General features: G+C 34.1%; 3 protein-coding genes and 2 non-coding genes across 5 annotated transcripts; 3 read left to right on the top strand and 2 right to left on the bottom strand.

The window, feature by feature from the left end:
* Window positions 1-5,423: 5,423 nt before the first annotated feature.
* Window positions 5,424-5,496, top strand: TRNAK-UUU. The gene has a single exon. It is a non-coding gene; the product is annotated as a tRNA-Lys (tRNA).
* A 2,309-nt stretch (window positions 5,497-7,805) lies between these two features.
* Window positions 7,806-7,878, top strand: TRNAK-UUU. The gene has a single exon. It is a non-coding gene; the product is annotated as a tRNA-Lys (tRNA).
* A 24,863-nt stretch (window positions 7,879-32,741) lies between these two features.
* On the top strand, window positions 32,742-36,025 carry LOC124945496 (probable UDP-arabinose 4-epimerase 2). The gene is made up of 11 exons (XM_047485940.1): window positions 32,742-32,816; window positions 32,923-32,980; window positions 33,479-33,606; window positions 33,753-33,866; window positions 33,964-34,071; window positions 34,163-34,254; window positions 34,692-34,833; window positions 35,011-35,105; window positions 35,179-35,308; window positions 35,440-35,584; window positions 35,673-36,025. The coding sequence occupies exons 1-11, from the start codon at window positions 32,766-32,768 to the stop codon at window positions 35,894-35,896; spliced, it is 1,287 nt and encodes a 428-aa protein (XP_047341896.1). The 5' UTR covers window positions 32,742-32,765; the 3' UTR covers window positions 35,897-36,025.
* Window positions 36,026-37,323: 1,298 nt separating this feature from the next.
* Window positions 37,324-41,450, bottom strand: LOC124945604 (OVARIAN TUMOR DOMAIN-containing deubiquitinating enzyme 11). The gene is made up of 10 exons (XM_047486066.1): window positions 41,288-41,450; window positions 40,836-41,036; window positions 40,326-40,399; window positions 39,734-39,788; window positions 39,230-39,304; window positions 38,254-38,327; window positions 38,109-38,157; window positions 37,872-37,956; window positions 37,649-37,705; window positions 37,324-37,567 (listed from the first exon to the last, which is right to left on the bottom strand). Exons 2-10 carry the CDS (start codon window positions 41,001-41,003, stop codon window positions 37,524-37,526), a joined length of 681 nt encoding a protein of 226 aa, XP_047342022.1. The 5' UTR covers window positions 41,004-41,036; window positions 41,288-41,450; the 3' UTR covers window positions 37,324-37,523.
* A 15,755-nt stretch (window positions 41,451-57,205) lies between these two features.
* On the bottom strand, window positions 57,206-60,253 carry LOC124909657 (UDP-glycosyltransferase 82A1). The gene is made up of 2 exons (XM_047450316.1): window positions 59,740-60,253; window positions 57,206-58,125 (listed from the first exon to the last, which is right to left on the bottom strand). The coding sequence occupies exons 1-2, from the start codon at window positions 60,251-60,253 to the stop codon at window positions 57,206-57,208; spliced, it is 1,434 nt and encodes a 477-aa protein (XP_047306272.1).
* Window positions 60,254-72,089: the final 11,836 nt, after the last annotated feature.

Below are 72,089 nucleotides of genomic sequence, written 5' to 3'. Positions count from 1 at the left end.
CTTTTCATCCATTAAGGCTGGGTCTAATTGCTTGACATGACCCTGGTTTGCATTTGAAGAGGACCCATATGATGAATTCTTGAAGTCGGTATTGGTGCTCAGCCCAACTGTGTTGATATTGGATGGCGTGGGCAGCAACGATACTTCAGCGCTGTACAAGTTACCACTGCTCATTAAGGACCTATATGTTTCTTCTTGGACTTTAGCCATGGCCATTGCTTCGTTTAAAGAATCTGGGAATCGCAACCTGATGTAGTTCGCAATCTCTTCCCTTAGACCGGACAAGTAGCAATCTATGACATATTCTCTTGGCATGCTGTAGAGTTTTTTAGAGATCAATATGTATCGCAGATTATATTCTTGAACCGACCCAACCTGTTTTAAATTCATCACCTGTCTCATTGGTGTGTCATGTATAGATGGCCCGAATTGAGTCATAAGGTCTCTTTTGAACACATCCCAAGATAAGGCTTCCATATGATTTCGGTTTTGAAGATATGACCCGTACCACATTCTTGCTTCGCCAGAAAAATGAATGGGGGCGATTTCTAATTTAGTGGCATCCTTAGTTTTGTCCACCCTGAAAAATTGTTCGGCAGATATTAGCCAGCCCTCGACATCTGACCCATCAAACCGAGGAAAATCGACCTTGGTTAGCCGAGTAGGAGGAGCATAGTGTTGGTCGCGGTTCTGGCCAGGGTGAGGGGGCCTAAATGGTGAAGGACCGTGGCAAGAATTATCATCATAGGGTCTGTGGCGGGGTTCTTGCACGTTTCCAGATGCCCCGCTCTCAAAGGCTTCCATTCTTTCTTCAGCCGCATCAAATCGTCGGTCTATGGCAGCTTGCATCGCAGCTGTTTGTTGGGACAGGTTTTCGATAAGGGCCTTTAGCGCATCCATTTCTGATTGCTGGCGAGTTTCTACCATGTTGAGAATCGACCAGCTCTGATACCAAGATGTTAAACTTTAAATTATGACCGAGCCTTTCAAGTTCTTTAATTCAAGAAACGGGTTCTTGATGATCGGGACCGATGGTGGAATTCAACACTCAAGCGCAGCGGACATAGAATGAGAGGAGAATTCGAGGTTAGGGAGAGAAGAGCCGAAGGGGAGGAGAGAAATACCACTAGATTACACCTAGCAGTCCAAGAAGGGGGAGGAGGGCCGAGAGATAACTTAGAGCACCAAGTTCCAAAATATTCAATTCATAACCCCAAAAAGTGGGGTGGGCATCACCATTTAAAGAGGCTGGTTTACCCAAAAGTATTCGGTTACAACTACTTCTAACATAACAGAATTCGGTTTCAAGAGAAATAAGAGAGAAAGTAAACAAAACAGAATTATTCCATAAAAACATAAACTGGCCCATATGCACACTTGGGCCCAGAGGCGGGTGCATAAAATATTTTAGGACCGAGGTTTTTGATGAGAAGACCGTAACAGATTACCATGGATAATCTTACCCTTACCCATGGTCTTACCCTTCCTGTTATCACCAAACGTGATTTTAGGACCAGAACAATCTGTTATTTCAGTTAAAAGCCGTCTATCTCCAGACACAAGTCATGTGTCTGGAACATCCTCTGTTAGATAAATTAGATCGGTTAAATAAGAACTTAACAAAACAAACTTCCTATGCAGGAACGGTTAAAAACCAGGATCGGTCAAAAATCTAACCGGTCAAGAATCCAACCGATCAAGAAGACAAGACCGGTTAGAAGAAGAAGCGGAGGATGTATCCAAAACCGGAAAGACATTCGGTTAATCTGAAGCTATGAACAGCCGGTAGACATCCTAAACCAAAATGCATTCAACCGGAAAACCGATGAAGAGACTACTTAAGAAAGAAGTCAGAACTATCAAACTAAGTACAATCTATAAATCGGTGCAAACAGATACTTTGAGTATCTGCGGAAGATGATACCAAAGGAACAAACTATAACATTGTCATATCCATACAAGTCTGGTGATACTCTGCAGGCTGCAGAAGATAGCCTAAAGAGATATTTCTATTCTGGGATAAGTCAGAGGCGCAACCTTCCAGGTGCAGGCAACTGTCCAACCGACAATTGCTACATTAAGTAAAAGACAAACCTAGCCGGTTTGACCTATGCCTTGGGGGCTTAAACCGCCAGTACTACACCACTGAACCTCTGCTCAACCAATCAGATTCAAGGAGAAGAAATGTGACCGTTGGCACATTTCACCTATAAAAGAAGGAGCTGAAGAGGAGTAAATGCAGTCACCAGCTCCACCAGCTACAAGTTCTAAGAGTTATTAATTACAAGTTCATCTCTCTACAAGATTCAAAAGCTTAAGTGTGCATTTAAAGTGAGATTACTATTTCGGTGAGAATTGTACGAGTGTTTATCGAGCAGCAAATAAGTCTCGATCGGATATTGTGTTTGTGTATTCCTTAGTGAATATCCTTCTCGCGGTTTCGAGAAGAAGGGGTGACGTAGGAGTTTTATCTCCGAACATCCATAAAAACCTGTCTTGTTCTTTACTTTCTACCGGCTCTAAGTTCTAACCGATTTATACTAACCGACTCATACCTCCCTAACCGATTAAACATCACTTTAACCGATTTACTGAATCTCAAACCGACCTACTAAACTCCAAACTGACTTTATCCAAACCGATTAATGACAGAAAGTAAAGAACACAGGGAGTTGTTTATGGATGTTCGGAGCAAACCCTCCTACGTCACCCCTTCTTCCACAACCGTAAGAATTTCACTACATAGTTTGAATCAAATACAGATTATTAAGCTAGTTAACTCTCTGTTGAACACAACAACCTCTAATCAACTTACAATATTCTCAACAATATTATCTCAGCTAGACAGTAATTGATTCTTTCTCTCTTGAATTTGAAGAATGTAAGAAATCAGCAAGAGTAAACTTGTGAGTTTAGTTGATGAAATGATCCAGTTATTCGTTTGTTGTCCTTGAGCATCTATTTGTTGTAGAAGGATACCAACAGTCGAATCTTTTTCATGGACACGTGGCAAGCGTCCATTGGAAGGCCTCCCATAATATCAGAAATCTGCAAACTCTGAGCAAATGGATCGTGGCCATACCAAACTAGTAGTGCGCCAAATATCCTTCTGAAATTGTCTAATACTGGACAAACCGTTGGAAGGACATTTGCGTACGTGGCGTTCGTTCATTGGATACAATTAGCTGGCTTGTCAGACTACACATAAGTGAGTGGAGCAGAGTAGCAGACAACTAGTTGATCGTAGTTAGACATATGCTGACTATAAACGGTTGTTGAAGCGAGACATTAGACGTGCTCCATTAGACTACCAAGTCTAATGGAGTTAGACGCCCTTCTCTAACTGCGCGTCACATTAGACCACCAACTCTAATGGAGTTATATGTCAACGTCTAACTAAGTTTCCTATTAGACTAAGCAAATATAATGGAGTTAGACGTCCTCGTCTAACTACGCAACCCTTTAGACTAATCTAAAGGAGTTAGACGTCCCCGTCTAACTTCGATTCCCTTTAGACTAATCTAAAGGAGTTAGACTACAACGTCTAACTACGCATCTCATTAGACAACGTCTAACTACGTTACCCATTAGACCATGTCTAATGGAGTTAGACTACCACGTCTAACTACGTTACCTATTAGACCACGTCTAATGGAGTTAGACTACTACGTCTAACTATGTTACCCATTAGACCACGTCTAATAGAGTTAGACTACAACGTCTAACTACGTAACACGTCTATTAGCCTGCTTAGAGCACGTCTAACATAACATAGTCTTATGCACCTGCACAAAACCAAATAAACGACTTAGCTTTTATACACAACTAAGTTTTAATCACAAATCATCACAATAAAGTTGGCATAGAATACACATATTCTCTTGATTATTTTAGTTAAAATAATTTGACACAACAAATTTTATTTGGATTAAATTTCACCATTAATTCATATTTAAATTTGGTGTGAATTTTATTTACCCAAATTCTCATTTCCATTTAATTAATGGAATTAGTTTAATTCCAATAATATAATAGGATCATGTAGTGGTTCACCATCATGTTAAGATAAGGAGGAACCCAAGGAGACTAGAGTGTGTAGTGATTTGGATTGATGTTTATTAGCACGAGTGAAAATATCATTAATATATTTAGTTTGAGAAAAAAATACCATCGGATGTACATGTTGCTTCCATTCCGAGAAAATATCTTAGTTGAACAAGTTCTTTAAGTGGAAAACTGTATTTAAATGTTCCATTTTTGGAGTTTTTATTAAAAAAATAATGTCGTCAATATACACCAAAAAATATGTCGTAATTGTTACACCCAACAATATTTTATTTTAAAAAAATATTTACAGCCAATAATATTTGTGTTGGGTAATTAAGAAATATGTGAGCAAGTCTTGTTGTGAAAGAGTGCATTAACTTCAGAAGTCATAGCAACATGCCATACCGGGTCCTTACCTACAATAGTACAAGTAGTAGTATAGTGAGCAACATGAGCATGGGATCTAGAGAGATCTTGAGTTGCCAAAGGATGTGTTCAATAATATGAATCCCTTTGTGAGGATTATATATTAATGTCTAACCATGTGGAAGTGGATTCATTTGATGTTTAGGTTATAATATCAACAATAGATTCAAATTCCGTAGAAATGAGAGACATTTTTATAGGAGATGTTATCATAGAATTTGCGAATGTGGATACCTCGGATGATGGAGACACTTAAAGATTAAATGGAACTAAAATTAATATTAGTGTATGAAAAGTGTCGTGAGTCGAGGATGTGTTGGTCGTGGCCATAGGAAAATTGTGCTCATTAAAAGTAACATGACGAGATATAATTATACAAGCAGTAGATATGTTAAGGCATCGATATTCTTTGTGAGATAGACTGTAGCCGAGAAAAATATATTGTATAGATCTAAACTCAAAATTGTGTTGTTTGTATAGACGAGTGAGAGGAGAACGTGCACATCCAAATGTTTTTAAAGACACGTGGTCTGGGATTTCATTAAATAGTACCTCATATTGAGTTTTTTGTTTCAAAACTTGTGTAGGAAAACGATTAATAAGAAATGTGAGTGTAAGAAATGCTTAATCCCAATAATTTTGCGGATTTTTTTAATTTTCTAGTAGAGTTAGACTTGTTTTTGTAAGATGAAGGATTTGCGTTCATCTAATACATTTTGTTCACTCGTGTGAGGACATGAGAGAAGATGTTGAATTTAATGAAGTTTTGTAATATTGTTTAGATTCGGTATTCACCACTCCAATTTGTTTGTAAGGATTGGATGTTTCGACTAAATAAAATTTTAACTAAACTCTTGAATTTAGTAAATATGTTCAAAACATAAGATATGATATTGTACAACAATTCAGATTCGAGATGAACTAACGACTCTTTTAATAGTAAATGACAAGCCGTCTTAGCTCAGCTGGTAGAGCGCATGGCTTTTAACCATGTGGTCGTGGGTTCGATTCCCACAGACGGCGTGAGATCTTGTATTTTTAAATCATATATTGGAGAAACTCTCTTTTTTTGCATGCTGAAAGGATCAAATCCCATAGTTAATTTCCTTATATAATTTATACATTTAAAAATATGTTATAACACCGTCTTTGGAATCGAACCCACGACCATAGCGAAAAAAGCCATGCGCTCTACCAACTGAACAAAGAAGGCTTGCAATTTAATACTCAAAAGACATTATTTCGGCTTAAATTTGAATCGTCGTACAATATCAAATCATTACGAATTTACAAGATCATCACAAACTACAAAAAGGATTGTGACGATAATGGATAATAAGTACATTTTATAAGCTCAAAATGTCATTTTTACAAACATTATCAACCTTGGATTATTTTTCAAATTTGACCTCTTATTAGAGTCATTTCGTTAAATTTCCCCTACACTTGCATTAAAATGAACTTTTATCAATATGTAACCTTAATAAGTAACAACATTAAAATTATTATAAAAAAAACTAAAGTCTATGAAATTATTTTAAAAATAAAGTACTTTTAACATTTTTTGAACCTGTTTAACACCATTTCATTAAAAAACTCAAAAAGTGGGAGTGTCAATTATTAAAATTAGATATACCCTAGTTTTGATTGTAAGATGACAAATAAACGACTCAATTTTCTGAATGGTAGTACTCAAACCACATTACAAACACATATTAGAATGAACAAAGACTACAATCTATGTATCCCAACTTATGTTGTCTCTATTTCCACCTTTTTTACCATATTGACTTCTTTCACTTCCATTCCTCTCTCTTTATTTATGAAGAAAGATTGAATTGAAACGGATGATGATGCGTGTCTACTCCCATTATTTAATCTTCCTTTGTATGAACCCGTACTAATATGATAAAATGTATTCTTCTTTAGGATTTTAGGGCTTTTGTCACTATTTTTCTCTACTTCAGTTTTACATATTTCAGGATAAACAACCTTAGTTTTCTCTTCATTTATCTCCTCTACTATATATATTTGTTTTCATTTTATGCATCTTCCTCTTCCTTGTCTTTATGTTTATCTTTTTAGCATTCATGTTTCATCAATTTTATTGTTTTCTCCATTATCTGATTCCACATTGCTTCCTTCCTCTACATCATTGTTTTCTTCCTTATCTTATTCTTCCTTGATTTGTGCCTTTGCATTTAAATTCCTCAATATGCTATTTGATTTTTGATTCTTCCGTTTCATTTTTCTGTTTTTTCTTCTTCTTGGGCTTTTATGATTTTCTATTCTTCCTCAATTGCTTTGGCATATAGTGCTAGCATATTAGAAATTATTGCATAAATCACACATGTGTGACCTCTATTCATATAATATTTTCATGACTATAGACTTTCATTTATGTCAACTACTATCATATTCTTTGGTAGCGTACTTCGAGAATGCACTTCAATGCTTATTCTAGCAAAGGTAAGTTGCTCTCCTCCTTCTGTAATTGGGTCCATGTATAATGGTTTCCCAATAAACTTGCAAAGTGACTTAAAGTTTCTCCATTGCACATGTGTGTTGAGATATTCTAATGCTTAAACCATATATGGGTTGTTTCCTTTGGTTTGCTTAGCAAGATCAATTCTTTAAACTATCAACTATGGGACTAACTTACGAATTAGATAATTAAGGGGGAAATATAGCATCTCCACATTGTCTGTATGTTTATGTCAACAAATTTTGTCCATCAAGTCTAACGAGTGTCAAACCTGATTCTCCACTAGAAGGTGCTTCCCTATCATCCTGTCTTGAAAAAGGAAGAGGGTCTGACTCTTTATATTCTCTTGAGTGACAAAGATGAGAATCAAAGAAGGATCCATGTTTATTTCTTCTTTTTCTAAACTCTCCCCCCTTGAATGGATAGACATAATGTAGTCTATTCTCTTAATTTCAGAAATCATGTAGAAGCAAGATGACTTTTAAACTTTATGAAATAGTTAGTTTTATCTATCACATTCTTAACCCTAGTTAATTATTCCCCTAAATTTGGATTTTCATCAATCTCTACACTAACACTTGGGGAAATTTGATTAAATGACTCCAATTAGAGGTCAAATTTGTAAAATAAGCCATGGTTGATAATGTTCGCAAAAATAAAATTTTGAGTCTATGAAATGATCTTATTATCCTTCATCGTCACGAACCTATTTATAGTTCGTATCGATTAGAAGTTCGTGACGATCTTGTAAATTCGTGAGGATTTGATGTAGGTTCGTGACGATTTTATATTGTACGGCAATTCAGATTCAAGCTGAACTAACGTCTTTTCTAATATTAAATGGTAAGCCGTCTTAGCTCAGCTGGTAGAGCGCATGGCTTTTAACCATGTGGTCGTGGGTTTGATTCCCACAGACGGTGTGAGATCTTGTTTTTTTAAATCAATTATTGGAGAAACTCTCTTTTTTTGCATGCTAAAATGATCAAATCTCATAGTTAATTTCCTTATATAATTTATACATTTAAAAATATGTTATAACACCGTCTTTGGAATCGAACCCACGACCATAGAAAAAAAAAAATCATATGCTCTACCAACTAAATAAAGAAGGCTTGCAATTTAATACTCAAAAGACATTATTTCAACTTAAATTTGAATCGTCATACAATATCGAAATCGTTATGAATTTACAGGATTGTCACGAACTTCTAATCGTCAAGAACTACAAATAGATTTGTGACGATAATGGATAATAAGTACATTTTACAGGCTCAAAATGTCATTTTTACAAACATTACCAACCTTGGATTATTTTTAAAATTTGACCTCTTATTAAGGTCATTTCATCAAAATTTCCTTACACTTGCATTAAAATAAACTTTTATCAATATGTAACCTTAATAAGTAACAACATTAAAATTATTATAAAGAAACTGAAGTCTATGAAATTATTTTAAAAATAAAATACTTTTACCATTTTTTTAAAACTGTTTAACACCATTTCATTAAAAAGCCCAAAAAGTGGGAGGGTCAATAATTAAAATTAGATATACCCTAGTTTTGATTATAAGATGTAAAACAAACGACTCAAAAATTTCTGAATGGTAGCACTCAAACCACATTACAACACGCCTAAGACGATTCATATTCCTTTTGCGATTTTTAAAAAACCTAAATCTCTGTCGTCTCTTTAGAGCTCTAGCCTTTTCATCTTTAGTTTTCTTCTTCTTCATCATCTCAAACCTTAACTTTCTGAAATAACTTTGTTTGCTCAAATTACGATGCAGGTGGATTTCGAATTCGTCTATTCTCTAGGATTGTCGGCGATGATAGCAATATTTTGAATTCTAGAAGCTTCTGGTCTATGGAAGTTTCTCGGGGTCCAATCATAGTTCACGAATCGGAGGTTCGTGAGTTTTTATGTCTGTAAGGATGGTCAGAGACACCGTTCAAAGCACGGTAAAATGTGCGGCAGTCTCTATTTATGAAGAGTTGTTCGCCCAATATTTTGGGCTTCCGGCGGAAGGGCTCACGACATTCGACTAGATTCCGGCCGAATCGATATCGGAGATGCAGACGAAGCCTTTCCTGTTGAAAAACATGGAAAGAAGAAGTTCTTGAACCAAAGTTTTGTCTTCTCAACAATATTATCTCCAAATCTATATGAGCGAAGGTAAGATCGTTCGATGCCTACACGCAAGACATATTTGAAATAATGGTGGCGATAGCGAAAGGAGTGGCCATCAACTGATCATATGTTCTCTTCACTACCCTCACAATAATGGTGATGCTTCCAAAGAAGCAGCATGCTGGTTTCTCCGTACAGATCAGCAGGCTGCTTGAGAACCTCCAAGTGAACTTAGGCAAGGGAGAAAACGTTCACATCAATAGGGTTATGGCCAGTAGAATGGTCAGTAACTACTGTCTCAGAATGAGAGGGATCAAGGACACCAGCCTTTAATCATCCGCACAGTAGTCGAGCGGACAGTCTACCACCATCTCCAAGCGTCTAAATCCCTTACGGCGTCCGACACCAGCAAAGTGAAGGAAGCTGATGATTGAAAAATCATCTGCGAGCTCAAATAGCCAATCCCGTGCTTCAATCTAAGAGATAGTTGAGCATATCCAAGGCTAAGAAGGCCAGATTGGAGGAATCCCCTGCAATAGAGGGACTCCTAAGGTATCCTCTAAAGTTGTTCTAGCCAAAGTGCCTACTAAACAACATGCCAAAGTCTTCTTGAAGCACCAGCTGCTGTGTTAGTTGGTACCATTGATGTAACCCCAGATGTTCGCCCTGCTGCAGGTCAACCAAAAGCAACAACTCCAAAAGTAGTTGTCCCCATATCAGTCGTCTCTCCAACGGCCATTGCAAGAAGGGTTCCAACTTCTAGGGGCATTGTATTTAGGGAACATGTCCCTACTACTGATCAACTTGCTGAAGTTGCAAGAAAGGGAAAAGCCGTGTAGTCTTTGTACCTGAACCACTCTCAATAGTGAAACAAACAATCGATCTAATCATTGAGGAGGTTAAGACAATAGTTGCGGAGAGGTTAAGGGTGTTCGACAAATGGAGAAATATAAGGCTTCATCAGATATTCAATCAATTCCTCTACGATGCCGACCTAAGTCTGAGGTTTAAGGCGCTGATATTTATGGAGAAATAGTCCTGAATTGGTCATGTACTAAGAATATTTAGGAAGCTCTCAAGAGGAGAGAATTGGCCGCGACCAATGCTAGAGGAGGTGCCCTACACCCAATTCTTATCCAAAGGCAGACCAATTACGACCCTCTTGAGAGAATAGCATGGCTGGATACCAAGGTCAGCGTCAGGCTGTAGTAGATCCTGAACTTCCTCAGCTCAACTATCATGTCGTTCTTACATGGCACTGAGTTCTCTAGAAATGCTGAGCAACAAAGGGGGAAGTCTATGGTAGTGTTGAATTGTCTTGATGTTGAGTAATAGTTTTTTTTTATGTTGAAAAGTTGTTATTCCTAGATGTTGAGTAGCATTTTTCCTTGGTGGAAGAGTAGAAGCTCCCTACTACCGCAGAGCAACTGCCTCTCCAAGTTGTCGAACAGCAGCAACTCAGCCAAGCTACTGAACAGTAGCAGCTCCCCATTGCTACTGAGAAGTAGTTAACCCAGGCTGCTAAGCAGCACTCCTCTCCTACTTCCGAGAAAGAGCTTTCTCAAGTTGTTGAACAGCACTCCTCCCCTACTTCCGAGAAGGAGTTCTCAGAAGCAGCGAAATAGATATCCTCCCTTGTTTCTGAAAAGGAGCTCTCTCAGGCTGTTGTGCAGCAGATCTCCTTAGAAACTGAACAACCTCTCATTCTTGCTGTCAAGAAGCATCTTTCTGCATTTGAGCAGCATTCTCTCTCATCTGAGCAGAAATCACTTCCTTCTGAGCAGTAGTTCCTCTCGACCGAGCAACAATCCTTCCAGACTGCCTTCAGTCACTCTTTAGAAGCATCTAGAATCATTAAAGAAATTTGTACAGAGATTCAGGAGGTTGACTATGAATCTCAAGAGATGGTTCAAGTGCCTTATCTTCGGTCTTCCCCAACGTCTTTAAAAGATCCAGTGTCGTCTGCCATTAAGGAAAGTACTCATATTTCTCCTCTTTAGATCCTTCCAGCCGGTTTCCAATACGAACAGTCGACTCCTCACTCTCTAGAGGTGTCATCCCTAGGAACGGTGGATCTTCAAAGTATTATTTAGGACACTATTGTGCCTCTGCAATAGAGTATTGCAGCCATATTTATTGAACTGGAATTCTTGATGGAGTAGTCGACTGCTACCTCAAAAGAAACGGCCTTGGCAACTTCGGTGTAGGATAAAATTCTTATTCAAGTCTCGAGGAGCTCTATTGAGGTAATGATAATCAAGGAGTCTATGAAAAGGCTGAAGACAATTCTGCACAACACTATCGACGGTCATAATCGGGATCTCTCCGTGAAGATCAACATTATCGATATGCATATTACCGAAGTGATGGACTTCCTTAAGCATGCAGCAGACAATCGAATTGAAGATGTTGATGTTAAAAAAAGGGAAAGCAGAAGAGGAGGCAGATCAGCGAGGGGGAAGCCCAAAAGAGGAAGATAGTAGAGGAGGCCAGTTGAAGGCTTGAGCTACAAATGGGAGAATCTATGAACATCTTAAAATGTTTATTTTTATGTATTTATGTATATATATATAATTATCTTTAGTTCCCTGATCTTATGACTTATTTTTAATATATTCAAAAAGTGGGAAATTGTTAGATTAAGTTAAGAAAGAAACATGGAGAATTAAGATTAAAAGGGAAATCATTAATTAAATTAAATTAAGAAAAATGATTAAAATGATTAAAATGAACTTAGGATAATAAAAATCAATACGACAATGTTTTGATGATGCATTAATAAATTGAATAAAACTAAGTTCTGCAAATGTTTAATGCGCAGGTAGAGCTAATAAGACACTAGCAGTAGAGTTGATGTAAGAAGGGCTCAAGAGGTGTTGGTAGTAGGTTTGCCAATAGCAGAGTTGACATCAGTAGTGCTGAAGAGGCGTTAGTAGTAGGGTTGCCAACAGTAGAGTTTATTTCAACATGTTGGAAGCAGGCTTGTTTCAATAGCAGTGTTGAAGAAGCGCTGACAGCAGCCTTATCATTAGTAGAGTTGAAAAGGTGCTAGAAGCAGTCTTGTCAACAACAGCCTAGCGCTAATAGCAGTCTGAAGAAGCGCTAGCAGCAACCTCTTTCCAATAGCAGTTTGAAGAAGTGCTAACAACAACCTAATACTAACAGTAGTATGAGGAAGCATTGACAACAACATTGCTCCATCAGCACAGTAGGGTTGCGCCAACAGTTGTGTTGAGTTAACAACGGACTAGAGAACAATAGGGTTGCACCAACAGATGTGTTGCGCTAACAGCCGAGTAGCGAACGGTAGGGTTGTGCCAACAGTTGTGTTGCGCTAACAGTCGAGTAGCGAACAGCAGAATTGCGGCGACAGGTGTGCCACATCAACAGCTGACTCCTCAACAAAGCCGTCTATCGGCAGTCTGCTACATCAACTTAAGATGATAAAATATACAACTGCCACGTACACGATTATTCCACTAGCCTATGTAGTACTATCCCAAACACCATGTTCTACCGAATATTTTGCGCACTGCAATCCCGTATGCCATGATTCACGAATATTATTCTTATGCGTATGATCTTGTACACCTGGCGTACAATGAACGAAAAGCCGACACGTATCTACGAATTAGATTCGACTGTTGCTATGATTCAAATATATAAAGACTCCAGAGTACAACGACGAATATATCCGCTCTCTTGACAATTTTCAGCCAGAAAAATGCTCGGTCAATTAACGTTAGACTCTGCATCAATCTTTGTTCTCGGACTCTTAATCAGATTACTCTCTATCTGTTAAGCATACAATGTATACGTTGAGAGAAAATCTTTTATATTACTTAATAGTAATTTTAGTACTGTAAGTTGAACAGAACGTTGTCTGCTCAATAGAGTGTGATAGCTAGGAGTTTAGAACATGCAGTTGTTAAGGCCTATAATCTGAGTGGGTTTGTGTAGAAGTTATACAAATCAAAGTTTTCTAGTGGAATCCTTATGGAAACAAAAGAAGGGATGACGTAGGAGTTTTATCTCCAAATATCCATAAAATCTTGTGTTATTTCGTTACTGCTTTATTTAGTCTTGCATCTGCCGCTTCAAATCTAGCAAGCACTTTATGCACTTGAAACTATTCAAGAGCTTGCGACGATTTTCCGAAGAATAGAAACATATTTTCAATCTCTAACAGGATTAAAATCGCATTAAAAGTGAAAATTAGCACAACAATATTCAACCCCCTCCTTTTATTATTGTCACTGATCCTAACAGTACATTTCTTCGGGTAAAGTCATAGCAGATATTTCCTGATTTATTGTAGGAATTTCTTGAGGTTTAGGATCATTAAGGATCATGGTGGTTTCCCTTTGATAGGTGGCTCCCGCGCTCTTAAGATCAAAGTGCATGACCTTATAACAGAAGGTTCCTACTTTCGTTATAAACGTAGTCTTTTCTTTGTCGTGTGGGGCCATCACAATTTGGTTGTATCCTGAAAATCCTTCCATGAATAACAATAGTTCATGATTGGCAGCATGGTCGACTAGTATATCGATGTGTGGTAGCGGGAAGTGATCTTTAGAGATAGCCTTATTCAGATCCCGATAATCTACACACACGTGTAGTTTTTGTCTTTCTTCAAGACGAGGACTACGTTGGCTATCCATGTAGGATATTCCACTACCTCGAGAAATCCAACTATGAGTTGTTTTTGGACTTTTTCTCAGATTTTATTCACGACTTCCTCTTTCATCCGTCTAAGCTTTTTCTTTACAGACTTAGCGTCAGAATATAGATGAATGTGATGTCATGTGATCTTTAGATCATATTGGAAAAAATTAAGAGTTAGTTAAATTAGAAGAAATTGTTTGAAAAGATTAAGTAAAGAGTTAATTAATGGAAAATGCTAAATATTAATCAATTGAGTTTTGATGATATTTTGATATGAAAGAAGCTAAGTCTACTAATTGTTTCTATGTAGGTGCATCAGATTTGGCTTAGTTAGATGAGGTCTAAGCAGGCTTATTAGACGTGTTACGTAGTTAGACGTACTAGTCTAACAGATACGTAGTTAGACGTGCCAGTCTAACAGATACGTAGGTAGATGTGTCAGTCTAACAGATACGTAGTTAGATGTGTTAGTCAAACAGATACATAGTTATACGTGCTAGTCTAACAGATACGTAGTTAGACGTGTTAGTCTAACAGATACATAGTTAGACTTGCTAGACTAACAGATACGTAGTTAGACGTGACAGTCTAACATATACGTAGTTAAACGTGCTAGTCTAACAGATATGTAGTTAGACATGTCAGACTAATAGATACGTAGTTAGACGTGTCATTCTAACAGACACGTAGTTAGACTTGGCAGTCTAATGGAGCACGTCTAATGCCTCGCTTCCGCAATCGTTTGAAGTTAGCATACGTCTACCCACGATCAACTAGTTGTACGCTACTCCTACTCCACTTTCTATTGTAGACCAGTACGCCAGTTATTTGCATCCAATGAATGAACGCCACGTACGCGAAGATTCCTCCCACTACTTGTTCAGTCCAGGACAGTTGCAGAAGGATATCCCGCGCACTACCATTCAGTACGGCCACGTTCTTGAAGCACGGAGTCTAATGTACTTTGTCCTTTAGGCGCCCATCCTATGGATGCGTGCCACGTGTCTAGGAAGAAGATTCGACCGTTGGTGTCCTTTTACTATAAATTGATGCTCAAGGACAACGGTTGACTCACCGGTTACTCTGCTCATTTTCTATAATCTTACTCATCTGCTCTTGCACTTACTTATTGTACATCATTTTCAAGTTCAAGAGAGAGAATCAAACACTATTTAGATGAGAGATATTATTGATCATATTGTAGGTTGAACAGAGTGTGTTTTGTTGAACAGAGTGTGTTCTGTTCAACAGAGTGTTAGCTATTCAGTGAGTTGTATTTGATTCAAAGAAGTATAGTGAAATCCTTCCGTTTGTTGGAAGAAGGGGTGACGTAGGAGAGTTAGCTTTGAACATCCATAAACATCTTGTTGTGTTCTTTACTTTCAGTCCTTTCAATCTTCTTGGTTCAAAGTTTCAAACCCAAACAAAAAGTTCCGCACTTGAATTGTTTTCAAAAGTTTGTGAAGGTTTGCGAAGAATAGAAAGAGATATTAATCCCTAACAGGATTTCTATGAATTCGTTTATCCGAAGATGTTATCAATAGTCAGACCCCCGTCTCTATTGAATACCCTGATCCTATCAATTGGTATCAGAGCAAGGTTTCAATTTTCAAGCAACAATAACCTGAATCAGGTCGAAAGATGCTAGCTCCTCCAAGATTCCTATGTTTTCGAAAGAAAACTACATGGTGTGGAAGAAGAGAGTCCGTGCCCATCTTGCTTCCTTGCATGATGACATGTGGAGTGTTGTCACTGAAGGACCCATCAAGATCGACAAAGAAAAATCTGAATGGACAAACGAAGACAAGAGGAAAAACAACCTCAACAACTTGGCCATGGATGTTCTATACAAATTCCTTGAAGATAGCATGTTCAACTACATCATATCTTGCGAGTTTGCCAACAAAATTTAGGACAGATTCACTCAACTCTATGAAGGCAATGCATAAACCAAAGAGAACAAGATTACGGTTTTCACTCAGCAGTTTGACAACTACAAAATGCGTCTAGGAGAGACGATGACTGAGTTTGATGCAAGATTCAGTCAGATTGTCACCACCCTATCCATTTTTGGCAAGACCAACGGCAACAGAGAGATTTCTATAAAGGTCATGCGAGCTTTGCCCATGGAGTGGGACATCAAGACTATGGCGATGAGGGAGTCCAAAGACCTCAATAAGATGAAGCTCTTTGACTTTCTTGCCGATCTGAAGGCCTATGAGTTCGAGTTGAACTCAAGGAATGAAGAAGAGCACCCCACATCCGCCATCATTACCAAGGCTTTGGTATCTTCCAAGGAGTCACCAGTTGCCAAGGAAGAAAAAGCGTCTGCTCAGCAATGACGCAATGGCTCTTCTCGTGAAGAAATTCGGGAATACATGAAGAAGAGCATTCCTAACTCAAGCTCTTCAAATAATACCAATGATGATAAATCTAAATCAAAAGCTAATTTTAAGTGTTTTAACTGTGGTATTCTAAGTCATTACAAGTCAGAGTGCAGAAAGTCGAAGCGTGATAAGAAGAAGAAATAAAATGAAAGCTAGTTGAAGGCCCTCATGGTGGCACACAGCAAGACCAAGTGGATTCAAAGCAACTCAGATTATTCATCATCCAATGATAGTGATTATGAAGAGGTTGTTTGCTTCATGGAAAGAGAAGAGGAAGATTCTGAGGAATCTAAGGTAGTAGATTTCTCTCTAGAAGATTTTTCATGAGATGAACTAGTGGCTTCTATAAATGATATGGTCTCGAAGTATAAAAACTATCAGAATCTCAAAACAAAACAAGCTCAGAATCTGAAAATGATGAACCACCTTTTTCTCAAACCTCCGAGAAAAAAGTTTTTGAAAACATGGATGAGATTTCATCTGAGAATGAAATGCTCAAGGAAAAGATTCAAACCCTTTCTTCTGAAAACCAACGTTTATCCTATATTGTAAGTTCTTGGACAAGGTCTAGAGAAGATGTCAAATATCAGATTAGTCTGTTGAGGCATGTCAGATGTAAATCTGGTCTAAGATTTGATATCAATGACTCAGACAAGTCCTATAATAAGGTAAACTCAGCAACTGACAAGCTTAAGCCAATAAGATTTGTCAAAGGGAATTTAACTGATACAGGAACTGATCCAAGTAGTGAGGAGTTAACCTTAAAGGATGAGATAACTTATGTTTCACCAACAATTAGCTGGTTGAAACTTAAGTTAGATACAGCTAGTAAGTCTAGTAAACCAAAACCTGATAATAAGTCAAGGAGTTTTAAAAGAAAACCATCCTCTAAAGTTAAGGGATCAGTGGCTAGTAGAAAAGCGTTTTCTAAGTCAAAATCATACGCACTTATTACTACACAAAAAGGGAAGTCCATCAAAATAACTTAAATATGGATTTCTAAGGGTCTGATTGATCTATGACCCAAGTGAATGTGGGTACAAAAATTTGTAAATATTTTATTGTGTAGGTGATACAAGAAATCTACAGGAAGGAAGATTGGAGGATAATTTTCTGAAGATTTATTCTAGAGGATCAATAGTGGCTCAGGCCACTTCAAATGAGTGGACTTCTCGTCGGTTTATTATTTTAATCAACAAGCTGTGGTTGATATGTTCTGATCCTTGGAGTATTTCGGTCTCAGCGGTCTATTTATATTTTATGAGAAGGAAGTTTGAGAGTTTTTCAAGACGATAGTCTTGGTCGGAGATTCTATTTCGGCGACTGTTAATGAATCGCCTATATCTTTCAACGAATCTACCTATGCGGAGTTCTTTGAACTTCCATCGGAGGGTCATAAGTTTAATCTTTTTTACCAGTAGAGACTATTACGGAGATGAAGACGGTCTTCTCAAACGACGGTTCTAAGATAAGGCTGAACGGGAAGAAGAAGGCTCTAAGCCTCATTTCATCTTATTAAACGATATTGTGGCGAAGGATCTCCACGGCAGAGCAAGCTCTTTTGATTCATATAGTCAGGTTCACTTCGACTATATGACTGCCATTTCAAAAGATATTCAAGTAAACTGGGCTTCGACTCTGTTTTCTAATTTATGTGAGTCGATTTACTTCAAGAACAAGGAGAGTGTAAGCTTTGCAGCCCAACTCAATCGATTTCTAAAACATTTGGGTGTCCCTATGGGCGAGGGTGAGGATATTAACCCGAGTCGCATATACACAAATTTCTCCGTGAAGAGCATTCTTGCAAGAATGAAGCTCTCAAAGGAGATGGGTTCTGTCTCTTCCAGCCAACGGACAGGTGGTCAGTCGGTCACTCATTCTAAAAGACAGATTGCTTTTGTGTTGTCTACGGGGGCAAAACAAACCAAATTGGCAATGGAGTCTGCGACGAGCACGAATAGCCAGAAGAGCTCTTTGAAGAAAGATTCTGGAGTGGTTGACACCAGGGAAAGAAGAAGTTTTCCTCCTATTGTCGTTGTTCCTATCTCATCTCTCTCTCCATCCCCCAGCCCATTGAAGAAATCAGCTAAGTCATCTGGTCCTGCTGTAGATCAAAAGAAGGCGTCTAAAGCATCTGGTACATCTGGTGCATCTGGTGCGTCTAAGGCGTCTAAGGCATTTAAAAAGACCAAAAAGGTAACCTCCTCCTCTACTTTGGCCTTTGTGCCCATTTGTGATATTCCTGTGATAGAACAAGCTGTCGGGCCAACTGTTGAGACAATCGGTCCAACTATTGAAAATGTTGAGAGGGTCCCGTCACTTGTTAGTCCCGAAGTGCCAGCAGCTGTTGTCGCTGTCAGTGTTATTGAAATGCCAGAAGTTGTTGAGACTGTTAGCATTATCCCCTCAAACCATCGTTCCAACGTCTGCTATTGTTGTTGTTTTATCTTAGCAAGGTCCTATTCTGCCGGTTGTTGAGCCTCTCGTGACCAAGATTATTGAAATGCAATCTAATTTTATTGGGAAAGGTGTTCTGTTCGTTCATCTAGAAAGAGTGTTTCCGAAGCCTAAGACCCCTTTTGAAATTATGAGATCAACAAAAGGAGCCTCTGGCATCACTATTTGCGAACCTATGTACTTTCCTAAACCTAAACCTAATGAGGTTCCTGGAAAAGGAAAGGAGACTACCATTGAATCTCCTAAGAAGGTATCTGAATCTAGCTGCATAGTCAACCTTTTGATGGAGCAGGTTGACCTGAAGGCTGTTGAGATAATCAACATCTTTGATATTTGGGTGAATTATAGAATGGAAACTCAATTCGATGAGATGTTCTCAAAAGAGGAGATCGTGAATGAATGGAAAGGCGTAATAAAGAACGAGAAAAGAATTTTAAGATGGGCTATGACAGACGTGGTTTCTGAAGCCCTCAATCGAAAGATACTAGTGGTGGCCGACATCATGGGACATATCCTTCTTCCATTGTTAGAAAAGAGAAAAGCCAACTTCAACCATATGGACAGAGATGCTCGTACGGAGCAGAATGCTTTGAAGAGGTTGGATCTCATTATGCATAGTTACTACACAACCGTTATTCAAAAGGCTCACGGTACAGAGTCACCTTGGTTAACTCTATTTCATGATTCTTTTGATGAAAATGAGCCTATGGAGATTTTTGATGTTGATCAGTCCGGGCTAGGAGAAGATGAGTAGGTTGCTGCCTATCTTGTTGAAATGAAAAACGTCTCTTTTGAAGAGACGCATCTATCAGCCTTTAAGAATGTTGTTTAAACCCTGTTTTGGGTCAAAATGAAACTATTCTAGAAGAAGAAGAGGTTGTTGTTGAAGCTCTTCTATCGAATATTCAACCGAAGGAGACATCAGAGGTGGCTCCTAATTCTATTGTTCATGAAACCGTGGAAGAACCTCCGGTGGGAGAAGAAGAATCAGTAAAGATTGCTGATAAGTCTCCAGGATTAAATATTGAGGGGGAACTATTGAAGGAGATTGACTTAGAGAAAATTCCCTCTACTGAGGGGGAACAAGATAATAAAGAAGATTCCTCTAAGGGTATTCCTTTGGAAGAATGCTTCATTCCGTGTTCTCCCTGTCCTCGATCATCTCTCTTCATTACAGCTGCAAACATTGCTGATTATGTTAAGGAATTACCTCTACATTCTGACGATATCTCATGAAAAATTCAACAAGTATGTGCTGATATTATTAATGAAAAAGACAAATCTAAGGAAGCGTCCAAGACCCCCTCTTCTCATTCCAAGGATAAATAACCTGAATGTTCTTTATAAGTAAACATGCATGTAATTCCTATTCGAACTGCCCCGGCTCATTCTCAAACTGTGTCCTCAGCTACTCATTCTTCTGAGGAAACGTTTCCCGGAGATGAAAAATTTCGTATCATGTTGGATGCAATAAATTCCATCAATCTGAATATGGCGGATATGCAATCAAGGTTGGTTAATCTTGGAAAGGGCTCGGTGTCTAACTAGAAAGAAATGTCTTCCATCCTCTCTATTTAGAAAGAATTGGAGAAGACTATGCACAGAAACACATACGAAGTCAACATTGCAAATTCCAAGTACAATAATTTGAGAAAAGTGTCATTAATACTCAAATAGAGCACCATTTTGAGTTAAAGGCGCTCACTTTGGAACTTTATCAAGCCCTCATATCTTCAATAGATCTCGTTCAAGCTTAAATGGTGGAAGTAACCAGATCAATGAGTAGAGCCGAAGCAGAAAGAATGGAGTATGATGACTCCCTTGCTAGGTGTATTCAAGTTATCGAAGTGGTAGAAGCCAATGCCTCGAAGGAAAGAACCCGTGTAGTACTCCCTGATGCTGATGTTGATAATGATAAAAAAAGGGGAAGGTAGCACAAGATGAGGCAGTTCAAGAGGTGGAGTTGCCAGAGGAGCTGCTTCTAAAGGTACCCGATCCAAACGAAAAGCTGTAGAAAAAAAATAAAGAAGGTCCAAGACCATGAAAGAAAAGCTCGGGTTGTGGAAGCGATAGAGGCGGTGGAAATGGAGGCGGCCGAAGTGTTGTCACTCGGTATCACAACCTCCTAACTGGCTATTCTCTGGATGAAGACAATGCAGACGCAAACATGAAAAAGGAAGGACAATAAATCTATTTCTTTACTTCTCTCATTCTCATTCTAAAACTTATGATTGAATGATTTTAAAACTTATGTTGGTTTAAAACTCATGTTGAGATATTTTGTGAACAATTTTGATAAATATTTAATGGGTGTTTATAACTACTTTATTTAAGATTGCATGATTTTAACATCATCAAAAAGGGAAATTTTTGAGGAAATTTTTTGGGATGAAATGAATTGAACTGGTTCTGATCATGTAGTTTAAATCATCAAATATGGGGAAATTGTTGGGAAAAATTAAGAGTTAGTTAACTTAGAAGAAATTGTTTGAAAAGATTAAGTAAAGAGTTAATTAACAGAAAATGCTAAATATTAATCAACTGAGTTTTGATGATGTTTAAATTTGAAAGAAGTTAAGTCGTCTAATTATTTCTATGCAGGTGCATCAGATTTGGCTAACTTAGACGTGGTCTAAGATGGCTTATTAGACGTGTTACGTAGTTAGACGTGCTAGTCTAATAGATACGTAGTTAGACGTGCTAGTCTAACAGATAAGTAGTTAGACGTGTTAGTATAACAAATACGTAGTTAGACGTTCCAGTCTAACAAATACGTAGTTAGACGTGTTAGTCTAATAGATACGTAGTTAGACGTGCTAGTCTAACAGATACATAGTTAGACGTGTCAGTCTAACAGATACGTAGTTAGACGTGCTAGTCTAACAGATACGTAGTTAGACGTGCCAGTCTAATAGATACGTAGTTGATGTGTTAGTCTAACAGATACGTAGTTAGACGAGTCAGTCTAACAGACACGTAGTTAGACGTGGGCGTCTAACTCCCTTAGACTTGGCAGTCCAATGGAGAACGTCTAATGCCTTGCTTCAGTAGTCATTTGAAGTTAGCATGCTTCTACCCACGATCAACTAGTTGTACGCTACTCCTGTTCCACTTTCTATTCAGACTAGTACGCTAGCTATTTGCATCCAATGAATGAATGCCACGTACGCGAAGATTCCTCCCACTACTTGTTTAGTCTAGGACAGTTGTTGAAGGATATCTCGCGCACCACCGTTTAGTACGGCCATGTTCTAGAAGCACAGAGTCTGTTGTACTTTGTCCTTTAGGCGGCCATCCTAAGGGCGTGTGCCACATGTTCAGGAAGAAGATTCGACCGTTGGTGTCCTTCTACTATAAATAGATGCTCAAGGACAATGGTCGGATCATCGGTTACTGTGCTCATTTTCTACAATCTTACTCATCTGCTCTTGCACTTACTAATTGTACATCATTTTCAAGTTCAAGAGAGAGAATCAAACACTGTTTAGTTGAGAGATATTATTGATCATATTGTAAGTTGAACAGAGTGTGTTCTGTTCAACAGAGTGTTAGCTATTCATTGAGATGTATTTGATTCAAAAAAGTATAGTGAAATTTTTCCGGTTGTTGGAAGAAGGGGTGACGTAGGAGAGTTAGCTCCGAACATCCATAAACATCTTGCTGTGTTCTTTACTTTCAGTCCTTTTAATCTTCTTGGTTCAAAGCTTTAAACCCAAACAAACAGCTCCACACTTGAATTGTTTTCAAGAGTTTGTGAAGGTTTGCGAAGAATAGAAAGAGATATTAATCCCTAACAAGATTTCTATCAATCCGATTATCCGAAGTTATTATCAATAGTCAGACCTCCATCTCTATTGATTACACCGATCCTATCAAATCAATATATGGCATGTCTTTATATCACTAGGCGAAAACTTTTTTTTGTCTTTTAGTAGCTCAACAATTTCTAGATATTCTTGTGGGTTTAAACATTGACCGATAAGTACGATCTGAAGATTGTTGGCTTTGTTTAAATTGATTTCAATTGTCTTTTCCTCGACGGAGACAGTCTCATCCTCAATTTTTAATAAGTGTTTTGTTTCAAAATTTAAGTCAGAGTAATAGGAAAGATCATTTTTACTAATAAATTGGAAGTATACTTCTTGTGTTACATTGAGGAGTTTATTACATATAAGAGAAGATGATATGACAAGATCATTACTCTTAAGTTTCTTACAATGTACAACATTTAACATCTCTCTACACATTAGAGGAGAACGAGTTCTACTTTTGTCAATTATAGTATTGACGGATGAAAGAGAATCGGTTCTTTGTAAACCGGAAGAGTTGGGTTTCTGAGCTAAATCAGTTGTATTGGGCTTCCGAGCAAAGTTTTGGAGGGCGTTGTGCCAATAGTTCGTTCTTTTTCTAATCATGCAAATAGAAGAGTTATGATTATAAGGACAGTCAAAAAAGATTTTGAGACTTGTGAAACGTCTCAGTAATTATGGATTGGTAAAGGGTTCGGGGAAGTCAAAGTATAAGGTGCTTTGTCCCTCGCGGATGAGTTGTCCATTCAAGGTTGGTGGTATAGTTATGTGTCGCTTGTATATCCTTTCCTTGTGGATTTCTTCGAATCTTGTAGGGATATATCCTAGACATGGTGATCAATGTTACAACATGGTTGAGGAAAAATGCCATGCCTTTAGTGTTCAAGCCTAAACCCATGCTAGAGAAATATCTCATTCGACGCATCATTCTGATGGAGGGGAGGCTAAACATACTAAAGTCAGTGTTTTTGGATGAGTCTTTACCTTCTAAGAGGATTGGACATATCTCGAACCCGCTTAGTTCAACCTCAAAGGTGTTAATGTGGGTAGACCCGATGACTGTTGTAGTGTTAGTAGCATCGTTGACTATGATGACTTGGTCGTTAGTAATGAACCTGAGCTTTTGATGTAGGGTAAAGGCTAAAGCCCTAGCTTGATGAAGCCATGGTCTTCCTAAGATCAAGTTAGAGGAAGGTTGCATGTTAATGACACAAAGTCAACTTAAAAGGGGATGTTGGCGACTTGAATAGTGCTCTTAAGGTAACCCATTATTTCGTTGCGAGAGTTATCCAAACCCTTGACATACAAGTCAGATAATTTGATCTTGTCTCGGGATATTCCTAGCTTCTCAAGAGTACTCTAAGAACATATGTTGAGAGTAGATCCATTGTCTATCAAGACCATCGGAACAGTCTTTCACTCCATTTGCACAGAAATGTAGAGGGGTTTATCATGGTTTGATTCGGCTGATGGAAAATCATTGTCTTCAAAACCGATCATGTTGTGTTGCGAACTAGAGGATATGATCCATACTAGTTCTTCAAGGGTGGTGTTGTAAGGGACATTGGCCTTGCTTAACTCATTGAGGACTATTTTTCTATGCTTGATAGAGTACATTAGGATTTCCCATATACAAATCTTAGTATTTGTCCTTTTTAGTTGATTCAAGATAATGTCTCCTAGGTTGAGAGCTCTAGGTTCATTCTCTTCTCTAGTTCATAAAGGAAGTTGGGAGGTGGATGGCACATTGTCCGATGTTTTTTTCATGAAACTAGATTGGAAATCCGTTCCACCACGTGTTGTCGCTATGTCTATTGGGGTGTAGATGTGGGCATTCGTTTTTTATGTCATCCATTAGAAGTCTCACCGGAGCGGCTTTTGAACTTCTTTTTGGGTTAGGGATTGATCATGTTGATCTATAGTTCAACGTTATGGATCAGTTCTAGTAATGCATTGGATTCAAGGGTTGCTTCGTTAGTGGTGAGCATGTTGACTTTGTGATCCGGTAGCGGATTCTTTGCTATTTTTGGCTTCGCTATCACGTTCTAATCGATCAAGTCCTAGAACAGGTGTTTGAGGGCACCACAATTGTCGGTAGTGTGGCTCTTGGCTTGGTGATAGTCGCACCAAGTATTCTCATACTTTCTCAAGAATGGTCTGTCTATTCTTGGGGAAAGGAGTTTGACGAGATTCTTTTCTTGAAGAATCTTCATCACCTAATTTAAAGGCATCCCAAGGTCATCAAATGCTATAAGGGCTCTAGGTGCCTTTGGAGGTGTAGTTTTGGTATGAGCGGTTTTACCTACCTTAGGTAATGGAGGCTTACTTAGGATCGCCTTTTGAGGCGATTACTCCTATCAAGCACTAGTTACCTAGTGTACTTATGTCTTTTCTTTTCTCGAGAAACGACTTGGGATGGGGTAGCTTTGATTGCTTCTCCCTATTTCACTTACTTCTCGATAGCATCATCGAGGTTATTGTTAGTCTTTAGCAATTTTTCTTGTTTTGGAAGGTTTTGACGGCCAACAGAATATCGTCCTTTAACATTTTCCAAAATCATGTCGATGTGTCGTTGTTCGCTCGGGGGGGAATCTATTTCCTTGGCGACAGCTTTCCATCTTTCGATAAACATAGAGAACTTCTCATTTTCTTCTTGTTTGATGTTCTTCAACCTCTTTTTGGGTCATTCGAGGTTGAGATGCATTAAGAAGCATTTTATGAATGCTACAGCCAGCTCCTATGTGCTTTGTAGATAAACTATCTTTTGCTAGTGATACTAGTGTAGAGCATCGTCATCAAGGTACTAGGGAATAAGTGGAGAACAGTTGGTTCTTCGAGTCGCAATAGGGTCATTGTGGAGGAGTACATTTTAAAAAAGACCGATGGGTCGCTTTTTCCAATGTACTTATAGAGAGCTGGAAGCTTGACGCCTACCGGAATAATCGTCTGTGATTGGAGATTCAAAACATTTACAAACATACATTCGTTTGAAAAGGAATAAACATGTTTGAGATGCTCACTTAGACTATACATGCATACAAATAATACATATATAATAGTCACATAAAGGATTTTAGTGACGAGGTTTTGGTTGTTTAGGCACGACAAACAACCGACTTGGTGATAGTAACCAAGATTTTTGTTCTAAGGGGAATCATAAGATAGTTTCATTCACCAATAGTGGAGAGGGTAAAAACGTCGTCATAAACCAGGGAATATCTACTCAATCGGGAATTTACCCCCAAACTCTACAATGTTTGCGTCCTATCGAACGACTCATCGCCAAAGGGTGGGTTGATCCCGTACATTCTAGTTTTTCCTCTCGCAACATCACTCGGTTAGTAACAAGTTGTCATTCCTCATTGACAATGTTTATACATAGGTGTAGAAGTGTCGATCTCGGTCTTATACTTCTTTGCAAGCAAGAAGAGGGTGATGTACCATTTACACATAAAGGCTTTAAATAGGATACAACATATGTGTCTTTTAGGTGTTATACCTTTCAAGATAATCCTATTAAGTTGAAAACATTATACAAATGTTTCAAAAAGTCAAGTTTATATTTTCGAGTTAAACAATTAATCCCCAACAGAGTCGCTAGAAATTTGTAACCCCTGAAAAAATCCTTTTGCGTTTAAGTCTTGTTTTCTGTGAAAAAATTGGGGTTCAAAAATTTCAACATCGGTTTGTATGTCATAAATTTTCTTTTAAAATAAAACATTATTTTTTTAAAGATTTCACTATTTCTTGACAACATTTAAAATTAATTAAAAATAATTAATTTCGAATTTAATTTTAATAATTGGGGGATTTACGATAATCAAATTACCATTTGATTTTTAGAAATCCGTTAATTTAAATTAATTAAACATAATTAATTTAAAAGCTTATTTAGTTTGAAATAGAGTTGTCAATTGAATATTTTTTGAAAATCAATAAAAAGGGCATACGTATACAAACGTATTGGCAAGAATTTTTTTTAGTTCATAGTTTGATGATACTCGGGAAAGGGTTTTTGTGCTTCATCCTCTATACCCGTTTTAAAAATGGTCTCTACTTATAAAGTTGGCTTTTGAAATCGGTTTGTATAACTTTTTATTTTTACCGATTATTTTTCTAGTCCTAGTCATGCTTCTAGGTTTTAGTTTTATTTAAAGTATTGAAACATCAATATTTAAATGTTGGTATATGTTGCTGAAGACATTGACTAGGGAAGAAATACCTGAAGAATATCAGTTATTTTTAAGGATGTTAGGCTTTAAAAATAAACACCAAACAAGCCTTAGTCAAAATATTTTATCGGAAAATATCTCAAAAATATTTTGAAATCATTTTCTAAATTTTTGGAAAATGGTTTAAGGTCCAAAAATTATAAAAAATAATTTGGGGTTTAGAAAAGTGGAACCAAACAGGCCTTAGGAACGAAGTCATAGGCCTTGGGTCCATTTTTATCGGTCGGGGTCCGGAGACCCTTAGTTTAGGTGATAAGGACTCTCAATCATTGGCTGAGATTAGCGGTCTAGGTTTATAAACCTATCGATCCTAGGTTAGCCATGGGCTAAGTTTCTCGGTTGAGGTGTATAAACATCTCGGTCATAGGCTAGCTCTAGGTTAAGTCCCTCGGTCTTGGGTTCAGGAGATCTCGGTCTCGGGTTAGGGATTCTCGGTCCCAAGGTTAGACTTCTCATCCTTAAGGTTCGGGAGTCTCGGTCCCTAACTTAGACCTCTCGGTCCTAGGTCTAGAATTCTCGGCCCCCAATGTTAGATTACTCGGTCCTAGGTCAGACCTCTCGGTCCTGGATGAGAATCTCGGTCTTAGCTCAAGAACATTGGTCGGACATCTCGGTCCTATTAAAATTCTCGGTCCTAGGCTAATAAGTCTCGGTCGTCAAAAAAACAAAAGTGTAGGTTTTTAAAAAAAAATTCTTAGCTTTGATTCTTCGATCCAATAGTTTGGGTAACTTCACAAAGCTCCCAAGAACATGTTCATCATCATCTCACGATATCAATTAACCTTAATGATAATCAATTTGTTCAAAATAGTTTATGATCAAATATTGGGTTTTTAATTTTAAAGTTGTTTTGAAGTGTAAGAAGCTTTCCAATAGCTTCCTTATACTACATATATTTGATTGATACCAAAATAAGAAAATTAGTTGCTTGTTTGAACCAATTCAAGAACTCAAAATTTTCAATTATTTTGAAAATTTTGATTTTGATCAAACATGATGGGGATGGATCTAATATAATCCAAACAATTTCTCAACATCATTACAATAATGTTGGGAAGCTTTATGGGTTGTGATTCAACAGAATTAACACAAGAACATCAAACTCGGTTTTTAGATTTTAAATTTTTTATTATTTGGGTTTTTATTTTTTAGATCAATTGATCGGTTCTATCTTATCCATATAGTTTTTAAATGATCCTATAATCGGTTTCTATCCATAAAATACCATAAACAGAAAGCATACAAGTTTATATAATTTGAAATATAAAAAATTCAAATTCAAATTGTGAATATGAATTAGAGGGTGATTAGAACTTTACCAAGGATTGGATAACACTCTTTGATCCTTATGGAAGCTTTTTGGATGCTCAGATTCAAGCTTTAAGGCCTGATCCAAAGTTTTCAAAAAATCTGAAAGCTTGGAGCTTTAATTGCGGATTTCTGAAAATCGACGATTGGAAGGTGGAGAGTAGTTCTCTTTCCTTCGGATCAACTTAGGGGAGCTATTTATAGTTGCCCAAGGTCGGTTAAGGGCTTCAAGTGGACTGAATCAGCCAAAATCCATTTATGGTATTTTGGTTGTTCTTCTTCAAGTTTGTCGGAATATGGATAAATCAACCTTATTCTTATAGGAGAAATAATCGTCATTGTAGGGTGATAATTTCAGTCTTTAAATTAGCTAAAATGGTTGACTAACGAGGGAGTTCTAAAAAGATAATATCAAAGAAGGGTCTTTAATCTTATATGCTCCGGCGTCGCGTTGAAGACGAATGTGGCTCTTAAAATAATGTCATTTTGAGCGCACTTGGGCGTTCCGTCTAACATCATTGGAGTTTGGGTGGTCCGTTAACGATTTGGCTAACGGTCGTTTGCCGATCTAGTTCCTCGCGAGCATGCGCTCATTCCGCTACAACGGGCTACGCGGGCGCACCATGGTCATTGGATGAGATCCCAACGCTAATATGATGGCCTAATTTTTGGTTGTGGCTTCTTTTCTCAGTTTCGGTTACACCCGATTACTGATTTATTTTTATTTTAAAACCTTAAGGATTTATTTGATATTGATTTTTCTTTCACCCTTTTGGCTTTTATTTTGATTTTTTAAATATACAAAATATTTAAATAAATATGACAAATATTTTGTCAATTTATTTTATTTATTTTTGTATAATTTTAGGGTTTAAATAAATAATTGTTTTAAATGAAATTGTTACAACAATTCATTCTAAATTGTTTATTTTTGTCCCTATAATTTTTCTAAAATTATTTTCAGATAAAATGGGTAAAATATTTAACCCAAATAATTTTTATTTTGCATTTTGACCTTAACCCTTAATTAATTTGATTAATTAGTGCAATAATTAATTCTAATTAATTATTTTAAATGTGATTTTGGTCATGGGATTAATTGTTTTAATTTTATTTATTCAAAAATAAATCAAAATAATTATTTTATTTTTATAAATTGATGTGTAGATTCTTAGTGTTTACAATTTTTATTTAATAATAATAATAAGTGAATAGAAGTGAAGCGTGCTTCATTTCCATTTAATAATAATATATAAATAGAAATAAAACGCACTCTCAGGAAGCGCATTTCACTTCCATTTAATAATAAAAAGTGAATATAAGTGAAGCGCGCTTTTGGGTGAATCGTGCTTCACTCCATTTAATAATATATAATAGAAGTTAAGCACGCTCTCGGATGAAGTGCGCTTTCCTTTCCTTTAATAATAATATATAAATAAAAGTAAAGTGCGCTCTCTGGTGAAACTTTCATTATTATTTTTTTTAATAGAATGAAGCATTCTTCACTTGTAATAATTTATATACTAAATATTTTTTTTTATACCATTAACATAATATTATTTATAAATAAAATATTTATTTAAATTAATATTTAAAATTATTATTATAAAGAAATAATTTTTTTAAATAAATTGAAAATATTACAATGATAAATGATAAATTAATTAATAATATATATATATATATATATATATATATATATATATATATATATATATATATATATATATATATATAAATAGAGGTGAGGTGCAATTTCTGTACATGTATTAAAGTTTAATGCAAACGGTTAATAGAGACAGGTGAAATATGTGAATCCATATTAATGTTGTTTTCTGATTGGTCTGTAACAGAGGCAATAGAAGATCCTGGCAATTATAATCATATTAAATTTTTTTAGTTTACTCAATATAATGCATTATTATTTGTTTTATGAACTTTATTTATGTCCTCGTAATTATTATTTTTAATGCAAATCTACATAGCATAGTTATCATTAAATATGTTTTCATTTTATTTATTATTATATTTTAGTAATTAAAATATTTGGGTCATTTACCAACTTATCTTAAATAAATCACTCTTTTCAAACAATTATTTAATAAAATAGCTTATATCAAATAGGGTTAATTCGATACTACCCTTACAGACATTGTCTTTATCCACTAAAATAATATCACATGTACAAAGAGAAAAAAATCAACAAATGAGTAGGGTGATACTTCATTTTTATGTATAAGTGTCAATTATTGAGTGGAATACATGTAGTGTATGTATATGTAGTATCGAATTAACCATCAAATCGGGTTTAATTTTGTTTTGCTTTAAGATGCATCTCTACTTTCTTTCTTTTTATCGTTCAATAAAAGAAATACAAATGCTTTGTAACAAGGAATAATGATTTCGAATATCATTTTACTGCATGCATCAAATTCTTTAATGAAATTTTCTACATACTGTGCTTTCCTTTCTACTATTTTCTTTATATTTAGATTTTGATAAAAAAAAAAAAAAAAGAGTTCTGCGTCAAAATAATGACGAGATAAGAATTAACTATTTAGCGGGCGATTATTTATTTAGCTTCTTATTTTAAGAAAGATGTAGGTTGGGTTATTATCATGTAAAAATGGTCAACTATGAATATTAATTTAAGTTGCAGAAACGTGGTTAGGCATGTCAATAATGCAGGGAGTAATTGATTAATGATTTGATTATAAGTTATAATTAAAATAACCAAAAGCTCTTACCAAATTTGTATATAATATTCATTTTATGCAAATTTTCTTTCATGTTGAAAATATCAAAATACTATTAATGTCACAAATTGAATTAGATTATGAACAAGTCAAGATGACAACATGCTTTAGATAATTTGACATGTTCTATTATATCATAATTTGATAATATAGTTTGGAAGAATTATGATAACCATGTTTCAATTAAATTGGTTCTTATTAAAAATATATAAATAAAAGTAAATATAATATTGTTGAATCATTGAGTTAGTCTTCTGTAAGGATTTGAAAATCGGGTCATAAAAATAGAAATATATCAAATGTATTATTAATTTGGTATGATTTTATTTAAAATATATAACCTTGTAAAAATTAAGTTTCCTAACCCAGAAATTATAAGTCTAGGATTTTAAGAAGTAAGATTTTTTTGGATAAAATAATTTGAAATTTATTAATATATATTTTTTTAAATGATATAGAATATATTTTAATATTTTAATATTTTAATTAATGAATTAGATTATATTATTTTTTTTATTTTTTTAAATAAACTTAATTGATAAACTTTTAAATATAGACTGACCAAACCTAAATATATATATAAATGATGCTTAGCCCACAAAAATATGTGCCACCCCTATTCACAGATAATTATTGAATATATTTGAAAATAACAATATATTTTTAGCAGAGTTGTACTATGGTTAGGTTTCATAAAAACGTGATTTGATTGTATTTTAAGAAATGTACCATTTGATTTGGTATAAATGTGTAATTGAGATCACTCTCAATTTAACAAATCAATATATTTTAATTTGATAAAAAAAAACTGATTTAACAACTTTATCCTGATATTCTCTATATTAATAATATATATTAAATTTTCTTGATATAATTTTAAAATTAGGATCATATAATATATATATATATATATATATATATATATAATATTAAAATTTCTAAAATTTAAAATTTAGGATCATATAATATGCTAATTAATTAAATTTAAATAAATTATTAAGCTAATTAAATTTTCAATCTTAAATTTTTAGATTTAAAAATTTATAATCTCGATTTTATAATTTTATAAAAATAAAATGAAATTTATATTTTTAAATTTAAAACAAGTTATTACTTATTTGAATAAATAAAATCTTATAATTTAATAATTAATACATTTCAAAATAATTTTTTTTTATATATTATAATCATGTTTTTCATTTTAATAGATAATAGTTTCTTTCTTGAATATTTGATTAATTATTGTTATTATTATTTGTATAAATTAGTTATTTTTAATTTTTAAAAGTAAAAAAAAAATATTACTTGTTAAACAATAATTTATAGGAATTTTATTAAAAATGTATGTGTATAAAATATTTATTTAAAAAAAATAATAATAATAATTATAGTCAAACATTATTTTATCAATTTTTTTATTAATTATATTATTTACTTTATTAACTAAAATACTAAAACACTTTCTATTTTAAAAAAGTCATGTTATAAGTATCTTTTAAAAAAATCATTTACTATCAATATTTTTAAATAATAATAAATTATTTAAAAAAAATAATAACAAATAAAGTAACTATTTTGATTTAGGAGAGTAAAAGAATACCTAAATTATAATATTTTGTTTTATTTATTTGTTTAAATAATTAATAGTAAAAAATTTCCCAATAATAATTAAAATTTTAAAAAGATACAATTAAACTATTTTATTTTTTCAAAACAAATATAATATAGTTAATATTTATTTCAAAATGAATTAAACCTACTAACTAATAAAGTAAACTAAAATCAACTTTGACAACTTGACTTTTACATTTTATTTAATTTAAAAATAAAATTTGATGTATTATTATTATAGCAATAAAATTGATTGAATGAAACCAATATCCATATAAAAATTGACCGAATCAAACAAAGTGAATGCAACCGAATATTACGTTAAAATAAGGTTTTGAGGGTGGCGGCAAATTATTAAAACGCGGAATAGTAAAAGAATATTAATGAATTAAATAATTAACAAAGTCGCTTCTTCCTTCCATCTCCCATCATCATCATCATCATCTCTGTTTCAATGGCGAATTCATCGTCGTCCATCCGCCAAGAAGAATCAGAGGCTGAATCGGTCTCTCTCTCTCTCTTACTCGAATTTCACTTTCTCACTAGTTTTTGAGGCTTTCGTCATCATCGATCGTCTTCATTCTCAACGTGGTCCACTTCTCTTCCATTAGCAATGTGCAGGTTTTTTAATTCCTGCCTACACATTGACTTCTTCATTTCACCCTCCAGGTATTTTCCTCCTCTTTCTCTCTCTATCTATAGACTCTCTCTCTCATCTCTTCAAAGTCGTAGATTATGCAATTACATCTCTTATCTCATCCTTATTAGTATTTGTAATCGGAACAAGTCAGTATTCATACGTCTCCAATTTAATCTTCATTTCCCATCCAAAACTCATACTTTTATTTGACATCTGTGTGTGAGTACATAGATTATACTTACTATATGTAACTTTTTCCTATGATAGTTTTCTGGGGAAAGAGATATGATCTTCTTTCAATGCATGTATCTCTTGATTTCTTGATTATGAAGAAATCCAGAAAGCAACTTTTATGCATACTGGATGGATTATGGATATATAATATTTATTACTTTTAGCTGATTTTTTACTCATTTATTATTTATTTGTTATCTATTGACTTGCTTTTATAACCATCAGAAATCTACTAATTTTGTATATAATTATACATTTAAGTCTTTCCTCATTTTTATTCTTCACTTGTTCAGGCATGGATTTTGTTGATGGAAGAAGAAAGAATATCTCGAGAAAAGTTATATTGGGTTTTGTCCTAATTACTCTCTGTATTATTATACTTAAGCATGATTCCAGTTTCAACAACAGTTCCACTAGCAAGGTATCTATAGGGGTTCTCATTTATAGATTTTTTTCAAATTTATTTAATTCAATTGTTAGTATTATGTTTGCAAACCATTTGGAAAATGAAAAAAAAATGTTTGATTATGGGATGATATGATTAGATATATGCTTCATCTTCTTTAGTTCTCCAACCGCGAAGATGGAGTGACACATGTTTTGGTAACTGGGGGAGCTGGTTATATTGGTTCTCATGCTGTACTTCGGCTCTTAAAGGATTCATATCGTGTGACAATAGTGGTACAATGTTTTGAAACATGATAGTTACATCTTTTCTTTTTGTATTTTCCTCTACTTGTTGCTAAAAGCATGTGTTTTTTCTTTTTATTTTTATAAGGATAATCTGTCTAGAGGTAACATTGGTGCTGTAAAGGTTCTGCAAGAGCTATTTCCAGAGCCAGGGAGGCTTCAGTTTATTTTTGCTGATCTAGGAGATGCAAGAGCTGTATCCTAATATCAATATTATCTTTCTATTCAGATTTCTTGACTTTCAGAAGAAATTTGAGGTTTATGAAAATTCCTTAATCAATTTTTAGGTTAATAAAATATTTGCAGAAAATGCCTTTGATGCTGTGATGCACTTTGCTGCCATTGCATATGTTGGTGAAAGCACACTTCAGCCTCTTAGGTAAATTCTTGCCATTTATCCCCTTCATCTGGAAATACACTGATTTGGATACACTTTTTGGATCTTAATCTGGATACAGTTTATTTCATTGACTAAGTTCTGTTTTCAAATGTAATCTCGCCTGAATATTTTTATTCATGATTTCTCATATGGGATTTCCGAAAACAAAGTGTATATGAACTTAGTCTGACCCAGATCGAGATATGCCAGAAAAAAGGCGATAAAATTGCTCTTCTAGCTAGAGGAGTGTCCAATTGGGCTAAAATAAGATAGTTTTTGTGAGATTTACAACAAATTGTACAAATTTTATTGTAAACAGAAGAGCAATTAGTTGGCAGTTTATTAGTCAGATCTAGTTTAGATACAAAAGTGTTAGCAAGCCAATGAAACAAATTTGAGCTCAACTAAAATCTACATGTGGGGCTAAATATATGCAGGTATTATCATAATATAACATCAAATAGCTTGGTTGTTCTAGAGGCAATGGCAGCATATGGAGTGAAGACATTGATTTATTCAAGTACTTGTGCCACATATGGAGAACCTGACAAAATGCCCATCACAGAAGAGACTCCACAAGTGAGTATTTTTTAACTTTTATGTCCCTTCCAAGTTTTGACCCTTCTTTAATCACTTTAGATGATCAATTGATGTAGAAATTAGCGCACACCTTGATCATCAAACACATCAAACAAACTATAAAGAATGATATATTTGTCTTTTAATGCTTGCTACTGATTTGATGATCAAATATAGGTTCCAATTAACCCATATGGAAAAGCTAAGAAGATGGCAGAAGATGTTATACTTGACTTTTCAAAAACATCAGATATGGCTGTAATGATCTTAAGGTTGGTATTTTTATTTGTTTGATCTTCATAGCCTACTTAAGCATAGTTATTGATAATGTTAAAACCTACTCAGGTATTTCAATGTGATTGGGTCAGATCCTGAAGGAAGATTAGGAGAAGCTCCCAGACCAGAATTACGCGAGCACGGTCGTATATCAGGTGCTTGTTTCGATGCAGCCAGAGGGACTATTCCCGGTTTAAAGGTATTTTTTTTTATCTTCCCCAATTCTTAGAATTAATTAATCATATGAGTATTATTATTTATCTTTTCCACATTTGAATTACAATGATAGCCAAAAATCAAAGTCTCTAAACTCAATAATATTATTTGTAGGTTAGAGGAACCGACTATAAGACACCGGATGGTACTTGTGTGAGAGATTATATCGACGTAACAGATCTAGTAGATGCTCACGTGAAAGCCCTCGCCCATGCAAAACCCAAGAAAGTCGGAATCTATAATGTTGGAACAGGAAAAGGTTTGTTTTTCTTCTATCTTCCTCCACGAAATTCAAATGCAAAAATATGAAAAAACTGAAAGTTTTCCGGTTCAACATTAAATGACAGGTAGCTCGGTGAGGGAATTTGTACAAGCTTGTAAGAAGGCAACTGGGGTTGAGATAAAAGTGGAGTACCTTAGCCGTAGGCCAGGGGATTATGCGGAAGTTTATAGCGATCCTTCGAAGATTTGGGATGAACTTCAGTGGAAAGCAAAGTATACTAATCTCCAAGAAAGTTTGCAAACAGCTTGGAGATGGCAGAAGTCTCATAGGAATGGTTACAATTCTTAATTATACATGTTTTATTTATTGGGTAAAGATGTTGGTTATTGAAAAAGGGGATTAAATGAGTTTGTTATAGAATATATTGCACATTCTTAATTCCATGGCCTGTGAAATAATTTATGCTAATTTTTGTTCATCTCTTTTTTTTACTTTATACTTATTTTGTTTAAATTAGAGATCTTTAACAAAAAAAAAAATAGATGAATATGAGAAATAGACTGTGAAAAATAAAATGATGGATTATCATTGGTTTTTCATCCAAATTGCTTGGGTCTCGAATAGTTTTTCCTAAAACAGAGTCTTTCCACATATTAGTTTCTTTCTATTTCAACGGGTAAGACTTTCTATAGTTCAAGAAGGAGAAATGTGATTGAATGCCTTATCTCACATATGTACTGGTAGCAAGAATTCGGTCAAACAGATGGTTGAATATATTGCGAGTATCATTATGTCTAGAAAAAGAATATTTGCGCGAACAACAATAGTTGTAGAGTGTCATGCGAGTTCTCCTTTAATTCCCAAAAAAAAATTATTTATTTAGACTTGGGGAATAAACTTTCATGACTAAGAAAAGATAGGGTAAAGAAAAAAAATTTTAAATTTCTCAAGTATTTGTATTCCCAAACATTAAGTTCACTATATTTATAATAATATAATTTTATAATATATTAAGTCAAAAGTTTAATTTTTATTTAGAACCATAGACTTAAATGGATGTAAAAGTCATGATTATGAGAAAAAAATATTAAATTTTTACATTCAATATAGAAAAAATAAAACCCATACTATTTAAAAATATTATTTTATATAATTTTATCACAATTCATTTTTAATGAGCAAATTTTTTTCAAAACTAAACAAGCCGGCATAGTAAAAAAAATTCTTCGCTCCATTGACATCCTTAATGACAATTAAGATTACTTTCAATATCTTAACCATAAGGTCTTGAAAATTCAGTGGGATTCCTTTCAATATTTGAAATGCCTATTACTTTCAATATTTGAAATGCCTATTACTTTCAATATCTTAACCATAATTTTCAATATCCTTAGTGATTTTTTTTGAATATTGTCCACAATATTAGTATTTCTTTTTAAGTAACCTTAAGTCACACTGAATTTTCTTTTGTATATATAAGTCATAATTATTATTATTTTCTAAAATAGAGAATAAACTCAAACAAATCTAACACCGACCCCCTCCACATAAGTCATAATAAGTTAAGCTCATTTGACTGCAAAGAAAACTAGCAAATTCTCAGGTTCATATTTCGGCGAGAAATCATGGCTAGGGATATTGTAAGCATTTTGACCACTTAGAAAAAGAAAAAGGTTAGTCAAGAAATAACATTTTATGAGTTGAATTGAAAAAAGTGTTGCCAAATACATATGTTTTAATAGGCATTTTAGGGCTGTAGCCAAAGAAGATATATCTAGATGATGCACATATATACAATAAGGTGACAACAGCACAATCTACAAAATCTTATCAGTATATTTTTATAAACATATAGGAGAGCACATATACTTTATTATGGTACATTATCAAATTAAATGTGTATGATTTGATTTAAGGAAAAACCAAAACAATGATATAACATTTTTACACAAATTTCAGTCGCCACATTGACTTTCTAAAAGAGCCAGTGCTTCTTCTTTGGTACTCTAACAGGAAGATCTGCACACAAAAACAAGTCCAATATCGTCAAAATTCAATCCGGTTTAAACTAAAAAACATGTTTTTGTTTCATTTCATTACCTCCTCTTGTGTACAATGAATTGTAATGTATTTCACTCCAAAAACTCAGCCACAGTTCTGCACACATATAACAAGAACATATCGAACTATGAATACTCAAAGCAAAACAGAGCAGAATTCTTCTACAACATTCCAAACCAATAGAAATTAGAACGATTCAGTACTTTCAATGGGTAACAAATTCTTCAGGGTTAAAAGTGGGAAAGCAAAAAATTAGGGTTACCTCGTGAAGGTTGGATGTTCTTTGGAGGAATGTCTATGTAACAAGTATCGCGAAAAGAAGTTACTAAACAAATTTTTGCTTCAAACTGCAAGAGTGAGAAAAAAGAAAGTACCAATTATTTCATTACAAAGAACATGACAGACATTTTCTGAAGAAGAATGTGAGCTGTTTAATTATCAATATTGTGCTTTTGTTAGATAAACTACAACTTATAGTAGGAACTAGGAAGCAACTCACTCGGTCAGCAGCCGCTTGTAGTGTTACATGATCACCCCATTCCCCTGATCTAGAGCGAAAACAAAGTATTTAAAGGATTATGAGACAATAAGAAAAGTAAAAAATCTCAAATTGAAGAAATGAAAAATGGTATCCACAATCTTACTTTTTCATCTTCTTGAGGTAGCCTTTGTACTTCATGGGTACATAGCCTTCATACAACTTTTTGTGTTCCTTTAGCTACAAAAAACAAACAAACTCAAGGTTAGAAGATGTTGATTTTCAAGCCAGGTGCCAAAGTGTTCTTTAGTTTAAAGGTGATGATAAAATATAACCAAGGATTTTACTTGGAAGGAATTCACTTAATATATATTATCAATAACAGTCTCTTCAAGGATCAGTCACTTTTTCCATAACCTAAAATAACTTTTATTAAAACATGACAAATTTCTCAAAATACCCTTTATGAAACCTGAATTATTCAAATTAGCTTAAAAACATCCTTTAATATATAATTGATTTTGATTATTATACAAAATAACCATCATAGAAACACTCTTTAGTAAATCTATAAAATCGTTTCTTAAATAATATTTCTACAATAATTTTAAAGAAGGTGTATTAACTATTATCTTTGCCTATGAAATAATGTAATAGTTATCGAAATCAATTAGTATTTTTATTAATAATAATACATAAAATTTATAAGTTTTGTTAATTAATAACTACACTAGTTTAATGATAAAACATATAACATTTATAATATTTAATATAATATATAGCTAAATAAATATAGTAAAAATTAAGGATATTATCTACTAAGGACATTTATCCAGTTTTACTATAAAACATTAACACGAATTTATTAGCAAGATTTCATGGCAAACCATTAACTTAATCCTAAACCAAGGCATGAATGCAGCAAAAATGCTACAAGTTAATGATAAGTACATGTCTTTCATTGACAACAGAAATGCACATATGCTTCTTCGTGGGAACAGATTGGGTCATGTTTAAGCCTAAAGAACATATGGTAATAGTAAGACTTTATCAAGTTCTGTGGGTTTTCAGCCTGTAAGTACTTCATAACAGGGGACTACAAACAGGAAAGAGTAAAAGAGGGTGTGAAAATGTAAAAATACCTGCTTGATAACTTCCTTCCTTACATGTTTATGAAAATCTGGATTTCGGAATAACTGATCTGAAAGGGCTCGGAACTGGGAATAAGTAAGAATAAGTATTCTTGTGAATAATATAGGAACTACTATAAAACATAATATAACACCTTATTCAAGAAAACTGCAGGTTAGTTTAAAAAACTTTACTACAAAAATAAGACTGGTTAAAAATAAGCAAAAAGAGATTTCATGAAATGATAGTTCTTTGTACTTTAGACATTATATGCCATTAGGGTGACAAAATCTTCCGACGGTAATCTACTTACACAGCTCGGCATATATGCAGGTCATGAAAATAAATTTATCTAAATTCTATTGGTGATGAAAATATTTTCACATTTGTTATTTTCATTTAATTTGTTTCTTTTTCTTTCATTAAGTAGTTTGATGACCAATTGACCAAATTAGACATGCTGAATCAACAGTTTAACTCTTGGTAATAACCAAGTAGAAGTTTCAAGCACCAACCTGACAATTTCCATCCCCTTCCATTCTCAGTTCAGCTAAACCATAAGTGTCCAACCTGAAAGCCGATAGATTTAATACACTGAAAAATAAAACAGAAGCTCCAAAATATTTGAAGATTGCACATAGAAGAATACTAAAATAATGCAAGGTCTTTGAGGAAAAGAGCACTAATAAATGCTTCTATGCCACATTCACATTCCTATATCCAAGAAGAAATCAGTGCTAACCGGAAGGCACTGCTTCATAATTCAGGATGAGCTACAGAACAAAAAGGCTTAGGATAGTGATAATACAGCAAATTAGTAAACTGGTAAATACTTATAAAGTTATTATGATGTTGAATCATGTTGCTTGATTACCCATCCTAAGCTCTCTAGAGAATCCCTATGGGAAGTTGAATCGCCAATGACAGGTTCTCAAATACTGGCAAGGTAAGATATGGGACAGCTGAAAACAGTGATTCCAGACATGGAGGTGCAGGTGGATATGGCAAGTAATAACAACAGGAAGCTATTTGTTCCATAATAATCATAAAAATTTAATGATAAACTCACTTAGTCTAAGTCCACAGGGTTAATAAATGAGCACTAACCTTGCCGCAAGTCGTTCATGATCTAAACTGGCGTCATTAACATCAGGTATTTGACTAATAACCCGGGGAGTATGCTGCAATAATCATGTATCGCAAGTAAATATAACTTTTGCAAGCAGAAAATTGAGACTGTAAAACAAACTCTAACAAAAACCCCATAAAATGGGGCAACCAAAACAAATCATTCTTAGAACCCTCTTATTTCATGGGCAAAAACATTAGTGGGAAACAGAGGAAGAGGGAATTAGCATCATTTTCCTACTGTTGTATGAACCCTCTTATTCCATGCGCTATCCCTTGGATTCAGCCCAATATAACATCTCACAAATGTTTTCACTTAAACTAAAATGAAACAGCAACTTTTAATGTTTTCCAAAATCAACTCATCATAATCTCCATTCTCCACTTAGAATGAAGAATTAAAAGATATGGAAAAAGACAAATAGCAGTATAGTAAATAAAGTGTCCTAAATGAAAACAAAACAAGAACAGTATAGTCAATGATCATACTGGTATCGAGTCTAAATGAGAGAGCATCTTTCCAAGCTTTCCATCATTTTTTGAACTTTCTTCTTCAGCTAGCATTTTAGCAATCATGTAATCATCATCCGTGTCATGAGAACTGCTGTTCCAACTCGAGCTTGAGCTCCCATTAAGACTACTGAAACGCTCTGTCATACTATCTCAACAACTATAACATGTGATGCGATCCTGAATAGTAATTGAACATCAAATATATAAGATCCAGCAACAAACAATCGATTATCTAATCAGCAGCAGATTATCAAATCAACATCCTGTTCAGCAGCATGACAAAAAGAACAAATTCATAGAAAGCAAATCAAGTCATCCAAATACACAAACACCCACAATCAGACATTTGTAATTTCAATGCAATCACAATTCATAGAAAGCAATCAAGTCACATTTTCAGATATATCTGAACAGAAGTAGACAGATACCTGAAAAGAGAGAGAAAGAACGTGATGGAAGAAAAGACGACAAAGAGGACAAAGATCTTTTTGATGGAAATCTGTTTGGCGCGCGCCGTTCTCGATGAAGGTGTCGAGGAAGATATGAGGTTTTACTGTTTTAGATCCAGAAAGGTCCAAACTGTAGAATCAGTCCCCACCGTCAAGCAACCATTAAGGAATATAGTTCATTCTCGTCCATCAATTTAGACCGACTGTTCTTTTTTTACCATAAACATTTTTATATTATCTTTGGTCACTACTAACTTTTTTTTTTTTTAATAAGGAGTGATAGGGAGAGAGAATTTGAGAGAGATAGAATGTGGAGGCAATGATGTGTCACTATTGGAAAAATGATTAAAGGTGAAGAGAGAAGAAAGAGAAATTTTGTTATTTTTTTGGCTAATCAAATTGCGCCACATCAATCCCTCTCTCATTCCCTCCTTCAAATTTCCTCTCTCAATCATTTCTCTTTTTTAATTAATAAAAATTGTTATAAAATTAGTTGAATAAATTTGTACTATAACCAAAATAAATTGTAAAATTATGTGACAAAATTTTATGAAAAATTAATTTATGCATTTATATATTATTGGTGTAGAATTAATTGCAAATGTTTTATAAATAATTAAAATAAACAACAAAAAATTAGTTACATAAATTATAGTTGCAAATTTGTAACAAAAAACTAAATAATTAAGCAACATCTTGTGGTTACAATTAGTTAACATATTTTTGATGGTTACCATTCTATAAAATCCAATACCTTTAGCCTTTTAGGTGTAATGAAACACATCTCATTTTGAAGAATTTGAAACAAACTTCTAGATATATTAGATATATTTATAGGTTAGGTGAACCTTTCTATTAGCAACTTAGCTTGACTTTGTATGTTATCCAGCTAGCAGGCCAACTACCCTATTTCCCATTCTTTTATTTTATATATGGTCATGTCTTCATGAGACATGAATTGTATGACAAGTTAATGTATAACAAATCTTATAATCTATATCTATCTAATGCTTAATTTCTAGTTTGACAAGGATTACCCAGTCATTTATAATTTATTTGTATATTTTTTTTAAGATAAAATGAATCGAGTTAATTCATTTAAATATAAACACGAACTAATAGATATAAGTTATATCAAAAGTCAAATATTTTTAAAAAAATATAATAAATGGTTAATTAAAATGAAACTTCATCAATAGAATGGAAAGTTTTGTTTATTATTTTGTAATTATATTTTATATTTTCCTAACAAATAAATTATTATTATATATATATATATATATAATAACGTTTAATTCATAGATTTGCAAGAATTTTGGGAGTGATTTTGATCTTTTTGTTAGACAAAATGAATCGAGTTAATTTATTTAAATATAAACCCGACCTTAAATTAAGATCGGAATAGAGTTATATAAAAAGTTAAATATTTAAAAAAAATAATAAATGAATAATTAATAATGAACCTTCATCAATATAAAAAGTTGTGTTTCTCTTTTTAATTATACTTTATATTTTTTTAATAAATAAATAATTATATATACATTAATAAATTATTTTATAATATATAAATTATATATATTGTTAAAAGAATAAAAAAGAAAATAATATTGTGTATATATATTTAAGATAATAGAGGTATTTATACATGTGTTATATTATTAAATATAATAAGAATATAGAATAAGTATAGAATAATATATTATTAACACTCTCCTTCAAGTTCAAGGTGGAAAATAATTGAATAACTTGAGATTGTAGACTAACTCTTGAAAACACTGAGGAAGATAAGATTTTGTAAAAATTTCAACAATCTAAGCTTGCGAAGAAATATGAATCAATTGTATAGTACCATTAATGACATGATGTCGTGTTAGATGACAATCAATTTCGATGTGTTTGGTACTTTCGTGAAATACATAATTATGAGCAATCTGAATTGTACTATTGTTATCATAAAAGATATGAATAGTAGAGGATGAAGGAACACCCATATCTTAAATTAACCATCGTAGCTAAAGAAGCTCAAATGTAGTATCTACAATAGCACAATATTCAGATTTTGTACAAGAGTGGGAAACAATAGTTTGTTTCTTATTTTTCCATGAGATGAGAGATGTGTCAAGAAAGAAACAATAGCCAGTAGTTGATCAACAATCAGTTGGATCTCCTACCCAATCATCATCAGAGTATGGTCGTAACTCTAGAGGAGAGGAGTGAGCAAAATGTAGTCCATTAAATAAGGTTCCTCTATGTAATGTAATATGCAAGAACGGTAGAGAAGTGAGTAGTACGAGGAGATGACATAAATTGATTCACAATATGGACATCATATGAAATATATGGTCGAGTGATAGTAAGGTATATAAGACTACCAACTAGTTGTCGATAAAGTGTTTCATCACTTAGTGCAATACTATTAGTAGGAGACAAGTGCTCCGTGGAGTCAAAGGATGTGCTAACAACTTTTGTGTCAATAATATCGGCCCGGGATATGAGATCAGTTGCATACTTATCTTGTGATAAGTAATAACTAGTGTTGTAAGCATGGAAATTTGACTTACCCTAACTTTCAAATAATAATATTATTTTTAATCATATTAAAATAACTATTTTATTTTCGATTATTGTTTTTGTTCGAATATTTTGAATTTTTATATTCAAAATAACTTAAAGAAGAAATTAAATCCTAATTAAGGATTGATTATTGTGATAATTAAGAAAATTATTCAAAATTTCTAAAAATAATTTGAGGATAAAATATTGTATTTATTAGATAAAATAGATAGTTAATTAGTAAGTAATTAACTATCTAAAGAACTTAACCAAATCCACCATTTGTGCAGGAGAATGCAGGGATCGATCATATCTTCAAATCAACTTCATCACTCTATCCCGATCGACCGATATCAAAAAGGCGGCGCAAATCGGGATCAACTAATCAAACCATTTATTCGGCTATCTTTACAACAAAACAAGTAAAGGATCGGCTTGGCAGTGAAAAACGGCTTTATCGCTCAACTGTATGATCGGTAAACCTATCATCTATACCTCGAAGAGAAATCGGCTCCTATTCTTTCTCAGTATGACCGGTCGACCGATATCAAAAAGACGGCACAACCGGTGGTCTGTCCGATAAAATACTTGGTATAATTCTAAGCTTCTATTCAAACAATCCATAAAACGAGGTTGACCGATCAGGTCCAAGATATGGAACCAGTTTTGTGTTAAGACCGATTTAAATTGGGAACAACTGGAAGTTTCTATTCTGATGCAATTCAGAATACTTTGGGAATATGTAGAAGGAAGTTTTCAAATATACAGACTGTATCATTGCCTTTCTAACACAAGTTTGATGATAGACCTTGGGAAGCAAAATACTGCAAAAACTGATCAGATACCTATTTTGGTATAAGTCCAACAATAGTCTACAAGGAGCAGATATTTGTCAAACCGCTCCAAATGATCAAATCAATAGAAGACAAACCTGCCGGCTGATATGCTACTTGGGAAGCATCAAACGCATTAAATGTCATGATGTACCTTCTTGGCCAACCAATTAGAATCAAGGATCAAAAGGCTACCATGCATATATCCGTTGAGAATGAGAAGTATGACCGTTGTCATATTTCACTATTTAAGAGGTTTTTGAAGAACAGAAGAAGACACACAACATACTAAGAACACATACCAAAACAGAAAGACAATCGAATCCAAGAAGCTTCAAACTATTTCTGTCCACTTACTGTTAAAAGCATTGTAAGAGTGTGTTAAGTCTATTATAAGTTCATTTTGTTATGTGCGAATAGTGAGCGTTGTAAGTTAATAACGAGCAGTAAATAAGCCTCGGTTATTTGACGTATTGTAAAGTTGTTGAATATTCTAAGTGAATATCCTTCTCAACGTTTGAGAAAAAGGGGTGACGTAGGAGCTTTATCTCCGAACATCCATAAATCCCGTGTTGTATTCCTTCTCTACCTCATACATCTTTATTGCTGTCCAATCTGTGTGTGTTGCTTCAAGTTGAAACAAACAATTCCGCACTTGAACTCGGTTCAAGAGTTTGTGACAACTTGCGTAGAATAGAGACCGATATTAACTTATAACCGAGTTAATATCAACCGGTGTGTTGTGTAAACGTTCGTCCCTTGCGAGACCCTAGTCTCTAGCGGCGATCCCGATCCTAACAAGTGATATCAGAGAAGTTAGTCTCTATACTCAAGCAACCAGACGCAAGCATGCCTTACAACGAAAAACCTCCAATGCTCGAAAGCGAAGAATTTGTTGATTGGAAGATCCACATGCACCTGCATCTAACCACCAAGGACGATGAAATGATGTTCATCCTCTCTGATGGTCCAATAAAGATCGGCAAGGAAAGAAGCGAATGGACAGCAAATGACCGGAGGAGGAACAACCTAGATAATATCTGTAGGAGTGCCATTTACAAAACGTTGGATAGAAACACGTTCGCTAAGATCAGAGAATGTTCCACAGCAAAAGAAGTATATGAGACAATCATTCAACTCAATGAAGGGAACGATAGAACCAAATAAAACAAAATACTGGTGGCCACTCAAAAGTTTGAAAATATTAAGATGCGTCCTGGTGAGACTATGAAGGAATTTTGTGACCGTTTCACAAGTGTGATAAATGAACTCTCACTCCTTGGAAAGAAATATGATAACAAAGAAACAATTGTCAAGGCTTTAAGATCACTCCCTAACACTTGGGACATTAAGACCATGGTGATGAGAGAATCAAACAGTCTTGATAAGATGAAGCTGCACAATGTATTTAAAGATTTAAGAGCATATGAGTTCGAAATGAAATCCAGAAATGAAGATGAGGCTTTAGCATCAACCGCTACTAGAGCCCTGTTGACCTCTGTGGAACCGACAGCTCCTATACCTGTCAAATCGGCTGAACAATTCAGAGAAGATGTTATGGCCATGCTAGCTAGGAAGTTCGAAAAGTTCATGAAGAAGAACCAACCGACCAACTCATACAACTACAACTACTCTAACGGTAATAAGGCTAATGTTCGTTGTTATAATTGTGATGCTTTAGGTCATTAGAGGTTGGAATGCCGGAAGCCACTAAGAGAAAAAAGAAAACCAAATGATCAGAATCAAAGGGAAGGACACCAGTCAAACAGTCAAGGTAAGGAGATCCAAAAGGCCTTGATAGCCGATGATGGTGGAAGTCAGTGGACACATACCGATTCGGACAACGATGATGAAGGAATCAACTGTCTTATGACAAATGAAGAAGAGGTATTTAACTTTGCTTATGAGGAATTCACCCAAGAAGACCTGGTTACTACACTCAATGACATGGTCATTGAGTATAAGAACCTGTCAAATCTCATACCAACCCGGCTAAATTTCCAGATCGGTGAACCGAGCGAAATTCAGACCGGTGGACCGATTGAACTATCCTCTGAGAATGAAAAGCTCAAGGAGACAGTTCAATCGTTGACAACTTATACATCACCCCTTCTTCTGTTTCTAGAAGAATACACTAGAAGACTTTAACTTGTATAGCCTCTACACAAGTTCGGTCAGAAACCCAGGACTTAACAATGCTTATTCTGAACTCTTAGCTCTCACTTTGTTGATCAAACACCATCTGTTCAACTTATAACGCTTAATATGCTTAACAAATATGACAGAAGTTTCTCTTTCAGCTTGTCTTAATATGAAATACAGAGTATATCAATTACAGTTCGGATAGTGAGAGAGTGATCTTATATAAATGAGTTACAATCGCTTTGCATTCAATGATGGCGTGTTGTAGAGCTCTACGTGCTACTGTAGCGTATTTATACTTGAGTGTTATAACCGCACTTGAGTATCGTAGCCTTACTTGAATAGCGTGTGACTGTTGAGCTTCTTAGAGAGTTTGTAATAATGATGCATGACAATTAATGCAATGGTCGAATCTGAATATTGACATGTGGCATTATTCCGTTGATTATTGTGCGTGCTGATGTGGTAGTTTACCGCTTGTCAGGCGATGAGAAAGGAAGATGAGAGGCCGCTGCTTTAGTCTTTTGTTGAAACCTAGACGTCTACTAGAACTTCTTCAGATTAGAGCGTCTATTGAAGCCTACACGGCTGTTAACGCTTCTTCAGACTAGAGTGTCTATTAAAGCCTAGACGTCTGATAGCGCTTTTTCAAACCAGAGCGTCTATTGAAGCCTAGATGTCTACTATCGCTTCTTCTTCAGACAACCCGCCTGATGACGTTCAGACTCTGTCTGCTCGCGCACTTCTTCTGACTACCCATCTGATAGAAGTTCAGACTGTGTCTGCTCGCGCACTTCTTCAGACTACCCGTTTGATAGAAGTTCAGACTCTGTTTGCTCGCGCTTTCTCAACCTGTCTGTTAAAACCAAGCGTATGCTCGCTTACTTAACTCATTTCTAAGAGAATCTTTTGAACTGTACCTGAAATAATAAAACTAAAATTATTATAAATTTGTATCGGGTGAGATTTAAAGCCGCGGTTTTTATTATATAGAATGAACACTTAACCACTACACCACTTAAGATGTTATTTCTTTTTATATATTTATTTAATTGATATGACTAACACTTATATATATAATTAAACTTAGTTTTATCCATTCATTATCAAAATTATTTCATCAATCATCAATCATAAAAATCAAGTATGTTAATTATCCTAAACCAATTAAGACCTTAATCTAACATGAAGCTAATATATCAAAACTAAGTGGGTTCATGATCTAAACACAATTCAACAATTTCACCCTTTTTGATTATTTAGACTAAATTATTAAAACCAGGTGAGTTCATAACTTAATCATAATTCAACAATTTCTCCCTTTTTAATTATTAAACTAAATTATTAAAATTAGGTGAATTCATAACTTAATTACGATTCAACAATTTCTCCCTTTTTGATTATTTAAACTAAATTGTCAAAACCAGGTGAGTTCATCAATTAATTAGTTTAGGAATTATTGTAATCTAACAATCATAAAATATTTCTAAGGTAAGAAAACTTAGACTCGGGAAATGGCTTCGTGAAGATGTCAACCACTTCGCCTGTTGCTTGTCATATGCTATGTTTGTCAGCAACCGACTAGATGCCATTTGACTCTTCTAAGCTGCTTTCCTGTTCAATCTGCAAATAAACATTTTACGTCTTTGGTCCCCAAACTTAATTGGGTCCATGATTCACCAGTCCATTGGGAATCCAGATTTGTGCTAACTTTATAGATTTCCAAGTGTGTGATGTTAATAAGGCATAACTGTTAGACTTGACAATTGCCTTTCTACCTGCTAATGACTTCTTAGCTTTATGAGATGGTTTTTGATAAAACTTCTTTGACTTTCTATCAGGTTTTTCTTTGTCAGACCGACTGGCTGTTAACCTCTTAGGCTTCAGCCAGCTATCAGTTGGCTTTACATACGTTATCACACCTCTTGAAGCTAATACATCATAGTTGTGATTAGTTCATGTATCAGCTAAATGTCCATTGACAAAGTTTATAGTTTTAATCTTATCTATAACTAAGTTTAACTTGTTGCTTGACTCACCTGGGTTGCTCTCAACATACCCCAGACCAGATTTGCATCCGGTAGGCTTTTGCTGCACATGCAACTGTTTGAGAGTGTTTCCAGATTTCGTCCATGAACAAATCACATAGTTTAATCTTTACTTTTCAGCAGATAAGTTATGAACCATTTCTTTGAGCTTCTCATTCTCATATGAGAGCTCATTTAATTTGTTTTTCAAAACATTAAGTTTATTGTTTTGAGTTGATGATCTTGTACTGTCATATGTATTTTTCAAATTTTCATTAAAAAAGTCTGACACTTTCTTGTACTCAATGACCATGTAATTGAGTGTATAAGTTAGATATTCTCTCGTTAATTTGTCAAAGTTAAAGTCAAATACCTCGATGTCGTCTTCCATGAAACAATTGACAGTTTCTTCCTCACTTTCACTTGAGGAGCTTTCATTGATTTGAGTCGACTTCTCCCAAATCTCCTTAGCGGTGGAACAAGATTTGATTTTGCTGAACATATTTTTGTTCAACGTTTTGTATAAGATATCCTTAGACACATTATTGAGATTGGATTTCCTCTTGTCTTCAGTTGTCCACTCATATCTTGACTTTTCAATCATCTCAGGGACGTCGTCTGTTGAAGTTGTGGTTGTTCTGTTCTTTAAGATCTTCATAGGACCGTTAGTGATGACATACCACATGTCATCGTCTTAAGAGGCTAGATGAGCTTGTATCCTAATTTTCCAATCATAGTAGTATTTCTTTGTGAACATAAGGATCTTGTTAATGATATACATACCGATGTTTATTGCTTAGAGAGTAGAAACCCTCGCTCTGTTACCACTTGTTGGGATCAGCGTCAACAACAATCGGTGAGGTTTGAGTATTGTTAACGACTATCGACTTCCACTTTGGTTTTAAACCTATTAGAGTTTAAGACATGTTTATATTCTCGTAACAAATATCTGCGAGCTCTTGAATTAGATTCATGTGTGAAAATAACTCACTAGATTTGAAGTGTATTGATGCAGAATGAATAAGACAATAAGAAATGGACACTGAGTTGTTTTTGGATGTTTGAAGATAAATAACACATACGTCACCCCTTCTTTTGTTTCCAGAAGGATACACTAAAAGACTTTAACTTGTATAGCCTCTAAACAACTTCGGTCAGAAACCCATGACTTAACAATACATATTCTGAACTCCTAGCTCTCATTCTGTTGAACAAATATCCTCTGTTCAACTTACAAACTTAATATGCTTAACATATATTACATATGTTTCTCTCTAAGCTTATCTTAATATGAAATACATAGTATATCAATTACAGTTGGGATAATGAAAGAGTGATCTATTCATAATGAACTTCTAACCTCTTCTTGAATAAGGTCCACTTATATAAATGAGTCACAACCGCTTTGTATTCAATGATGGCGTGTTGTAGAGCTCCGCGTGCTACTATAGCGTAGCTATACTTGAGTGATGTAGCCGTATTTGAGTATCGTAGCCTTACTTGAATAGCGTGTGACTGTTGAGCTTCCTAGAATGTTTGTAATAATGACGCATGAAAATTAATGCAACTAGCGCTTCGTCAGACCAAAGCGTCTATTGAAGCCTAGACGTCTACTAGCGCTTCTTCAAACCAAATCGTCTATTGAAGCCTAGATGTCTACAAGCGCTTCTTCAGACTAGAGCGTATATTGAAGCCTAGACGTCTGATAGCGCTTCTTCAGACCAGAGCGTCTAGTGAAGCCTAGACGTGCACTTTTTTAGACTACTCGTCTGATAGAAGTTTCTAAGCTCAACCCGTTTAAACCAAGTGTCTGCTCGCTTCCTTAACTCATTTATAAGAGCCTATTTTGAGTTGTACCTGAAATAATAAAACTACAAGTTGTACCTGAAATAATAAAACTACAATTATTATAAATTTGCACATAGAATGAACACTTAACCACTACACCACTGAAGATGTTATTTCTTTTTATATATTTATATAATTGATATGACTAACACTTATATATATAATTAAACTTAGTTTTATCCATTCATTATCAAAACCATTTCATTGATCATCAATCATCAAAATCAAGTATGTTAATTATCCTAAATCAATTAAGACCCTATCTAACAATTTCTCTATTTTTGATTATTTAAGCTAATTTATCAAAACTACGTGGGTTCATGATCTAAACACAATTCAACATGTTTCATCACTTTGATCACGTTTGATCAAATCTTGTTTTTGAAAGTTTTTAGATTTTGATTCAATCTTCAAAAACTATTTCAGTGATGCTATAATGTTCTTGTTTTTGTTTAGATCAACTATATTCGTCATTTCAAAGCTAATGGAACAAAAATCAGACATTGAAATGGCTTAATTGAAAAGATCTCAAAATTTGACCTAAAAATGGTGTTTTAAAATTGATCCTTGTAAAGGTTTCAAAATCGTGATTTATGTTAGGGATTTTATTCTTCCTGATCATATGAACTTACTATAGCTTACGGATCATGATTTCATGATCTCAATCAAAAGTTTTGGACTTCTGAAATTTTGGACCAAAATAAGAATACTCGGTCCTAATGTTTTAGCCTAGGACTGAGAAAACGATCCATGGGTTCGAAATTAGGACTGATAAAATGAATTCTTGGTCAAAACTCAGGACCGAGAAAACGCACCCATGACCGATAATCTTATGACCGAGTTTTCTAACATAGGACCGGTGTTCTTCAGCTAGGACCGAGGACCAGGACTAGGAACAATGTTTTTCAGCCAAGACCGATGACCAAGACTGGTGTTCTTCAGCCAGGATCGAGGAATAGGATTGGTGTTCTTCAAGTAGGACCGAGGACTAGGAACGAGCTTTCTAACTCTAGGACCGAGGACTAGGGCTAAGCTTTCTAACCCTAGGACTGATATTTCTAACCCTAAAACCGAGCCCTCACTTGACCTAGGACCGGTAAACTTGACCCTAACCCTATACCTAGGAACGATGTTTCTAACCCTAGTACCGAGCCCTTAGTTAGCCTAGAACTGGAAACCTAACCCTAACCCTAACCCTAACCCTAACCCTAGACCTAGGACCGGGCACCTAGACTAGTATACTTGACCCAGGACCGAGCCTCCTAATCCTAGGACCGAGCTCTTCGATCCCTTGACCCATGCGACCAAGCCACGGTCCGGACCACCCCGGTCTTGACCGAGCCCAATCGAGCTTAGATTGGCCAAACCGAGCCCAAACCCTAAGACTCTGGTCTTAAGGCCTGTTTGGTTCCCCTTTTCAAAACCCAATTTTTTTTTGTAATTTTGGAAACTAAAACCACTTTCAAATAATCTCGAAAGGTCAGAAAATGAATTTTTTATATATTTTCGGGATGTTTCCTAAACCAATGTTTTGGAGAAGGCCATGTTTAAAATTATTTTCAAATTCTAACATTTTCCTTTGATATTTTCGGGTTTTGTTAAATCTGAATAACGTCGCAACATGTACACACCTACTTTAAATAATTTTGTACAATTATTTAAAGTTCATCCTTACTTAGGACCCATGGACTACTAATGAAAGGTAATAAATATTATAATTGGATTTATAAAAGCCAAACTTTGTTTATTTTAGAAGAATTTCGAAAACCGTCCTTAGGCGAGCGCAGAGGACATAACGTGAAAGCCCTTTCCTGGGTGTAAACAGACAACGAACCACCATTTTTCATAAACTCTAGTATAAATACGTTTATACACGTATCGTTTTATTGATTTTTATAAAATCTCTTGGCGACTCTAATTTTCAAATAATTAATCTTTAAATTAGTTATGTTTAATTAATTTAAATCGGGTTTAGGTTAAATTGTTATTTAGCCTCCCAGATTATTTAAAATTTGAACAAATGATATTTTCAAAATCTTTTAAAAACTAAATATTTCATTTTAAAAGATGTATGACACGCAAACTAAGGTTGAAACGCATCAAACCTAAGTCATCACGTGATATGATATTGTTATTGTCTCCAAATTAATGCATCGATCCTAGAATAATTCCAACACCCTCTACAGTCCTATGGAACACTTGGGCTAGAGACTCGGTCGAAAATTCTGTTTTCGTAGCATAACTGATTGTTGATTAAGTCCCTAAAAGTTGTTGTAATAGAATTATAACCGACTACTCTTGGATAATTCAGCCGCTATATATGTTAATGCCCACCCCTCTTTTTGGGTATGAATGAAAGCTCTGTGAAAGTTCTTACTCTTAATTATCTTCTCTGTCTTGAACCTCTATCTTGGACTGCTAGGTATATTCTAGTAGTATTCTCTTCTCATCTTTGTTTCTTCTTTCCTTTAACCTCAAATTCTCTTCTCATATTATTCCCGTTGCGCTTGATTATAGAATTCCACACTCGGTCCCAACAATCAAGAACTCGATTCTTGATACAAAGAACTCAAAAAGCTAAGTTATAATACAAACCATATCATCTTGGTATCAGAGTTGGGCGATTCTTAGAATGGTAGAAACCCGCTAGCAGACAGAAATGAAAGCGCTAAAGTTCCTAATCGATGGTTTGTCCCAACAATCAGCAGCTACACAGGCCATTTTGCACCAACACATGACTGAATCGTCTACTATGAACGCTGTCCTTAAACAGCAGATGACCGAATTAAGCAATAACATGGACAGAAGATTCAATACCGCTGAAGAAAGACTTACAGCGATTGAAAGTGGTGCGTCTGGAAATGGCCAAGATCCCCGCACCGGCCCCTATGATGATGAGCCTTTTTTCCACGGTCCTCCATATCGACCCCAACACCCTGGCCAGAACCGCGACCAACACTATGTTCTTCCCACTCGGCTAACCAAAGTCGACTTTCCTCGGTTTGATGGACCTGATGTTGAGGGATGGCTAATATCCGCAGAGCAATTCTTCAGGATGGACAAGAAGAAAGATGCCACTAAACTAGAAATCGCCCCCATTCACTTTTCTGGCGAAGCAAGAATGTGGTATGGGTCATATCTTCAGAACCGCAACCATAGGGAAGCCTTGTCATGGGATGTGTTCAAGAGAGACTTTTTGGCGCAATTCGGGCCCTCTATACACGACACTCCAATGAGACAACTGATGAATTTGAAATAGGTTGGTTCGGTTAAAGAATATAATTTGCGATACATGTCGATCTCTCAAAAATTATATCATATGCCAAGGGACTACGTTATAGATTGCTACTTGTCCGGTTTGAGGGGGGAGATTGCGAACTACATCCGTCTGCGATTTCTTGGGTCCCTAAACGAAGCCATAGCCATGGATAAGGTCCAAGAAGCAATGTACAAGTCCATAATGAGCAGTGGACACTTGTACAACACTGAAGTACCGTTGCTGCCCAAGCCATCCAATATTAATACAGCTTGGTCGAGCACCAACCGGAATACTGACATCAAGAATTCCTCATATGCGTCTTCTTCAAGCATAAACTAGGGCCAAATTAAGCAATTAGACCCGTTTGTAATGGACGAGAAAAGGAAGAAAGGCCTATGCTATATTTGCAATGAAAGGTGGGAGCCCAACCATAGGTGCAAATCCAAATTATTCATGGTCTCGGCTAATCATTAAGAAGACCAAGAACCCATTCAAGAATCTATTTTTGATGATCTACCTTTGTTGTTTGGGGCAGGGGAAGAACCAGCCATATCCTTACATGCATTGACCGGTTCTAAAACTTTTCAAACGCTCCAGATTCTTGGCAAGATCGGGAACCTGCCGGTGGTGATCCTGATTGATACAAGCAGCACCCACAATTTTATCAATAGCAGGATTTTGGAGAAAATAGGCCACAAAAGCATGGCAACCCAAGCGCAATCGATTAGAGTGGCTGATGGATCAAATATTTTATGCTCTAGCATTTGCAAAGACTTGAAATGGTCGATGAAAGGCAATGACTATCAAACAGAAATGAAGGTAATTTCCATGGACGTATATGATATTGTGTTGGGCATTGAATGGCTGATTACTTTAGGTCCCTCGTCCTGGAATTTCGAAAAGCTGACCCTTTCTTATGAGAAGAAAGGCAGAACCAGGGTCCTAAAGGGTATTCCTCGAGCACAGGTCACTTTAATGCTTGACAACCAGCTGGAAAAGACTTTGGAAAAATGTAGTGTTGCTGCCAAAGTGCAAATAAAAAGTCAGCATGAAGGCCAAACTGTTTCCCTCGCGGCAATGACCTTGGAAGATATTCCTGAAGATCTCCAGCAATTATTTAAAGTATTCAACGCTCTATTCCAGCAACCCGAAGACCGACCACAAGTTAGGAGAATAATTAGAAGTTATGGCTCTTTTGCTGCCCCTGTGATGCTGATTCGGGAAAAAGACTGGGTCTGAGTTTTTGAAGACACTATAGAGTATAATCGGAGTTGGAAGAAGTTTTTTATATATCTGCTCCAAGTCTTGGCGACATTGCAGCAATAAAGGTCAGCTCTAAACAACATAAAACTCGACTTTGGGTGCACATAAATTTCTTACATGGGCGGGGTGGTGACTGACCCGACAGTAAAAAAGACTACAAGGATCCGGCCAGCTCCACTACTGAAAATATGTTATCGAAGGCTTATAAAGGATTGCGGTCCTATGCTGCGATCCTTGCTGAACTTGCTGAAGTCCGACGGAAGCAAAATGTAATAGTTTTCTTTTAAGTTTTGAGGATGCGAATTAGAGGCCGACCAGGTCACGGTCTTATAGTCGAGGGCGACGAACTTTGAAGGGGGAGATAATGATATGGTCTCCAAATTAATGCATCAGTCATAGAATAATTCCAGCACCCTCTACGGTTCTATGGAACACTTGGGCTAAAGACTCGGTCGGAAATTTTGTTTTCGTAGCATATCAATATTTTAATTCTGTTTTTCTATTTCCCAAAAAACTGATTGTTGATTAAGTCCCTAAAAGTTGTTGTAAAAGAATTATAATCGACTACTCTTGGGTAATTCAGCCGCTATATATGCTGATGCCCACCCCTATTTTTGGGTATGAATGAAAGCTTTGTGAAAGTTCTTACTCTTAATTATCTTCTCGGTCTTGAACTTCTATCTTGGACTGCTAGATATATTTTAGTAGTATTCTCTTCTTATCTTTGTTTCTTCTTTCCTATAACCTCGAATTCTCTTATCATATTATTTCCGATGCGCTTGATTATAGAATTGCACACTCGGTCCCAACAATCAAGAACTCGATTCTTGATATAAAGAACTTAGAAAGCTAAGTTATAATACAAACCATAGGAGATATTTCCCCCATATTGCCACGTGTTCGCCTCGACGCGGCACATGCTAAGTTATGGGACCAGGAGGTGGATCATACTCATTCCAAGACGTTACAGCTGTCTTGGCGACTCTACTAGAGATTTTAACTTGTTATTTTGAAAAAGTATAAAATAAACAAAACTCTGGCTATTTATAAATTTTCATTTATAACATTCCACTCTCACAATAGTCCACATCACAAGGTCTGTCACCCCAACTGGTACTTAGGTTTTACCTTGTACCTAGGTTCTACCCTAATACTTGCCTTGAATGGGTATATCACACAGACTTACGTGAAGGAGTACCATATTGAAATTTTGTACTCCTACAATCATGTGAAGACCGATCATACCGGTCTGTGATCGAGAGATATTGCGTGAGGAAAAACTAGGAACCTGGAGTGGATCCCCACTATCATATTTGATACATCCTCCGGGATGCTTCCTTAGCAATGGTGGGGAGATTCCCACCGAAACCTTGACAGGAACCTTAGCATTTTTCTCTCCATATTTATTAAATTGATCTTTAATATTTTTATTTAAATTAAAATATTTTTTTCTTATCTTCATATTTATTAGATATATTATTTTAACTTATTTATATTAATTATTTTATAATATTTAATTATATATTAAATTTAAAAATATTTTAATTTTAAATTTTAAATAATTTATTAAAAATTACTATTTTTTTTGATTTTTTGTTTGAATATCTATTATTTTTTTTATTTTTTTTATTTTTTTTAATCAATAAAATAATTAAATATATATGCATACATATTATAATTAATTAAATTTAATATGGTTAAATGATGAAAGAATTGTGGTTCGAATTTAATATATTTCCTCTACATACATAAATGTAAACTACAACCCACCACCTATATGTTCTTATAGGTTTTGTACCCAAAACCTTTATTTTTAAAAAAATGGGAGGCTAATATTAGTACAAATAACACTGCAAGGGACACAAGAGATTACAAGCCATGGTTGAGGTAAAGAAAGTAACAAACATGAACATAAAACGAAATTAACAAATAATACATAAGAAACTCTTTAAGATCTCATAGATCGAGTAAGTTATTTGTACACGCACTTGCTAAGACTGTCAACAAAAGAAGTGAGGTTAGCATTAACTTGCAAACTAGAATGCTTCCCCATGACCCTTTCGTTAAGTCTAGCTATTATTTTCCTCATATCTCCTTCGTCCATTGCTTGCCTTAACCCTTCTTCTACATCTCTTTGTTGAAATCCACCGAGTCTACTCCCTATCTTCCATGCGTCGACAACATAGGCACAATTTACGAATTGATCCCCAGCTATGGGGTAACATAAAAGAGGCTTTTGACATTGTATGGCTTCTAGAATCGAGTTCCAACCACAGTGAGTAAGATAACATCCAACTGATTTATGACCGAGAAGTTCTATTTGAGGAACCCAAGAAACCACGATTCCTTGTTTGGACACTCTTGTGGTATACCCTTTTGGTAACCCTTCACGCCAGGTATGGCGTAGGGACCAAACGAAAGGGCGTCTTGATGCCTCGAGAGCAAGAGCTAGGGTTTTAATTTGTGTTGTACCAATAGGGTTGACCCAACTCCCAAATGATATGTATACCACCGAAGAAGGACTTTGCTTGTCAAGCCAATCTAAGCAACTTCGATCTTCTTCCCATAGACTTACTTTCCCACTTGTAGGGACATGTTTCGGGATTATATTTCCGACAGGGAATATGATAGGATGATTGAACTCTTGAGGGCTAATTATCATGGGATGGTATTTTGTTTGACTTATAATAATGTCGTTAGAAGTTCGTTCTTCATCAAGAAACGAGTTTATAAGGATGCAATGGAGAGTTCTAGATCTTTCCAAGGTTCTTATCCAAAATTTGAATCTTGAAGCTCTTGAAGTTGAATTGCCAATCAGCCATGGCAACTCTTCTGTGGATATTATGGGTTCACCATGTTGAAGGCATATAGGACCTTTGTGTATTGGATTACCTGCATGTATAAATTTGTTTTCTAAAAATTAAAATCTTAAAAAAAAATGCAAAATGAAATGTACAACTATCCATTTGAAAACATTTTCTAAAGTTGGATTTCATGTAAATAATTTTCTTTATAAAAGCATTTGTTATCAATTATCTCAATTTAGATGTTAATTTAAATAATTCGTCACATATACTAGGATGAAGCTCCAGATAACTAAAATATTACTACAAGACTCGAAATAATAATAATAAATCATTTTTAATACTAATTATCATAAGCTGACCAATTAATCATCTAATAGTATATCCTAAGTACTATATATAATTTGGTTGTGGTGTACGTACGTCTCATGCATACACATGTAAATATGAAAATTAGTATATAAATCACCGAAAACAATAAAATAAAATGATAGTCAATAATGGATATAAATATTAAAATTTAAATAATAGAATAATAATGTCAATAATTTTTATTTATTTATCACATGATTGAATCCGAAATTTATGGGTCGGCTTGCTGACAATCTTAAATATAATAACTAACTTCAATAAAATAAAATTTATCCTAACCTTAATTATTTCCTGTCGTTATATTAATTAATGTAATTAAGGTGACATAATTAATTAATGCTAATCACATTCTTAACATGCGGCTTTTAGAACAAATTAAATTAAATTAAACTGTCTCATTCTTTGTTACCAAATCCAATGTTAAGAAAGATATTATTGGACTAGAATTATCTTTTTTTTTTTTTATATAAGTGGGTTTAATAATAATTCACAAATAAATTTATATATAATTATGTTTAATGAGATTATTGTGTTCTTAAAACACACTACCCTATCATGAAAATGAACAAATTAAAATATTAATTTGCAGGTTAATACAAAAATTATAAATTTTGTATTATTAATAAAGGTTTTTATCATAATTAACTTTTCAAATCTTAAAATTTTAAGATTTTAACTAATGAGAATGAGTTTATTTAAAACTTTTATGATTTTAAATTTAATATAATAAGATTTTATTATTTTATAATTTTAGAATTTATAAATAATTTTAATTTTATAATATTTTATATTGAAAAATTAAGTTTATATTTATAAATTATAAAAAAAAGTTATTATTTACATAATTGTATATAACTAATAATTTTTTCAAATTAAACTCTAATATTTTTAAAGAAAATCCTAAATTTTAGGAGTTTAGAACCGATTGTTTATAAACTTTAGATTTCGGACGATTTTGATTCTATAATTAAGTTTTAAAAGTATACATTTTTGTTTGTATAATTTTTTTATATTAATCTTTTATATATTTATTAATTTTTTTATAATGTTAGAAGATTTAATTTTTTTTAAGACCACAAACTTATTTTATTAAATTGGTTATGACATCATTTTATATTTATAACATTCACTTTAATACTTTAATCAATGTATTTTCTCTTTTGTGACAACATAAAATATTTTATAATATTTTTTTATAATTTATTTACAATATTTTGTTTAAATTCAAAATAAGACACAATTCAACCTAAAATGTTTAGTTAATATTTAAATCTTATTTGAAAAATAACTAGAAATAAATGACTATTAACATGGCAAAAGAGAGATATACCAGTATCGGAGACGATGCGTCTACTGATCATCTCCGGTATGGCGGCAATCAACCGGTAAGATGCAAACATAGCCGGCCAAAATCCGACCGCTTGAACTCCACATCCTCTAGTCACTCTAATTGCCCAAGACGCCAATAAATCCACCACAACACACACAACCTCTCCTCCTCCTCCGCCGCCGCCGCCGCTGTTGCTTCGCCGGAGCTCCGCCGTGAGAAAGCTTTCGAAATGGGCCGGCATGTGGGTCTCCATAGCTTTCTCAATGGAAAAGAAGTCAATGGTAGAGTTTCCATTTACCTCATCTAGTCCGTCAGGAAGGGATTCAAGGAATATTGCTTCGGAAGCCGCGGCGGAGATACGGCGGCGGATGAATTCTGGAATGACTAGGATTGGACGGAAGCCGCGGACGGCGAAGGTGGAGGCTAAGTTTAGCATTGGTGTGACGTGTCCCTGCGCTGGATAAGGAATCATTATGATTTTTGGCCTTTCATCTTCTTCACCTATCAACTTCATAACTTCTCTCTAAAATGATTTTGATCATCTAAATCAACATGTATAAAAGAGTACATATATAAATAAGTTCTAAACGATTTGTCTGTTTATATAAATCCTACATATATTAAATCGTTTTGATATAAACTATTTTTTATTTATCTTATAAACCTTTTTATTTATTTATTTAAAGTATGGGCAATTTATAATTATTATTTTTATAGGTTAAACTCATTTAATTCTATAAAATAATTAAAATTATTTTGATGTCTATCCAACTTTAGTTTACTTTTTTTTAATATACAAATATTTTCATTCACTTCTTTAAAATATTCGTTCTTCTATAAAATCACTAATAACACATCTTACTCTTTAATCTTAGTAACCATTTTATTATATATATATATATATATATATAAATATTATATATTAAAATAAAATACATTATAAAATATTAAAATAACACACATATTTAATCTTTAATTAATTTTATAAACATAATATATATAATTAAAATTAAAAATACTAAATTAAGTAATTCAAATAAATATTTTAAATTAAAATAAAATACATTACAAAAGAATTAAAATAAAATATATTAAGTTAAAATTGAATTACAAAGATAAAATATATATATTTTATTTAAATTTTTATTTAATGTATTTTATTTTAATTTTTGTTCAATGTATTTAATTTTAGTTTATATTTTTTGTTTGAATTATTTAATTTAATATGTTTAATTTTAATTATATATATATATATATATTTATAAAATTAAATAAAGATAAAATACATGTGTTATTTTAATATTATTTTAATATATTTAGTTTTAATATTTATATAATGTATTTTATTATAATATATAAAATTTAAAATTTATTTTAGTTACGTATTATTAATTTTAATTTATATATTTTATATTTATAAAATAAAGTAATTAATAAATTTAGACGAAGAAACGTGTAATTAGTGAGTTCATTATCAAGTTAAAAGAAAATGTAAATATTAATAAGAATATTTATTTACCAGGAAAATTAGATAAAAAGTGAATATACATAAAAATGAAAAGAATTAAGTTATTGGAAAATTTGATGAAATGACCACAATGATACATTCTTTTGGGGGAATTGATTAGTACCCATAAATATTGTAAAAATGATCACTTCAGTCTATCAAATGATGAAAATACACTGTTGTGTCACGTGACGGCACGCTTGTGACGCGACAAATCCTTAATTATTTATTATAGTTTTCATAATTTTTTTTCATTTCTTTTTTTCTCGTTCTCGCTCTTCTCCGTTTTCTCTCTAAACTCTAAACGACGACCAATCATCGCGAACGAAGAACACAATGGAGAATGAAGAACACAACGACATACAAAACCTTGTGTAGATGATTTCATTTAAATGCGATGAATCCAAATGATCGTACAAAGGTTGGTATTTCATGGATTTGTCAGATGGTAATATTTATACACTTTTTAAGTTGTTGAATTCTGATGATGATGTTGAATGCGGTCTCATTTTAATTTGAATGCGGAGAAGTTGGATGCGTTCTCATTTTTCATGGAAGGCGAAGAGACAACACGGTCGCGGCATCGTGGAAAGCGAAGATGCGGCATGGTCGCGGCACACGAAGTGTGAAAGGCGAAGAGGCGACACGGTCGCAACACGTACGGTTGGTCGTAGGGATGGTGATGGGTACCCTACCCACCGGGTAGTGAAGTACCCAACCCCGAACTCGATTTAGATTTTACTACCCGAACCCGACAAGTATCTCTACTTCTATCATCGTCCCCGATTCGTCGGGTACCCGATCCCCGACAAATACCCCATTACCCGATTAAAAAACTAATTATGAGATTATAAAGTTTGAAAAAAAACTTAAATAATTTTAAAATTAGTAATATCAAAATATTAAAAATACAAATAAAAACAATATTTATCCAAATATTTATTTGGTAGATATTGAGAACATAAACTAGAGTGAAAAATAAAATAAAATGAAAGTTAAAAATAAGTTAACAGATTAAATATGAAGAATAATAAAAATATTTAATATTTTGATATTAAAGTAAGTTTAAGATCAAAATTTATGTAGAGAATATTTTCAATACCCGAACCCGATTATCAGGTACCCACGAGTATCAGACATAAGGGTACCTATTATCATCTCTAGTTGGTCGCGTCTCGCGATGGCACGATCGCAGCACGCTTATTTTAAGAACGGTCAGTTTTTTAATTCTCTTGCAATTTCGTTCAAATGGTCATTTTTACAATGTTTATGAGGCGCTGATTATTTTTCAAAAAGAGTGCATTAGTATGGTCATTTCGTCAAATTTGCCAAGTAATTACCACTAAAGAGATTAGTAAGAATAAAATATGATGGAAACTTCTCTTTAGCAATATTTTTTAATTTGATTACCATATATATAATACATTATACATTTCATAAGAATTGAATTGAATTAAATGAAGATTATAATTTTTTATTACTAATTAACAACTCAAAATATATAAGTGATTTAAGGAGTTTTTTTTCTTATAACTTATTTAAATTAAAAATTGAATTGTGATTTAGTAAAATATGGATAGTGGTCTATATATGTGGCTAATATTTTAATAAAGAGCCTGCTTAAACTTATGTTTGACAAATGGTTTATATTAAAATAACTTTGTATGTGAGGAGTTTATATAAAAAGTACTAGTTTAAGAAGAAATCGTAAAGTTAACAAATGATTTAAGAGTTTATTTATAAGTTTACATTATACTCATGTGTTATTTGCGTGTAACCGGCCAAACTTTTGACTGAACCTCTTAATTAATTAATTTAACTCATTACCGACCAAGAGTTCGGCAGACTATACACACCTTATTTATTATTTAAACAAAAGACAAAAGAAAAAAAAAACAAGAATAGATTAAACACCGAAGTTAGGCATGAACTTATTAAAGAATTTCAAATTTAAAAATGTTAAATATTAAATTTATGTTAGATATCTTTTCTTTAAATAAACTGAATATATAAATGATGTTAAAATAATTTAATTAAATATAATTTTAGAAGAACAAAATCACCATAATACAATATTGATTCGAAACATTTGCTTAGCACATTTCCCTAAAAAAAAAGTTTCACCGTCTCGCTTTGTGTTGGTGCTTATCACAAATAGTTGTTTCTCAGAGTACAACAATGATTCAACACCGAAATCACTACACAGCGAACTTAACAAAGTACTTAAATCAATCACCGGGTTTCAACGGAAATACAACGAGTCAAGAACTAAAAAAACACTCGATTGAGTGAAAAATTCGAAGAACACTCAGATGAGTGAAGAACTCGAAAAACATTCAAGAAAAAAAAATAAAAAACCATTTAAATTCAAGAGAGATTATGGAATGAGTGAAAAAGAGATGTGAGATATATTAAAATTCCAACACGAAAGGATATTTATAACTAGAAATTAAACCATCACAATAAATTAATTTATCAATCTAGCGGCGGATAATTCATCCAACGACTGCCATTCTTAAACTCTTAAAATTTCAAGAATTTTGGCATTGGATTTTATTTATTTGCATTCGATCTTATCCACTGACAGTAAATTTCACCAAATTTTATATTTAATTTTTAATATGAATTTATATTTATTTAGATTAAATTAAATTAAATTTATTTATTTAAATTCCCATTTCTATTTAATTAGTAAAAATAATTTAAAATTCCAACCATTTATTCATTGTCATAATTCATGAAGTCTTTTATGCAGGCAGAATGAATAGGCTTGAACATTAACTAGTAAACTCATTATCATTGAGACACTAAGATATATATTTTTTTATCTTAATTTTTAAAATATCTAATTTTTAATGAAATTATTATTTTATGTTTATCTTTTAAACTTTTGATTTTTTAATAAAACTTTGTAAAACATGATAGGCACAATTACCTTTTTTCTCTTTTATTTTATTTTATATTTCATCTTATAAATAATTGAAATATTTTTTTTAAATTATTATTTTTTATTTTTTTATTAAATTATTTAATTAAAAAATATACAAATTTAGGCCGTTATTCTCTCTTATTCAAATGTTAAATATATAACAAATTTAAATATATTTTTAATATATATATATATATATTAATATACTTAAATATAAAATTGTTATTTTTCAATTATATTTATTATTTAAATTATATATATATATATATATTGTTGATATCGATACAAATTTATACGAATTATGTGTATGCATCTCTAGTCTATATGAACATCTCAAGAATGTTTCATCTTCAAAACAAACGCATTTTTGAAAAATGTTTTGAACTTCCAATCTCAGACGATGTCCATGTCAAGTGATGTCGTCATGATCCAAATGGATCGACAACTTCCACGAGAACGAGTAAACCACAGAGTCTATGGATTGACTCCCATCATGAAGTTTATTAACTTCAAAATAAACAAAACCTTCATGATGCAAATACAATGAAGGTAGAGACATGTAGGCCGAATGTAATTTATGGGAGAAAGGAAAATGTTCCCAACTATGGAGGAATTCCGAGCTATACTAATGATGAACAATAAAAATATTCTACATCTTACGACCTTTATAGAATCAATGTCATTGAGAAAGCTCTTACAAGAGGAATAAAAATACACCAAAACGACATCCGAGACTATCCTCAAGAAGAACGCCATTAACTTCCAAAACTGGAAGAAAATGGAAGTTAGAAATGAGGAAATCCCTCTAACCTTGGTCTCCTCCATGATGATGGTAATAGTCTTATTGGACCACTTCTTCGTGGATCTAGCGGATGACAAGTCATCCTCCAAAATCCTAGAGGTAGCATACTACACGAGTAGGAGAAATAAAGACCCCTCGGGTATCATCCTAGTTGAGACGCTAATGGGGTTAAATGACTCAAATTTAACCTCTAACATGAGTATAAGAGGCTCACCTCTATTTCTCTACATCCGGTTGCTCGATAAACTCGAACTCCTTCCGCAATTATGCCTTAAAGACATCATGACCCCTATTCTTCAATACCGAAGAATGAGGAAGGCCTATTCTTCAATACCGAAGAATGAGGAAGGATGTGCACGAACCTCTTGTAGACAATGATGATGAAGCCAATGAATTACTTCCATGGTATCCCATTAAAAAGATGGCCTACATGATGGATAATAAATCAATGATCACAGTCATGGGTTTCAAGTGGTCACTTCTTATTACACTCACGATCTATTTAAGCAATTCGGTCGTGACTTTATGCCTTCATATATGGGGAATGCCATCACCATAGACATGTCGATTGACCATAAGACCTACGTTGGTTACCTAGAAAAGTGGCACAATACCTCCAAAATGGGTATCCCAAAGGAGTGGAATAATTACCTAACAATTATTCTCGAAGAATATGAGCAGGCCAAAAAGAACGAAGAGGAGGAAACTTCAAGTGTAGGAATAGGCTATAGTAGGACTTAAAACTTATAGCCTTTGTCATTTTTTCCTATTTAGACTCTCTCTTTTTAAATATGAACAAGGGAGATATGCATGTAACAAGTGGGTGTTTTGTATAATAACTTTTATGTCTTTAACTTCTAAATCACAAGGATATGTTCATTCCATATGATTCATTTTACATGCATATGCATTGCATTATACTTATGTTACAACTGCAAACTCTCACCTCTTTCTCTTCACTATAGCCCACGACTGTAGTAGTCGATATTATGAATGTCAATGGGGTAATTCGGGGAAGGGAATGCATTTATCATCCCCGCCCCGTTTTTATTTCGGGGATATTTTAATACCCCATTCGGTTTCGGGGAATCCCCGTGGGGCACTATTTATAAAATATTTAAAAGAATAAAAAATTATACAATAAAATTATATAAACGAATTTTAAGGTAATATATATTGTAATACATTGAAAATTTATAATATTATAAAGAAATAAACTTACAAATCTTATAAAAAAGATAGTGAATAAACAAATATAGTGATGATTTATATATTTAATTTTGTTTATAGTGTAGGGGCATAATCGGTGTGAGATTGAGGTGGGTCGGGATGGGGAACACAAATATAATCTCCGTCTGGTTTCGAGGAAAAACTGCCCTAAACAAGGCAATTCAATATAGTTATCGCGAGACGGTTTCAAATTGCAATCTGTAGAATTATCTCTCTCTTTATTGGAAGGAAACAATTCCAAGAATGGAATGTAATCATTAGCAAATCAATGAGAATAATTGATTTTCTAGTTAATTGAAGATTTTCTACTAATTATCAAATCAAATATAATTGATTTTATTTTTATTTTATTGATATGTTTTATTTTATTCATTGTTTAAATCATTTCCTTTCCTGCAAATCATTTCCTTTCTGCAAATATAATTTTCACTATTTAAGCGCTAGACTTCTTATGTAAGAATCACAAGGAATACAAATATTATTTTCCCTCTCTCAAAAATTCTACATGATATCAAAGCCGCTTTCCAGTACTGCGTCCTCAACCGACATCCAACTAGATGTTCTTCATCGACACCTCACTGCTAATCCCGGGTTGCTACAACTTGCCTCTGAAAACAACGATAACAACTCTACTACTGCAAATGCCTTCAATAAAATCGACTCCGGCTGTCCCAAAGAGCTTAACACCCACTCAGGATACGGAATCGGGAAAGACGATTGGCAATTCTAAGTTAGTCTATCCAAAAAATATAAAAATAAAAATCCAGCGAAATTCCGGCATTTCAAGACAACTCGCTGTCATCAAATTCTAGTGAAACTCCGGCGAATCAAAGTCAGTCCATTATAATCCAGCGAAACTCTGGAATTTCAAGCCCACTCACTATCATCAAATTCCAGTGAAACTCTGGCGAATCAAAGCCAACTCACTATCATCCAGCGAAACTCTAGTGTTTCAAGCCAACTCGCTATCATCAAATTCTAGTGAAAATCTGACAATTCAAATCCAACTCATTGTCATGTAGCGAAACTCCAACGATTCAAAGCCAACTCATTGTCATTAACATCCAACGACACTCCGACGATTCAAAGCCAACTCACTATCATCCACATTTCATTCCATCGACAATATCCTCTTCAATCTCTGCCCAAGGCTCCATTGCACTCCTCTACGTTACATCCCGCAATCAGGTGGTTGCCGTATTCACCAAACCGATTCGAGGAAGTATGTGGTAAGTTTAACAGTCTCAACATCTATTACCCAACTTGAGGGGGAGTGTAGAATTATCTCTCTATCTTCATTGGAAGGAAACATTTCCAAGAATGGAATGTTATTAGTAGCAAATCCATGAGAATAATTGATTTGCTACTTGATTGAAGATTTGCTACTATTGTCAAATTAATTATAATTTATTTGATTTTTATTTTATTCATATGTTTTTATTTTATTCATTGTTTAAATTATTTCCTTTTCTACAAATCATTTCTTTTTTTGTAAATGTAAATTTAACTATTTAAGAACTAGATTTCTAATGTAAGAATCACAAGTAATAAAAGTATTATTTTCGCTCTCTCAAAAATTCTACACCATCCTTAGTCGATATGGTTCCCATAAAGTAAGATCCGAAAGCTGCACGCTTTATCCTCCACAAAATGGCTGAGGAAACAATGACACACAATTTTTACAATCGAATTCAGAGAAATGAAGACAACTCTATAAGATGTGACAGAACAACTCGCGCTGAGCACGAGTTCTTTAGATAATTAGCAAATATCATCTATATCCCAAAATATGCATTATTCCTCTCGATTTCTTACCCAACCTATCCCGACTATGTTCATTCCCATTAATCCTAATCCTACTAGTTCTCAAACTCAGGAGAAAGTCACAAACTATGAAGACTTCAAAGAAGATTTCAATCAGACCACACAAGAACAACACATGACACATGAGGATGAACTCAACCTGTGGGACCACATGGGAGACCCATTCTGATGGCTGAACAACCACCTTCTACTGAATATGAATGCCAAATGGCTCAAGTTCGAGCCATGCATACAAAATATAAGCCCATCTAAATAAGGTGGCTAAGGGAAAAAGAATTGATGAACACTATGACTAAAAAGATGCCATGAAAACTGCTGAAAGAGTAATGATTCCAATAGGCATAATTTTACCATCCATATCTAAATATATTGAAAAAAGAGACTCGTCTATCTTTTTCAAAATGTACACATCTGCAATAACCTCATTGCGATTCGGAGAGCCAACAACTATCCACATATTTCCCCAATACCTCGACGATGTTGCTCTACACTAGTATCACCAACAAAAGGTAGCATATTTGCAAACTATCGCGGAATTAGTCACATCGTTTATAGAACACTTCTCCATGCACCTTAATCTAGGATGACTAGAGAAAAGGCTTAAAAATATTAAGTAAGGAGAACATGAGAAATTATCCATCTTCATAGAAAGATGGAAGACTGTTGCCGAAGAAATTGATTCTCTCCTGAGTGACAAACAAAAATTGATATGATTCTGGAAAGCGCTAACAACGATATTCTATAGGATTCACTGTCAAAACATTCTAGAAAATGAAAAAGCTGTTAAAAACATGCAACAATCTTGATGATGCTATTGAGAAAGAGAGAAAAGAGGGAAAAATAGTTAAAGCCTATCAACCTCCGAGTCGTTTCCCTAAAAAGGTAAAGACAGAAGTGCACCAAGTGACAACCACCTAGCAAGAACAACCTCCCCAAAAGACGAACCCTAATAAGCCTCAACATGCTAAGATAGGTACATCAACTCCTACTAAGCCTACAACTGCAAAGGCACCCAAACCCATTAAAGTCTTTGATGACCCTAGTATGCCTTTAAGTTAGGCCATGAAAATTCTTCAGTAGAAGAATCTAATCAAACCCCCTTTCTTAAGAGCGGACATTCTACTCTTGGTAAAGTATGAGAATGCATGGTGTGATTATCACCAAGCAAATGGACATGCTATAGACAGTTGTAGCGCCCTCAAACATTTATTTTAGGACTTGATCGATCAGAACATTATAGCCAAGACTAAAATAGCTAAGAATCCTCTATCGGATCATCAAGTTAGTATGCTTACAATCAATGAAGTGACGATAAACGTTAATGCATTGTTGAGTGTGATCAACAACATTAAGCTAGAAGTCAACATGATTGACCCTTGGCCCAAAAAGAAGTCCAAAGCCAATCCTGTCAAAACTTCCAAATGATGGTTAAAATAAAAATAAAAAATGACCTCCCAATGTCACGCCCGATAGATATCACGATAACTCGTGGTGGAACTGATTTCCATCCAAGTTTAATGAAAAACCACGACGACCAATATGCCATCAACATCTCAACCTCCTTTATGGAAAAGAAAGGAAGACGAGCCCAAATGTCTCAACCTAGGAGATAATCTCCTAAGTCAACTCAAACGAACAAACACTAATATTTCTATCTATGAAATCCTAATATACTCTATCGAGCATAGGAAAGTTATCCCCAACGAGTTAAGCAAGGCTAATGTCCCTACTAATACCATCCCAAAAGAACTAGCAGTGATCATTTTCTCTAGTTCGTAACACAACATGATCGGTTTCGAAGACAAAGATCTTCCCACATCTGAGAGATCATGTTAAAGCTCTTTCTATGCAAATGGAGAGAAAGACCATCCTAATGATCCTAATAAACAACATATCGGCTCTCAACATTTGTCCTTAGAGGAATCTTGAGAAATTAGGCGTATCTAAGGATAAGATCTTGCCATCTAAATTGTGTGTGATCATGCTAAAGCCCTTTCTGTGCAAATGGAGCGCTTCTATGCAAAGACATCTTTTAATGTTTGTTGGCGTAAAACTCTCACAAAGGCTTAGAAATAGGGAACTCGTATAATACTAAGGATATTGTCATAGATTGTTTCATCATTTTGTTTTAGAGTTTTTAAATTTTTGGGTCATGACCACTTTGTATTCTTTTCTTTCTAGGAAAGCACTACTTAAGGGTTTTTTTCTCAATTTTTTGTTTTTATAGAAAATTCTTTTAGTGCACGACTTAGGTTTTTTTTAAGACTTTAACGCTTCATTTATTTTGGAAAATGCCACAAGTGCATGAATTGAGATTCTTTTTATATTTGGAAAATTCCACTATTATTTGTCTAGGTTTTATTTTCCATTTTTTGGTGAAAAATTCCCCTAGCACTTATCTAGGATCTTTAACTTTTTTATTTCAAATTAAGACGTTCCTTGATCTCTATCTCGTTTTAGAACGAATCCCAGATCAATAACATGTTTGGAATGTAAATTCAAGTGACACTTTTGGACTGTCTCAAAAGGCGACCAATTTTCTTTTATTTGTTTTGGACACGAAGGTCATCAATAATTCAATTGAATCCTTGTCCTCACGATTCTTTTGAATTTTTTTTTTGTGAAAGAGAATTTTCTGCCCAAACATCATTTCTGACGTCTTAATCAAGCTTCTACTTTGCGTCACGTGCTTTGGAATTTCATCCCGCTTCCTTAATTACATTTTATTTATTTATTTGAGAAATTCTTGTCATTCTCGGCTTGAGAGAGCTCTTATTCTACTCAAATACTATTTGACAAAATCGATACACTCATGTTGCTTTTGAGGCACATCAAGACGTAGATCTGAATAACATCGAGTGGTGATTTCAATGTCTCATCCACATTGAGTATTATTATATATTTTTTGTTTTGTTATAGAGACCTAGTATGTCTGATATAATCGATACACATACGTTCTTACTTTTAGCAATCAGGACGAGAGTCTGGGTAAGCACTACATGGCGATTTTAAAATCTCAACCATGAGGGTTTTTTTTTCTTTTTTTAGCGATATGAGTATATTTGTTAGAAGCGATACACTCGTATTCTTGCTTTTAGGCATTAAAGACAAGAATTTAGATGAACACGTAGTGGTGATTTTAATGCCTAAACTTTGATGACTACTTTGGCTCATTTATTGTTATTTATTTATTTCAAGTCTAGAGTTTCGAGTCATCTCCAATTTTTTTGATACATTTTTATTTTCCTTTAGGAAGTAGAACAGTGTTTTTTATTCACGTGGTTTGAGCTTAGGCTTTGATTTTTTCCACAAGATTCTCTTTTCTTTTTTCATTTTTCTTTTTTAAAATTAGTTACAAGTACACGAAACGATGCAACCAAATATCATTTTCTCGAACCGTCTAGGAAATTATAGAGTTCCTTTGAAAACAATCGTCGAAGAGACACTCTCATATTGACTCGTACTTCTTTATAATAACCGTATTATTATTATTATTATTATTTTATGTTTTTCATGTCTTCCTTTTGTAAGAGAGGGATCTTGACAACCTTTTCTCATATTATATTTATTAAAACAAATGGTTACAACCGGGCCTTGAGACAAGGCTGCCTACGTATTCTCTTGAGAGATGAATCAAGTCGAAATCTAGTTCAAAAACGCAAATTGTCGATTTTATTTTTAAAATAGTCATAGTGTGAACTAGGGTTTTATTCTCTTTTTTGTGTGTTTGTTTTTTATTTTGTTTTTTTAATGCCCCAAATGTGAACTAGGGTTTTATTTTCTTCTTTTTTGTAAGTCATTTAGACATTTTAGGAAGAACCTCGATGTTTTTTTAGAAAATTGTGAAACACGTGTATGTTAGGTCTTGATCCTATGATGTATTCACGTCATACCCCTCTTGTTCATCTTTAAGCAAAGTGCTTCTTGAGGGAATCGAGGATGGTTGGTGAAGAAAATTATTCTCCATCTATCGTGGCCAAGCGCGGACTGTGCCCTCGGATAAAATTTCCCAAATGATGAAAGAGTCTTCCTATTGAGTTCAAAACATACCCCTTGGG

Source organism: Impatiens glandulifera, chromosome 7 (assembly GCF_907164915.1).
Source record: "Impatiens glandulifera chromosome 7, dImpGla2.1, whole genome shotgun sequence".
NCBI lineage: Eukaryota > Viridiplantae > Streptophyta > Magnoliopsida > Ericales > Balsaminaceae > Impatiens > Impatiens glandulifera.
The sequence above is the reverse complement of the archived record's forward strand: the minus strand, read 5'-3'. Positions and strand labels throughout refer to the sequence as shown.

What these genes read in the sequence shown, in the direction of transcription:
- LOC124909657 (XM_047450316.1), bottom strand. Translation starts at nt 60,253, where the DNA reads ATGAAGTTGATAGGTGAAGAAGATGAAAGGCCAAAAATCATAATGATT. An exon ending in ACGCATCGTCTCCGATACTG is followed by an intron (nt 58,126 to 59,739) that starts GTATATCTCTCT and finishes TTATACATGCAG; the next exon opens with GTAATCCAATACACAAAGGT.
- LOC124945496 (XM_047485940.1), top strand. Translation starts at nt 32,766, where the DNA reads ATGGCGAATTCATCGTCGTCCATCCGCCAAGAAGAATCAGAGGCTGAA. An exon ending in CATATCGTGTGACAATAGTG is followed by an intron (nt 33,867 to 33,963) that starts GTACAATGTTTT and finishes TATTTTTATAAG; the next exon opens with GATAATCTGTCTAGAGGTAA. An exon ending in ATCTAGGAGATGCAAGAGCT is followed by an intron (nt 34,072 to 34,162) that starts GTATCCTAATAT and finishes ATCAATTTTTAG; the next exon opens with GTTAATAAAATATTTGCAGA.
- LOC124945604 (XM_047486066.1), bottom strand. Translation starts at nt 41,003, where the DNA reads ATGACAGAGCGTTTCAGTAGTCTTAATGGGAGCTCAAGCTCGAGTTGG. An exon ending in TACCTCAAGAAGATGAAAAA is followed by an intron (nt 38,158 to 38,253) that starts GTAAGATTGTGG and finishes TTTTCGCTCTAG; the next exon opens with ATCAGGGGAATGGGGTGATC. An exon ending in GAACATCCAACCTTCACGAG is followed by an intron (nt 37,706 to 37,871) that starts GTAACCCTAATT and finishes ATATGTGTGCAG; the next exon opens with AACTGTGGCTGAGTTTTTGG.